This window comes from Equus asinus, chromosome 3 (genome assembly GCF_041296235.1).
Source record: "Equus asinus isolate D_3611 breed Donkey chromosome 3, EquAss-T2T_v2, whole genome shotgun sequence".
NCBI lineage: Eukaryota > Metazoa > Chordata > Mammalia > Perissodactyla > Equidae > Equus > Equus asinus.
Genome location: NC_091792.1, coordinates 61013905 through 61085057, shown reverse-complemented (window position 1 = coordinate 61085057; position 71153 = coordinate 61013905). Strand labels below are relative to the sequence as shown.

At 48.6% G+C, this 71153-nt stretch overlaps 1 protein-coding gene across 2 annotated transcripts; it reads right to left on the bottom strand.

The window, feature by feature from the left end:
- Nucleotides 1-28881: 28881 nt before the first annotated feature.
- Nucleotides 28882-70083, bottom strand: FAM167A (family with sequence similarity 167 member A). 2 transcript variants are annotated; one of them, XM_070505099.1, is made up of 4 exons: nucleotides 69751-70083; nucleotides 63612-63711; nucleotides 50298-51064; nucleotides 28882-32058 (listed from the first exon to the last, which is right to left on the bottom strand). In XM_070505099.1, exons 3-4 carry the CDS (start codon nucleotides 50643-50645, stop codon nucleotides 31795-31797), a joined length of 612 nt encoding a protein of 203 aa, XP_070361200.1. In that variant the 5' UTR covers nucleotides 50646-51064; nucleotides 63612-63711; nucleotides 69751-70083; the 3' UTR covers nucleotides 28882-31794. The 2 variants fall into 2 exon arrangements, with proteins under 2 accessions (XP_070361200.1, XP_044622854.1); XM_044766919.2 differs by lacking the exons at nucleotides 63612-63711; nucleotides 69751-70083 and adding an exon at nucleotides 51374-51524.
- Nucleotides 70084-71153: the final 1070 nt, after the last annotated feature.

Sequence of the window (71153 nt, the reverse complement as noted above, 5' to 3'; positions counted from 1 at the left end):
GGTCCTCACCTCTGGTCAGAAAGCAGCCCAAACTCTGAACCAGTCTGCCGCTTCTGTGTTGGCTGTGCCTGCAAATGTGCCTGCGAGCAGAACAAATGAGCACAGGTTCACCCCCCGGCATTCAGCAGACCCTGGTCCACATGGGGCAGATTTAGAAACACAGGCTGCCTGTGACTCGGAGGCAAAAACTCCCACTATTGCAGTGTGGTATCTCATGGCAGGTTGCACCAATGCAGAGAACTTTCTCCTAGGCCTCAGTTCGGGGTAGAAGGGAGAGGCCAGAGTGATGAACAATTCTGGCATAGAAAGAGAGAGAGAGAGAGAGAAGAGGAGAGCTCACCATTCCCTGTCAGAGGCTACACCCCAGGAGTGGGGCGAGTGCCGGCAGGGCACCCTCTCAGTGATACCGTGGGCTTGTGCTCTGAAGACCAGCTCAGAATTCAGCTTCATCTCCAGGTCATCTTAAAACCCTAAAGATGCTCAGGTCCCTCCAGTGACACTTGCCTGTTCATAGTCTCCCCAGGCTCTTCCGATGACTCTACCGGACACAGAGACACAAGGACAGATGGTGTCAGTAGAACGTGTGGGAAATGAGCTTCCTGAAGAGGAGGGAAGAATCTCCATCCAGGGCTTCTTGGCCAGGGTGCTGTGAGCACAACACAAGTGTGCACAGACCCTGATGCCCTGGGCCCTTGGGAACCCTTAGAATAAACAGTTATTCCTCACAGCTCCGGAGGCTGGAAGTCCAAGATCAAGGCACCGGCGTCTGTTGAGATCCTTCTTCATGGTTCATAGGTGGCTGTCTTCTCGCTGCGTCTTCACATGGCGAGGGAGCTCTCTGGGCCTCTTTTATCAGGGGATTAATCCCGTTCATGAGGGCTCCACCCTTGTGACCTAATCACCTCTCAGAGGCATCACCTCCTAATGCCATCACATTTTGGGTTAGGTTCTCAACATATGAATTTTGGGGGGACACAAACATTCAATATATAGTGCCTTAGCTGACCCACCCTTAAAGCAGGGACACCCAGGGATTGTGTGAGTCACATTTCTGCACACTTCTGTCTCCTCTCCTGTCTTGCTGCTCAAAGCGAGGTCCACCTATGGCAGCACCATCACCTGGGAGCTTGTTAGGAATGCAGACTCTCAGGCCCCCCTCCAGACCTGCCTAATGAGTCAGAATTAAGAAAATCCCAGGCGATTCGAGTGCACATGAATGTTTTTAAGAAATGCTGCTTTACCAGACACTAAGTTAGTGATGTATGGAAAAGTGTGGTCTCGGGGAAAAGTGTGGTGGAGGGAGCCACACAGTCGTGGTTTCAAACTCCAATCCTACTGCTCCTGCCCATGTGACCCCCTGCAAGTTATTCATCTTCTCTGAGCCTCAGTTTCCTCACCTGCAAAATGAGGACAATCACAGCACCCACCTCATGGGACCAGGGGGAGAGCTAAATCGGCTGATGGATGGGAAGTGCCTGGTGCACATAGGTGCCTGGTGGATGACAATTCTGTTTCTGGAGCCTCTTTCCTGGCTGATTCTTCAGGGATGGGGCTGAGGAATGGGCATCTTTAAAAGCTTCCAGGTAATTCTGATGCAAGGGCAGGTGACAATGCTTCATGTCATTTACAGAACCTGCTACTTGGAATTTTGCCTGGACAGCGCCCTGGTGCCTGGGAAGAGGCTGACTAAGGTTGGAAGGTGAAATGCCCTGTGGTGGGAAGAGGAGATGGCCCACGGCCATGGCAGGGGGCAATGGTCCAGCCCTTCAGGAACACGGCGGAAGATCAGATTTGCCAAGGCACAACCCAACACCCAGGACACTCACCAAAAGGACAGGGGAGAGAGAAGTGGAGGCGCGGGTTTAGACAAGCCATTTTAGGAGCTTGGCTGAGAAAAGAAAGAGGTTTGCGACAGAGAATCAAAGGGACTTTGAAGAAAGAGAGAGAACTGCAATGGCATCATGGAGGGTTAACTAAAAGAGCATTTATTCAGCATCTAACATTTTCTTCTATAGGTTTGTTTTTTTTCCTTTGGAAACTGTATAATACAGTATACATTTAGAAAAGTACGTAAAACAAAAATGTACAGTTTAACAGATAATTATAAAGCAAAGTCTTGCGTAGCCACCAACTAGCTCAAGAAACAGAATCTTGCCAGTGCCCAGAAGCAAGTGCGGAGCACGGAGTCCCTTGCAGCACATTGCACATGCATATTACTTTATTAATGTCCCTATTTTACCTACGAGGAAGCTGAGACTCAGGTTGGTTAACTATCTCCCCCAGGGTCACATAGCTCCTAAGCTGCAAAGCCAGAATTCAAACCCATGTGTGTCTGACTGCAGGATGGTGCTAAGGGGGTGGGGCCCCTGCATAGGATGGGGAGGGCAAGACTGGAGGGCCAGGACCCAGAGGAGGTGGGCAGGGAGGAAACGGACTTGGGGCCTTGGGTTAACTCTTCTGAGCAGGGAAGGATGAGAGGAGAGGTGAAGAGCAGTTCCTCTGGAGTGAAGAGGGAGCATGTCCCGGAGGTGTCTGGCCTCACCCAGGCTTCTCCTCATCTCTGCCTGACAGTGCCAGGGGTGGTCAACCCTCAGGAAGGCTTGGGAGAAAATGCACTTGAAGCTTTCTATTAGACAGAGCCTGGCAGGCAGGTCTGGGAACAGGCCAGTTGCAGGAGCACCGAATGAAAGAATGTCCATGGAGATGGCAGAAAGCCAAGCAGAAAGATGGAACCACCCCCAGAGGGAAAGTTCCCAGCTGAGCTAGCTCAGTGCCCCCTGGGCCCAGCACTCTCAGGGAGTGAGACTATTTGCAGAGGAAAATGCTCTGCTGGGTTAGCCTGAGGGTGCATGCTGGGTTTCAAGCAAGATAAGACAGGAAAAATGGCACTGGTCCATGGCAGGTCAAGGTAAACCCTGCTAGACAGAGTCATCATTCTGAGGGAGACACGTGACTCATGTAACTCCCCCACATAGGGACATCTCTGCTGTTCCATAAGCAGCTGGGAACTTCTGAAACCTGTTTATGTGGAATTAGAACATCTAATAAAGGAAATCTGACAAGTGTCACACCCGCCCATGTCCTTCAGCTGCCCAGTTCCCACCCGTCCCATCCCAGGTAAACGCTATTCTTAGTTTCTTAGGCACCTTTCCAGAGCTTTAAAAATGCATATCCAAGCAAATCAAATGCTAGATTATTATTCCTGCCCAACTTTTAACATAAAAGCAGCCTATTACACGTAATGGTTTGCACCTTGATTTTTTCCCCCAATTTTTAAAAACTTTAGTGAAATCCACACAACATAAAATGTACCATTTTAACCATTTTCTAAGTGTACAATTCAATAGCGTTAGGTACATTTATATTGTTGTGCAATCATCACCACCATCCATTTCCTAGCTCTTTTCATCTTTCAAAACTGAAACTCTGTCCCCACTGAACACTAACTCCCCGTTCCTCTCTCCCCGCAACCCATGGCCACCACCATTCTCCTTGGTCTCTGTGAGTTTGTCTACTCTAGGTACCTCAGGTCAGTGGAAACATACTGTATTTGTCCTATTGTGCCTGGCTTATTTCACTTAGCATAATGTCCTCAAGGTTCATCCATGTTGTAGCATTTGTCAGAATTTCCTTCCTTTTTAAGGCTAAATAATATTCTATTATATATAAAGGCCATGTTTTGTTTATCCATTCCTCCATTGATGGACCCTGCAATTGCTTCCACATTGTAGCTATTATAAATAACATTGCTGTGAACACGGGTGTACAAATATTTGTCTGAGTCCCTATTTTCAAGTCTTTTGGTATACATGAACCCTGCTGTTTTTACTTAACAGTATCTTAGAGATATTTCCCAACTGGTAGAAGACTCATTTTATACATGAAAAAACTGGGTCCCAGAGAGGAGAATTTTGTTGAAACTGGAACTGGGTCTCCAGACAGGCTTCCTACTCCTAGACCAGTGCTTTTTCTAATCTATTACTTTTTCCTAGCATTCTTGATACCAAAATTAATACTAGTCCACAAGTTCAGGGCCCAGAACTACCATTCTATGAATAAGTAAAAACGAGGAAATTTGGAATGCGGTTCCCGCCTCAGAGCTGCGTTCCCTTTTGCTCCTTGCACATCCACCCAACAATGATGTTGACGTAAGTGGCTATAAATTCACACATAATGGACTGAACAAGCCCTCAGAATTTACGTGCATTTCGTATCATAATGTACCATAGATATCAAAGCACAAAATTTCCTTAACTTAATATAGATGGAAGGTTTGCTCAAAAGGTCTATAATTCGATGTAGTGGCCCAAGTTTTCATTATCTTCACAACATTCCTTCTTTGGGAAAAGGTCCTCTCTCATGGCAGGGAGGGCGCATCCTCATGGTACCTCATCTCCTGCTTAGTAGGACTGCCACGTAGCCAAACACACTGTCCAGTCTGCTTGGCAATGTGGTGTCCAATAAGGTCTGTTATGGATTGAATTTTGTGCCACCCCCAGCCCCCCAAATTCACGTGTTGAAGTCCTAATCCCCAGGACCTCAGAATGTGACCTTATTTAGAGATCGAGTCTTTCTAGAGGTAATCAAATCAAAATGTGGTCATCAGGCTGGGCTTAATCCAACATGATTGATGTCCTCATAAGAAGGGGAAGCTTGGACAGACACACTCATAGAGGGAAGACAATACGAAGACACAGGGAGAAGATGGCCTCTACAAGCCAGGGGGACAGGCCTGGAGCAGACCCTTCCCTCACAACCCTCAGAAGGAACTGACCCTGCCGACACTTTGATCTCGGACCTCCGGCCTCCAGAACTGTGAGAGAATACATTTCTCTGGTTTCAGGCCCTCAGTTTGTGGAACTTTGTTACAGCAGCCTGAGCTAACTAATATGGGTCCTTTTTTGGAATTGGCAAATGGACAATGGAAAAAAGGAACTCTTTGTTGCCAAACTTGCTGAGCTGGGAGAATGCGAATTGGGTGCTGGAAGCTCCGTTCCCAGTTGTGGGAAGAGAAGCCATCCTCAGGACTGAGCCACGCAGACAGAGGTGAGAGGATGGAGAGGGAGACGCCTGGAAGCTCTCAGGCCTTCCCGGTCCCTGAGGCCATGTTCCTGAGCCCGTCCTTCAATCCTATGAGCTCTCCGGTGTCTCTCCCAGCCCCCCTGGAGCAGGTTGGAGTTGAGAGAAAGTCCTGCTCACACTGTGTGGCAAGCACACTTACACCTTGAAGACCTCTTTTCTGCAGCTATTTGTAAACAGGCCACTTCCCATAAACCCACTCTCTCCTTGGCACCTTATATCTCTTCTCAAAGATCTCTCCGTAGCTGGCTCATCACTGCGGCATTCCAGATCAACAGTCAGCTGCTCTCTGCCTCCCTACCCCTGCCCCAAACCGGGTCCTCACCTGCCCACCGGCCTGACCCTGGAGTGGAAGGTCACCAACAGCCACTGGCCATGCTCATGTAGGGAAGAAGTGTCATTCTCCTGATAAGGAAACCAGGAAGTTGTTTACATTTGCCTGAGGAATGTTCCAGAGCAGGCCTGGGACCAAGGTGAGGCAAGTGAGGCACTGTTCTCAGGTGCAGAATTTAAGGAGGTGCCAGGAAAACTTAATAGTCAAGATAAATAATATGTTAATACAGAATTTAGAAATTGTGGTAAAACATACATAACATAAAATTTATCATTTTAGCCATTTTTAAGTTCAGTGGCTTTAAGTACATTCATATTGCTGTGCAAGCATCATCCTCATCCACCTGCAAAACTTCCAAAACTGAAACTCTGTGCCCACTGACAAAAGATTTTCACATATTGAGGTATATGGGGTAATCATTCAGGTTCAAAACTGATTCGGCTTGAACTAAAGACGCCTGACTTATGGCCTGTCAAACACACATTGTCCATCTGCTTTAAGCATTAAAGAATGCACTCTCCTAAGACAAGCATGCAGACTCCCCTCCTACGCCCTATTAGTAACACCTGGATTAGTCCCTTTGTCGACATCAGGGTCATGTTGACCTGCTAATTTGCAACTGAAAATGTCTCTTCGAAGCTTTGAGGAAAATGTATCCTAGGTGTGTTTAATGTATGATTTTTGTTCTAAAAAGATAGATATAAGACTATCCTCTACTAAATGATAAGACTATATCTAAAACAGACTTACATCTAAAAAGATAAGACTGCACTGAAAACCATGCTTCTCTGGAATGCTTTCGAAGGCCTTTCCGGGTCATCATCCTCACTGTGCCTCAAGGAAGTCTCACCTTCTTTCTCTGATCTGTAGAACGGTTATCCGTTATTTTGCGTTGACACCATTAAGCATTAACTCCCCACTCCCTGGCAGCCACTATTCTACTTTCTGTCCAAGAATTTGACTACTTTAGGAACCTTGTATAAGTGAAATCACACAGTATTTTCTCTTTGCAACTGGCTTATTTCACTCAGCATAATGTTCTCAAGGTTCCTTCATGTGGCAAGTGTCAGAATGCCCTTCCTCTTTAAAGCTGAATAATATTCACTTGTATGGATGTACCACCTTTTGTTTTTCCGTCTATCCATCAATGGATACTTGGGTTGTTTCCACCTTTTGGCTATTGTAACTAACGCTGCTGTGAACATGGATGTACAAATATCTGTTTGAGTCCCAGCTTTCACTTCTTTTGGCTGTATACCCAGAAGTGGAATTGCTGAATCACATGGTAGTGGTGTCATTCCACGGTTAATTTTGGGGGGAACCACCATACTGTTTTCCACAGCAGCTGCACCATGTCACATTCCTACCAGCAATGCGTGAGTTCCATTTTCTCCACATTCTCTCCAACAATTGTTATTTTCTGGTTTTTTGGTAGTAGCCATCCTAATAGGTGTGAGGTGGTATCTCATAGTGGTTTTGAGTTGCATTTTCCTAATGATTAGTGGTGTTGAGCATCTTTTCGTGTGCTTTGTCCATGCAAAATAACTGATACCCATTCTACAGATCAGAGAAGGAAGGTGAGTTTTACTTGAGGCACAGTGAGGATGATGACCCAGGAAGGCCTTCAAAAGCGTTCCAGAGAAGCATGATTTTCCATGCAGTCTTATATCTTTTTAGAACAAAGAACATACATTAAACACACCCAGGATACATTTTCCTCAAAGTTTCTAAGAGACATTTTCACTTGTGAATTAGCAGGTCAACATGATCCTGATGTCGACAAAGGGACTAATCCAGGCGTTACCAATAGGGCGTAGGAGGAGAAAAGTGCATTCTTATCTTAAGCGAGTGCATTCTTTACTTTAATGGTTAAGCAGATGTACAATGTATGTTTGATAGGCCATAAGTCAGGCTTTTTAGTTCAAGCCAATGGGCTTTGAACCTGAATAGTTACCCCATATACCTCAATATGTGAAAATCTTTCAACATCTTATGAGCCATTTGTATGTCTTCTTTGGAGAAAAGTCTATTCAAGTCTTTTGCTCCTTTGTAGTTGTTGCTTGTTTGTTCTCTTGTTGTTAAGTTTTGGGAGCTCTTTATATATTCTGGATATTAATCTCCTATCAGATATGTAATTTGAAAATATTCTCTCCCCTTTTGCTTGCCGTTTTCACTCTGTTGACAGTGTCCTTTGATGCACTAGTTTTGCGTTTAGATCAAATCTAATTTATCTTTTTTCCTTTTGTTTTCTGGGCTTTTGGTGTCAAAGCCAAGAAATTATTGCCAAATGCAAAGTCATCAGCCTTTTTTAAAAAAATCAAAATTAATGCAAAAAACCCTGCATGAACAAACTATCAAAATCTAACCAGGACAGGATCCGACCAGCACTTGGCCCAACTCACCTTCTTACCTCACCCTAATCTCGGCCCTGTCCAATCCTGTCTTTACTTAAAATTTTGATATTTTGTTCATTGTGGGGTTTGGGAGGCAGTAAATTTGATCTTTTAAAATATTCCATTAAAATACTAGTCGTCTTGATCACTGAGTTTTTTGATGCCCCCTAAAATTTTGCCCCTGAGTTGAGTTCCTCTCTCACCTCACCCTAGTACCAGACCTACTCCAGAGACAGCAGTGAGCTGAGGCTCTCTAGGGCCGATGATTGTCTTCCCACTGGACCAGTGCTCCTGTAAGACTAGGGGCGAGCCAGAAACCCACTCCGCAGAGAAGCCCTTTGCTCCGTCAGTGGTTAAACGGACAAACGTCCGTTACACAACTCACCAAGATCTGGACCAGTGCTGTGCTGGTAAATGTTTAACAACTGGCTCTTGGTGGAGTGGGGGGTGGGCAGGGTGGGCTTGGTTTGTAATGTTTGCCGATTTCCATGACGTAAATGGGTGATTTCCAGACACAAACATGATGTTGCTGAAAGCAGAGTTAGGAAGAGATGGCGATGGGCAAAGCCAAGGCTGTGGAAGGTTTTGAAAGGAGATCCTGAGGCCAATGGGGGAGGGGGCAGAGCCTCCTCATGGGATGTTATTATTTGGCTTTAAAACTGCAACACATCCACCAAAGATTAACCAGGGAAAATGTATTTATAGTAAAGCAAATTTAATGCAGGGAATTGGTTATGCAGGTGATGGAGGGGCTCAGAACCAAACAGGGACGACGCAAGATGAGGAGCAGCAGAAAGGCACGCCATCCCTAGGCTGAGAGAAGAGTGAGGAGGTGATGGTGGTTGCTGGAGTCAGGGGCTGGGGTCCCCTGGAAGAACCTGAGCCAGAAAGGGGATGTACAGTTGTGGCTGAAACCACCGATGAGATCTAGATGCTGCTGGAGATGCTGCCAGAGGCAGAGAGGGAGGGAGAGAAATACCCTGGCTTCTCTTCTCCTCTCACTTCTCCTCCCCGCCTCCCACTGGGCTGAACTCAGCTGACAGCTGAGAAGGGGGCTTGCAGGCTGCAGGATCCTCCTTTAGCACACAGCAGAACAGGGAAAGGATGAGGAGCAGATCTGAGGGCAACCACGCCCAGGACTGGCACATCCAGGCACTGGGTAGCTAGCATTGGTCCATTATTGTGACACCCACTGCAAGGGCAAAAGGTACAGTGGCCTGAGCCCATGTTTCTGAGTATTGCTTGGTGATTAGATGATCCATGGAAGGAAAGGGGTTTTGGTTTAAATAGTTGAGGACTTTAGATCTAAATGTGAAACTTACACAATTTTCATAGAGCAGAAATCTTTTCCAGTGCAGGGACCTACAGATAATGAGCTTAGATTCCCCAAGAATATAAGCAGAGGGGATATTAAAAATGTTTAATAACCGTAAATGATAACCTGAATTGCTGGTGTTGGAGAGCAGGTTGGAAATCAGACCAAGACTTACATACAGTCACTTACGTAGAAACTGTGAAATGGAAGTGGTTAAATGTTTCGGAGAAAAATTTTTAATTAGAGATTGGCTTAAGTAAGTAATTTCCAAGAGACCTCAAAACTTTGTTTAGCTTTACAAGAAAGAAATATTTCAGTTATTAAAGCTGATAACTTATTTTGGTGAAGGATAAAAATCATTAAACTTATAAATCTAAATACGAAAAATAAGAGAAGCAGAAGATATTAAGAAATGAGGAAATAAAGAAGAAATATATCATTTTAACTAATCACAAGAGAAAAATTATTAATTTTTAAATAAGTTGTATATAAATGCATTTCTTTAATGATGAAAGTAAAAAGAATAACGAATTTTAAGTTCCTTCAATGTGGCTGACTGATATTCACAAAGGATTGTAGATGAACGTAAGTTGATCAAATTAAACCAATTCTTTAACATGACATGTCAATAAACATTTTCATGATTTAATTGATAATAGAAATATTAAATAAATAGAAATATCAAACAGTATTATATGGGCTAAGAAATTCTTTAGTGAAATTCCTGTTAGTTCGGTAGAAGCCAAGAGAGGATTTGCAACAAAACCCAAATTGTTGATGCGAAGAGAAACTTACTTATTAAGACAAGAAGCCACCTACCAAATATCAGCCTATTGGGGAAGTTGTTGAAAAGAGTTTGACGTGATTCCCTAAGTCAGATTATGGCTCGGGCAAGGGTATCAGCCAGCAGGTGAGAGCTAGCCAAAAAAAAAAAAAAAATGAATTACTGCAAAACCTTCCCAAAATCCGTACATGATTTGGAAACTACTAGAATGGTTTGACAATTTATTTTCCCAATAATTTGTATCACTTGATAAGCCATTGCAGTATCCATAAAACTCAGTTTATTTAGGTATGAAATAGAATATATTATTGCCGACTTAATTTGCATATAGTTTCTATTACCATTCCTACTGTTAAGTATTTTCAGATCACAACCGCACAGGGAGCTCACTTCATGGAGCGGAGGCTGGAGGTGAGTTTCAATTGATAAGTTGGGAAAGGGGCTTCAGCTACACATTGCACGTGAACATGAGCCGAGACACAGGAAAGAGCCCGATACAGACGGCTCCCTAGACAGCCAAGAGTGAGCAGGTAGTGCTTCCCGGTTATTTCTGTCATTCATTCAACAAAATATTTACAGGAAACTTACTGTGTGCTAGGCACTGTTTTAACTGCTGGGGAGCTAAAAAGATAAAGATCCAGTCTTTCATGGACCTTACTTCGTGGAGGAAGACATAATCAAGTACAGAGTGATTTTTTTAAAAGTGAAGAATTGTGGTTTTGAAAGTTGTACAAATCTCTGCCACCAGGGGGCGCCCAGTATTGACCAGATAGACGCAACGGGAGAGAGCATTTTATGGGTTGGTGTTTGCTGAACTTGGCTGTGAGAGGGCAGGCAAAGGTTATTCTGGGTGCCTCGCAAAAGGTTGCCTTTGGAGGGGGCCACGAAGCAGGTTTGTGTTACCCTTTCTGTTCCACACGAACAAATTGCAATGAAAGTTATTACTTTTATATGTTATGTCATGAGAAAAATTGGCTTAGTTTACTTTAATTCTTTGAATGAATATGTGTGAAGGCGTTAGAGAATGACATGCAAATGTGTCAAAACTTTAAAAAGGACTGAGATGCACAAAGTGCCCCTCCCTACACCACCTCCTTTCCCAGAGAAATTTTGTGATTTGTGGTGTATGTAAAAGAGGTGTTTTAAAATTTGTGCTTGCTTGACTTACCAGGTTTGGCAATTTTCTTAAAAAATAACCCAAAACTCTAAAGTAACACTACCAATTCTTTTTTTTATTGAGGTAACACTGGTTTATAACATTATATAAATTTCAGGTGTACATCATTGTATTTTGATTTCTGTGTAGATTACATCATGCTCGCCACCCAAAGACTAACTACCATCCATCACCCACACACATGTGCCCTGTCGCCCCTTTCACCCTTCTCCCTTCCCCTTCTCCCCTGGTAACCACCAATCTAATCTATGTGTGTGTTTGCTGTTGCTGTTTTTATCTTCTATTTATGAGGAGATTATACAATATTTGAGTTTCTTCGTCTGACTTATTTCGCTTAGCCTAATACCCTCAAGACCTATCCATGTTGTCACAAATGGCCAGATTTCATCCTTTTTTATGGCTGAGTAGTATTCCATTGTTTACATGCCACATCGTCTTTATCCATTCATCCCTTGATGGGCACTTAGGTTGTTACCAAGTTCCAGCTTTTGTGAATGATGCTGCAATGAATACAGGGGTGCATATAGCTTTACATGTTCATGTTTTCATGTTCTTTGGATAAATACCCAGCAGTGGAATAGCTGGATCTTATGGTAGTTCTATTCTTATTTTTTTGAGGACTCTGCATACTATTTTCCATAGTGGCTGCACCAGTTTGCATTCCCATCAACAGTGTATGAGAGTTCCCTCCTCTCCACATGCCCTCCAACACTTGTCATTTCTTGTCTTGTTAATAATGGCCATTCTGGTGGGCATGAGGTGATATAGCATTGTAGTTTTGATTTGCATTTCTAATAATTAGTGATGTTTAATATCTTTTCATGTGCTTATTGGCCATCTGTATATCTTCTTTGGAGAAATGTCTGTTCAGATCTTTTGCCCATTTTTTCTTTTTTTTTGAGGAGGATTAGCCCTGAGCTAACATCCGCTGCCAATCCTCTTTTTGCTGAGGAAGAGTGGCCCGGGGCTAACATCTGTGCCCATCTTCCTCCATTTTTTATGTGTAGTATGCCTGCCACAGCATGGCTTGATAAGTGGTGCCTATGCCTGCTCCTGGGATCCGAACCAGTGAACACCGGGCCACCCAAGCAGAACACGTGAACTTAACTGCTACACCACTGTGCCAGCCCCCTCTTTTGCCCATTTTTTTTTATTAAGGTTATAAAAGTTAACATCCTTGTGAAATTACAGTTGTACATTATTATTAGCCATGTTGTAGGTACACCACTTCACCCCTAGTGCCCTCCCCCCACCCCCCTTTCCCCTGGCAACCACCAATCAGTTCTCTTTGTCCATATGTTAACTACCACCTATGAGTGGAGTCATACAGAGTTTGTCTTTCTCTGTCTGGCTTATTTCACTCAACATAATAGTCTCAAGGCCTATCCATGTTGTTTGAATGGGACAACTTTGTCCTTTTTTATGGCTGAGTAGTATTCCATTGTATATATATACCACAACTTCTTTATCCAATCATCAGTTGCTGGATCTTTTGCCCATTTTTTAATTGGGTTGTTTTTCTGCTGTTGAGATGTATGAGTTCTTTATATATTTTGGACATTAACCCCTTACCAGATATATGGTTTGTAAATATCTTCTCCCAATTGTTAGGTTGTCTTTTCGTTTTGTTGATGGTTTCCTTTGCTGTACACAAGCTTTTTAGTTTGATGTAATCCCATTTGTTTATTTTTTCTGTTGTTTCCCTTGCCCATTCAGACATGGTATTTGAAAATATGCTGCTAAGACTGATGTCAAAGAACGTGCTGGCTATGTCTTCTTCTAGGAGTTTTATGGTTTCAGGTCTTACATTCAAACTTTGAATCCATTTTGAATTAATTTTTGTGTATGGTGAAAGATAATGGTCTACTTTCATTCTTTTGCATGTGGCTGTCCAGTTTTCCCAACACGATTTATTGAAGAGACTTTTCTTTCTCCATTGTATGTTCTTGGCTCTCTTGTTGAATATTAGCTGTCCATAAATGTGTGGGTTTATTTCTGGGCTCTCGATTCTGTTTCCTTGCTCTGTGTGTCTATTTTTGTGCCAGTACCATGCTGTTTTGGTTACTATGGCTTTGCAGCATGTTTTGAAAACAGGGGTGTGATATCTCCAGCTTTGTTCTTTTTTCTCAGGATTGCTGTGGCTATTTGGGGTCTTTTTTTGTTCCATATAAATTTTAGGATTCTTTGTTCTATTTCTGTGAAAAATGTGCTTGGGACTTTGATAGGGATTGAATCTATAGGTTTCTTTAGGAAGTATGGACATTTTAATTATGTTAATTATTCCAATCTAAGAGCATGGAATATTTTTCCATTTCTTTTGTCCACTTCGATTTCTTTCAACAATGCTTTATAGTTTTCAGTGTATAGGTCTTTCACCTCTTTGGTTAAATTTATTCCTAGGTATTTTATTCTTTTTGTTGTAATTGTAAATGGGATTGTATTTTTTTTGAGATTTTTTTAAAATTGAGGTTATGATAGTTTACAACATTGTGAAATTTCAGTCATACATTACTATTTGTCAGTCATCTTATAGGTGCACCCCTTCACCTTTTGTGCCCACCTCCTGCCCCTCGCCGCCCTGGTAACCGCTAAATAGTTCTCTTTGTCCCTTTGTTTGCTTATCTTCTGCATATGAGTGGATTTTAGGATTTTTTGTTCTATTTCTGTGAAGAATGTCATTGGGATTCTGATTGGGATTGCGTTGAGTCTGTAGATTGCTTTAGGTAGTATGGACATTTTAACTATGTTTATTCTTTCAATCCACGTGCATGGAATGTCTTTCCATTTCTTTATGCTGTCATCAATTTCTTTCAGAAAAATCTTGTAGTTTTCATGTTATAGGTCTTTCACTTCCTTGATTAAATTTATTCCAAGATATTTTATTCTTTCTGATGCAATTATGAATGGGATTGTGTTCTTGAGTTCTCTTTCTGTTACTTCCTTATTAGAGTATGGAAATGCAATTGATTTATGTAAGTTGATTTCGTACCCTGAAACTTTGCTGTAATTGTTGATTATTTCTAGTAGCTTTTCAATAGATTTTTTTAGGGTTTTCTATATATAAAATCATGTCGTCTGCAAACAGAGACAGTTTCACTTCTTCGTTGCCTATTTGGATTCCTTTTATTTCTTTTTCTTGCCTAGTTGCTCTGGCTAAGACCTCTAGTACTATGTTGAATAAAAGTGGTGAGAGTGGGCATCCTTGTCTTGTTCCTGTTTTCAGAAGGATGGCTTTCAGTGTATCCCCTTTGAGTATGATGTTGGCTGTGGGGTTGTCATATACGGTCTTTCTTATGTGGAGGTAGTTTCCTTCTATACCCATTTTATTGAGCATTTTTATCTTAAATGGATGTCGGATCTTGTTGAAGGCTTTCTCTGCATCTATTGAGATGATCAGGTGGTTTTTGTTCCTCATTTTGTTAATGTGGTGTATTACATTGATTGACTTGTGGATGTTGAACCTTCCCTGTGTTGCTGGTATAAATCCCACTTCATCATGGTGTATGATCTTTTTAGTGTATTGCTGTGTTCAGTTAGCCAATATTTTGTTGAGGATTTTTGCATCTATGTTCATCAGCGACATTGGCCTGTAATTTTCCTTCTTTGTGTTGTCCTTGTCTGGCTTGGGATCAGGGTGATGTTGGCCTCATAGAATGAGTTAAGAAGTGTTCCATCTTCCTCAATTTTCTGGAATAGTTTGAAAGGATAGGTATTAAATCTTCTTTGAATGTTTGGTAGAATTCTCCAGAGAATATGTCTGGGCCTGGAATTTTATTTTTGGGCAGGTTTTTGATTACTCTTTCAATCTCTTTACTTGTGATCTATTCATATTCTTTATTTCTTCTTAAGTTTTGGAGGGTTGTAAAAGTCTAAGAATTTATCCGTTTCTTCTAGGTTGTCCAGTTTGTTGGCATATAGTTTTTCATAGTATTCTCTAATAATCGTTTGTATTTCTGTGGTATCTGTTGTAATTTATCCTCTTTCATTTCTAATTTTATTTATTTGAGTCTTCTCTCTTTTTTTCTTAGTGAGCCTGGCTAAGGGTTTGTCAATTTTATTTATTTTCTCAAAGAACCAGCTCTTTGTTTCATCGATCCATTCCACTGTCTTTTTTGTTTCAATTTCATTTATTTCTGCTCTAATTTTTATTATTTCCCTCCTTCTACTGACTTTGGGCTTTGTTTGTTCTTTTTCTAGTTCTTTTAGGTGTAGTTTGAGATTGCTTATGTGGGATTTTTCTTATTTGTTGAGGTAAGCCTGTATTGTAATGAATTTCCTTCTTAGGACTGCTTTTGCTGTATTCCAAATGAGTTGGTTTGGTGTGTGTTCATTTTTATTTGTCTCCAGATAATATTTGATTTCTCCTTTGATTTCTTCAATGATCAATTGGTCATTCAGTAGCATGTTGTTTAATCTCCACATCTTTGCCCCTTTCCCAGCTTTTTTCTTCTAATTGATTTCTAGTTTCATAGCATTATGGTCAGAAAAGATGCTTGATATTATTTAAATCCTCTTAAATTTATTGAGACTTGCTTCATTTCCCAACATATGGTGTATCCTTGAGAATGTTCCATGAGCACTTGAGAAGAATGTGTAACCTACTGTTTTTGGATGGAGTGTTCTATATATATCTGTTAAGTCCATCTGGTCTAGTTTTTCATTTAATTCTACAATTTCCCTGTTGACTTTCTGTCTGGATGATCTATCCATATGTGTAAGTGTGGTGTTGAGGTCCCTACTATTATTGTATTGTTGTTGATATCTCCTTTTAGGTTTGTTAATCGTTGCTTCATGTACTTTGGTGCTCCTGTGTGGGGTGCATATATGTTTATAAGTGTTATGTCTTCTTGGTGGAGTGTCCCTTTTATCATTATATACTGCCCCCCTTTGTCTCTCTTTACCTGTTTTGTCTTGAAGTCTACTTTGTCTGATACAAGGATGGCGACATCTGCTTTCTTTTGTTTTTCTTCTTTTCTATGCCATTAGCTTGGAGTATCGTCTTCCATCCCTTCACTCTGCGTCTGTCTTTGGGTCTGTCTGAGTCTTTGTCTTTGGGGCTGAGATGTGTTTCCTGGAGGCAGCACATTGTTGGGTCTTATTTTTCAATCCATCCAGCCACTCTGTCTTTTGATTGGAGAATTCAATCCATTTACTTTTAGAGTGATTATTGATATGTGAGGACCTAATGCTGCCATTTTATCCCTTGTTTTCCAGTTCTCCTGCATTTTCTTTGTTTCTCGTCCCATGTATTTCAGACTACCAATTCAGTCAGGTAGTTTTCTATGCTGGTTTTCTTAGTTTTCTCCTTATTTATAATTTTTGTCTCTGTTCTAATTATTTGTTTAGTGGTTACCTGTGGTTTGTATTAAAAAATCTCATAGGTAAGATAACTCATTTTCTGATAGCCTCTTATTTCCTTAGACTAAGCCAGTTCCATCCCTTTCCTCTTCCTGTTCTACATTGTTATTGTCACATCTTATTTCATCTTGTGTTGTGAGTTTGTGATTAAAATGACAAGATTATGTTTATTTTTGGTGTTTCCTTCCCCTTTATCTTTAATGTTATAATTAAGCATTTGCTAACCTGTTCTGATTGAGAGCTGCCATTTTCTGATTTTGTCTATCTACTTATCTCCTTGCTCAGAGTTTTGTAACCCCTTTCCTTTCTTTTTTTTTCTCGGGTATGAAGGCCTTCCTGAGGATTTCTTGTCGGGGAGGGGAGCGTCTTGTGGTGATGAACTCCCTTAACTTTTGCTTATCTGGGAAAGTTTGTATTTCTCCATCATACCTGAAGGATATTTTCACTGGATAGAGTATGCTTGGCTGAAAGTTTTTCTTTCAGGATTTTGAATATATCATTCCACTCTCTCCTAGCCTGTAAGGTTTCTGCTGAGAAATCTGTTTATGGCCTGATGGGAGTTCCTTTGTAGGTTATTTTCTTCTGCCCTGCTGCCCTTAATATTTTTCTTTGTCATTTACTTTTGCCAGTTTTACTACTATATGCCTTGGAGTTGGTCTTTTTACATTGATAAAGTTTGGAGATCTATTGGCTTCTGTCACATGGATTTCCAGCTCCGTCCCCAGGTTTGGGAAGTTCTCAGCTATTATTTCTTTGAACAAGCTTTCTGCTCCATTCTCCTTCTCTTCTCTCTCTTGGATACCTATAATCCTTATGTTGCATTTCCTAATTGAGTCAGATATTTCTTGGAGAGTTTCTTCATTTCTTTTTAGTCTTAATTCTCTCTCCTCCTCTGTTTGAATCATTTCTATATTCCTGTCCTCCAGACTGCTGATTCTCTCCTCCATAATATCAGCCCTACTGTTTGGGAGTCCAGAATTTTCTTTATCTCATCCATTGTGTTTTTCATCTCCAACATTTCTGATTGGCCCTTCTTTATTGTTTCAAGCTCTTTTGTGACGTAGCTCCTGAGCTCGTTGAGTTGTCTACCTGTATTCTCTTTTAACTTGTTGAGTTTTTTAATGATAGCTATTTTGAATTCTTTGTCATTTAGGTTACAGATTTCTGTGTCTTCAGGATCGATTTCTGGGTACTTGTCATTTTCCTTCTGTTCTGGAGATTTAATATATTTTTTCATATTGCTTGACGGCATGGATTTGTTCCTCCACATAAAGATAGGATTTGGTTACAGCTTCCACTTGCTGCCACTGAGGGGAGGGGGCAGGAGCTGTGTAATCTGTGCCCAGCAGGAGCCCCATCAGCTGTTCCTGACCAAGCCTGGGCCACTCCTTGGGATCGTAGTGGCCCTGTGGGGTCTCCCGCCAACTGTGGGAACAATCACATGGGGGTTCTGAGTTACTGCCACTTGCTCCCACTGACCCACCTATTTGCCTTGTTCCCAAACTGAGGATGAAAGGTGTTCAGTATTTTGCCATTAAACTTGATGTTAGTTCTAGGTTTTTCATAGATCTCTTTATCAAGGTGGGGAAGTCTTGTCTTCTATTCTTATTTTGCTAAGAGTTTTTAAAATCAATGAGGATAGAATCTTTTCAAATATTTTTTTCTACATCTATGGAGATAATCTTTTTTTTCCATTTATTCTGTTATGGTGACCTACATTAATTGATTTTTTAATTTTAACCAACCTTGAATAGCTGGGATAAATCTTACTTTCTATGTATTGCTAAGTAGAATTTGCTAGTACTTTTTCCCTGAGAGATATTAATCTGTACTTTTATTTCTTTTTTATAATGTCTTTATCAGGTTTTGGTATCATAGGAATGAAGACTTCATAAAATGAGAGGGAAAGTGCCCCCTCCTTTATTTTTTTATTATTTTTTTTTGAGGAACTTAGCCCTGAGCTAACATCTGCCGCCAATCCTCCTCTTTTTGCTGAGGAAGACTGGCCCTGAACTAACATCCATGCCCATATTCCTTCACTTTGTATGTGGGATGCCTGCGACAGTATGGCTTGCCAAAGTCCACATCTGGGATCCAAACTGGTGAACCCCGGGCTGCCAAAGTGGAACATGCAAACTTAACTGCTGTGCCACCAGGCCGGCCCCATGTATGTCCCCTCCTTTATTTTCTGAAAGAGTTTGCATTGGATTGGTATTCTTTTTCTCCCTAAATATTTCATAGAACTCAACAGTGAGACCAGTTGGGCCTGCAGCTTTCTTTGTGGGATGGCTTTTAATTAAGAATTCAATTTCTATAGTAGTTATGGAGTTACTTAGATTTTCTATTTTACTGTAGTCAGTTTTGATGATCTGTGTGTTTCAGGGAGTTTTTTCACTTCATCTCCATTGTCAAATTTAGGTATAAAATTTTTCATAACATTCCTTTATCATTGTTTCTATAGGATCTGTGTGCTGTTCCTCTTCACTCCTGCTATTGGTAATATGTGTGTATTCTCTTCTCTCTCTTTACTTTTTCAGGCCAGCTAGAGGTTTATCAATTTTGTTGATTGATTCAATTAACCTAGTTTCAGTGTCGTTGGTTTTCTCTATTGTTTTCCTGTTTCTATTTAATTGATTTTTGTGCTAATATTTATTGTTTTCTTCCCTCTGCTACTTCAGGTTTAATTTGCTCTTTTTTCTAAGTTCTTAAGTTAGAAGGATTATAAAATTTAATTTAAACTTTTCTTTCATTCTAATATAGATATTTAAAGTAAATTTCCCTCTAAGCATTGCATTAACTGGAATATCATAAATTCTGATATATCACGTATCCATTTCAATTGGCTTAAAACATTTTCTAATTTCCTTTCTTATTTCTTCTTTGGCTCATGGGTTGTTCAGCAGTATGTTGCTTAATTTCCAATTGTTTGGGGATTTTTCAGGGACTCAGTCTAGAGAAGGGAGCCTCTCATGCCTCTGGCTCCGCTCTAGGACTTGGGGTGCTCAGGACTTTTCCTTTCCTCCGCTATCACTAATGTTTTCTAAGCCTGAGTTTTTTCTGAGATCCAGGTGTGATGTCTTCGTACCAAGGACACTTTGGGGTTGGCCATGCCCAGAAAGGCCCAGTCTTGATTTGCAGGTGACTTGCCTGATTCATGGACAATTGGAAAGAGCACCAGCAGAGGGCGCCACCTACTCAGGCTGTGGAAAGTGGCTGTCCAACCCCAGAATGCCCACGGCCGGCTCAGCTTAATTGCAACTGTGGAACAGTGCTGTTCTTCCGCGGGATGCAAAGAGTCACTTTCTGTAAACACTTGAGGTAGATGAGACTCTTAAAATAATTATGGAGCTACTCATTTTCCTCATATTTATTGAGGACGCTGACTGTTCTGGTTATTGAGTTAGGTCCTAGGAGTTTAAAGATGAAATTCACAAGCTAATTGTGGAGTCTGGACAAATGCAGGAAAAGAGGACCAGACGCTCAAAAGGGCAGAGACAAAATTATATATATAAATGTATACATATACACACAACCACACATATATATACACATTTTTAAAAATCATTGACCTAAACAGTAGGTCAGAAATATTCTGATGTTATGGGTTATTGTATAGTTTGAATGCTTAATATGTTCACACTTAACAATTTAAATTTTGGTGACAAACTTCAAGTCGGAATTTGGGCTGGTCCAGAAATAGAGAATCACACATCCGTATCCTGGGGTGATACAGGTTGTTGGGATGGTTTTGGTTGTTCATTCTTTCCTTACAATCATTTTTCCATTCAGGTTTTGAGAAAAAATTACAGGTATAAATTGCATTGTTTCTTGAACTCAAGCTAAGATTAAGCTCAAGAAAGCCCTCCCCACCTTTTTTTCTTCTTTTCCCCACAAACTCTGTTAGTAATGATCTCATGCGCTTTGTTGCCGTGCTAATTGACATCTGAATATGCTGCCAGGAAAAGTTAAGGCCAAGATATACTGGTTGTTGGAAAGGAGGGTGGCCCTCTGGAGAGAGGGGAGCAGCTCAGAGAGGCATCTTCTCGGGGCTGGCCCCGTGGCCGAGTGGTTAAGTTCACGCGCTCCGCTGCAGGCGGCCCAGTGTTTCGTTGGTTCGAATCCTCGGCGCAGTCATGGCACTGCTCATCAAACCACGCTGAGGCAGCGTCCCACATGCCACAACTAGAAGGACCCACAACGAAGAATATACAGCTATGTACTGGGGGGCTTTGGGGAGAAAAAAAATAAAAAAAAGAGGCATCTTCTCTTAAAGGTAAAAAAAAAAAAAATGCAAGCAAGACCATAAGAACAAAATGAATTGAGACACATCCAGTTGAGGACAATTAGTCATGAGGACACTTATATTACAAGGAACAGGAAGCATTTTGTAAATGTCATCCTTTTGTTTCTGACTCACGGGAGAAAATTCAGACACAGAGATGGACAGCGAGACTTTGAAGAGGTGAATTGAATTACCTGAGTCACTCTCCTAGAAAGTTGTCCCTCTGGAAGAGAAAGCGAGATTTTAGCTGCAAGCTGAGAAAGACCGCTAGAGCTCTGAAACTGAGTGAAGCCACGAGGGAGACATCTGGAGCAGTCCAGACGTTCTGACACGAAAGAGCAAGTGATAGAAAGATGGAAGTTTCTCGATTTGCAGTTGTAATGAGAAAATAGTGACATTAATTAGGAATTGTAGCTTTTCAAAATGTAAAGGAAAGCACCAGATTAAACAATAAAATTAAAAACTTAGCACACTATTTTCAGGATAATAGTCATTTTATTTTCTTTATAAAAGATCGCTTTCCAGAACTGAGATAAAACATGCATTTGTTTAGATGGCATGAATGAAACCAAAGTGTTGTGTATCTTCAGTTTTTAGTCATCTTGCTTTCCTAGAGATGGCACAGTGCTTGGCACATACTAAATATTAAAAAGCATTTGTAGGTCGTAACTACATTGTGACAGAATAGTCCAACTAGAGATTTCCAGTTTTGAGTGGTGGAAGTAGCATCTGAACTTTCAATTTTCCAGCAAACATGGAAAGTGATGACAATCACAAACTCCAGGAAATCCAGCAAATATCAAGGTGTAAATTATTGGTGTTGCTGAACTATTTGACAGAAACCCATATGTGAAGAGATTCCCCTGTTTCTCCAGCAAGGGGCACTTTAGGATTTCCCTTACACACTGGGTCTGAATTATAAATCTGACAAAACCATTTGTTTACCCTCCAAGGGGAAGAACTTCACGGATTCCTGTTCTCAGACCTCCTCCTCTGTGTGATTCTGGCCAGGAGAAGGCGCAGGTGGAAGGGCTGCAGTGAAGACAGGGTGTTGGGAAGAGCTGGCACGAAGAGTTAAGAAACCCGGGGCATACCCAGCTCTGCACCAACTGGGCAGTGACCCTGGCCAGCCACTCCAGCTCCTGGACCTGCTGCTTTGTCTGTTTTAGGAAAAAATCGTGCTCCAATTGGTAAAGCCCTCTGACTGACAGCATATGATATGTCCCACATGGGCAGCTCCTTTAATATTTTATGTGATGTAATTCTGAGCCCCATTTCATCGTGGCAAGTCTATTCCTCTCCTCTCCCTTCTTCCGTGAGACTCATCACTCCCCAGGGCTGCTCCTTGCACTCTGCTTTGCCCCTTGAAGTGGAGGCTGTCACCTCCTCTGGGGTCTGGGCTCCCAGGGTCACAGTCCCTGTAATGAAATTCATGCATGTCTCGATTGCAGTCTGTGATCGCATGTCTCTGCACAGTCTGTGATCGCATCCAGCCTCCCCCTGAAGGAGTCAGGCGGCCAGCACCAGGAGTGCTTCAGAGACGCTGCAATAGCTTTGAATCTGTGAAGGAGTCCAGATCCCGTCCTTCTGCAAGGCTTCTTGGCCCTGATGCAATTTGTTCACCCCTCCTTAGCAATCGGGCCATGTAGGGGGCGAGGCGATGACGGTCTGCCGAGGCCAAGAGTCCTGGCTCACTCTCTCCCAGAGGATCGGTTGCTGACTTGACCTTCATCTCCTTCCCTGAAAGGGACCACTCAGGCGGTTTTTCTCAGGGACACTCACTGTCTCCGCTGCTAGAAATAGAAGTGGCTGGAAACTTTGAACAGGAACTTGCTTTCAGAAAATCCAGTTCCTCCTCCCCTGCAACATTTTTCTGATGTTCCATTCAGCCTTGTCTTTCCTTAAAGATAGCAGAGCTTGGAGGCAACTTCAGGCTGGGGGGGAACGGGAGCAGGGGACAGGAGATGACGTTTTGTGTCCCTTTGTCTCCTGCAAGAAGCAGGCAATGGGGACCTCCTCCCTCCCTGCATCCAGCCTCCAGACTCTCCGGGGTTTCCATGTGCCCCTCCCTCTGTGGGCTGAGCTCTGGTCATTTGGCAGGCCCCCCTGAGGTGGCCTGCCACAGGCGGGTGGAAGGGATGGGTGGGCACAAGATCAGCAGGCTTTCCTCAAGCTGGGGTGTGGGCTCAGATGGGCTGTGGGGTGACCAGCAGGTCTCCTGCCTCCTGGGCCTTGGACCCGTTCCTGCTCTCTGAGTCTCGGACTCAGAAACTATGATTTCTGGGCCCTGTTTTAAGGATCGACCAGGGCATTATAAAAAAAGTGGGGGCTGCAGCGCAGGAAGGCGAGTCTATTTCATGTTCTCCAACTTGGTGCAAACTCACACTTGAACACTCCTCCCCCCTTTTGCTTTTTCTTGTGTCGTCTTTCTTTCTTAGGCTCCTCCCCTTTTCTCTCTCCCTTCCTCCCTCTCCCTCTCCTACCTTCTGTTTTCTGCTCCATGGTCGAGGGGAGCAGAGCCCAGGGCAGACTGGCCGGAATGTTGTGCCTTTAACCGAAAGACTAAAGTGCAGCGACCGACCTCTGGTGGCCACAGAGGGGCAGGGGGACATTTGACACAGGACGTGCCTGTGTGACCTCTCGGGAGAAAGAAGCACCCATCTCGCGGTCCGTCTGGCCCCTCCTGGGGTCTGGCAGCAGGGGTCCCTTCCATGTCTCTGCAGGCAGAGGCCAGGTCTCCCACTTGTTCGATGTTGCACTCCATCTGTAAAAAGGTTTACACGTGACTCCCACACACAGATTTATACTTCATGTAATCTATTACTGAACGAATACATTATGCACATTTAAAGTGTATTAAAAGTAGAGGAGACAAGATTAGGGATAAATGGAAGTTCTCATCTTTTCTTCTCAGGCCCTACTGCGTCAACGTGGGCACTCCCAGGTGCCTGGACCACACCTGGAGTCTGCTGGCCCAGGTATCCGTGGGGCTACAAGCCGATGGGGTTTTGCAGGCCCCCCTAGTGAGGAGGGGAAGAGTGGTGGGTGGTCATTAGTATCTCCTCTGCTCGTGGGTACAGGGTAAGCCCTCACGCCTGGAGATTCAGTTTGGCCATGTAAGAAATGAGAGCAGAAGAGACGTGAGCACTGCTAGGTGGATGCTCCAAGAGCCAGGGTGGAAGAAGAGGGGGACAAAGAGGAAAAGCAAGTGTCTCAGTTGGCCTGGGCTGCCATATAAAGTCCCACGGACTGAGTGGCTTAAACAGGCATTATATTCTCACAGCTCTGGAGGCTGGAGGTCTGAGATCAACGTGGCAGTGGGGTGATTTCTGGGCCCCTCTCCTTGTCTTGCAGATGGCCGTCTTCTCCCTGTGTCTTCAGGTGGTCTCTGTGTGTGTGTGTCCTAATATCTTCCTATAAGGACACCAGTCAGATTGATTAGGGCCCACCCCAATGAGCTCATTTTACCTTAATCACCTCTTCAAGGCCTTATCTCCAAATATAGTCACATTCTGAGGTACGGAGGGCTGGGCTTCAATATTTGAATGTTGAGGGGACATAATTCAGTCCGTGACAGCACGTGAAGCTGTTATCTCCAGGCAGCAGTGGCAGGCAGAGGTGCAGACGGAAGACCTCTTGAGAATTGCCCACTTAGGTGCTGCCGGCAGCCCCAGAGGGTGCCTGCCGAGCTTGCTGAAATCCAGCGCAGTTTCAGGATGAGCTCTGTGAATCTCTCTTCTAGCAGCCACTTCCCTGGCTCCTCCAATGGTTGTGTAGGCCCCTAATTCCCTGTATCCGCTCTTTTCTCTCTTGGAATGCGGAGAACTACTTCCGCTTTCCCACCAAACCCTGCCTGGTGCAGCTGGGACAGGGGAGGGAGCATCTGTCCTCCCCCAGCCTTGTGCTACCCCAAATGCAGCACCCTTCCAGGTGAGGCCGACAGTGCAGGGGGTAGGAGCCCCCGCTTCCGTGGCTGGGCCGGCCACCTGGGGAGCTGAGTCTCCTGGAGGGAGACAGGAGGTTGGCTTGTGGTTTCTAACTCAGATTTCCCGTGGGACTCTAGACGTTTTTTGGCAAGTCGTCCTTTCTTAGTCCCTCGGTCGTCCCTCCGTGGAGAAGGGGGCAGGAAGAAGAGCGATCAAGTTTAACAAACTGGTTTAGGAAATACAGTACGGTCCTGCAAATCGGAACCAGCCTCGCCAGGTTCTTTTCCAGGGAGTTTCCATGCGCTCCTGGCCCGCCCCTGCCGGTCGGGGAAATGTCTCCAGTGAGCTTATCTCCCGGCAGTGAGTGGTGGATGACTGCTTTCCAGAGCCCTCCAACGTCTGAGGCTTCTCTTCCTGAATCGATTTCCTTTGGAGACCGCCTCGCTGTCTCCATCACTGTTTGCTTTGAGCCTGTGAACAGGGTATTTAAAAATAGCCAAGTCTGAGCGGTTCCCATCAGATAGGGTTCGCGGTTATGCTAGGACTGTTTGTGCCTGCCCGGCCGCCTTCGGCCGCACTGTCATCTTTCTCCTCCGCTCCCCCCACCACAGCCTTCTTCCCCCACCATCGAGACCACAGACTTTGGGGAGCTGACAGAACGAATCAGGAAGGGGGAGATGCTTCTGCTCTTGCTGAGAAGCCAAAGGGAATCTAGTCAACTGAGTTCAAACCCCTTTCTAAATAAGATAGATAAGATCTGCGGGAGGCCCTGGAGACCACAGTTGTGACTGACGTCACCAGTCCATGAGGCACACACTTGGCTGGGGCCACTAGGCAGTGAATGTAGCATCAGGCTGTGTCTCTGAACAAAGAACCTGCACTGACTTCAAAATGTCACTTCCACTCCCCCCAAACTCTGATCATCGCCTTCTACTTACTCTCTCTTCCTCTGGACTCTCACCCAGCAGTTCCCAGATGGCACTAACTCCAGCCACAGACCCCCCCCCCACTCTAACACTGCTGTCACCCCCAACCCCATTTCCCTATGTCCCCTCTTCCCTCGTTACTCCACTTGGATTCCTTGGTCCAACACTATGATTGCTCCTTTGCAAAACACTTTGACTTTTGCCTTCCCCATCCTCCAGCGACCCTGCCTGGCACATGCCCTCTCCACTCTCTGCCTGGCCTGTGTCTGCACTGGGACAGCCAACCATTGCTGGGGAAAAAAGACACTCAATCGCATTCACCAGATTCGCTTCACATGTATGCCCACAAGCTTCAAATGGGCAACCGACACCGTCAGAAGATTCGACTACCCTTTGCTAATAAATTAACATGCCCATTCTCTGAGATAATTATTTCAAAACTTCTTTCTTCTCAAACCTCCAATATTCCACCCCCACCAAGTCACTCTCCTATTTCATAGAAAAAACAGGAAGCATCCACTTGGACTCTCCTCCTCTTCCCACCAGAGATTGCCCTAACTCACGCATCTTCAGCCAAACCCCTGCCTTCCCTCTTGCTTCGGTGGAAGAAGGGTCCTTGCTCCTCGCCCAGCCCAACCTCTCCACTTACAGTTTGGCTCCGGTGCCCTCTCTCCTTCCCCAGAACTTCACAGGAATCACGCTCTTCTCTCTCCTGCACTGTCAAATTCTCCCTCTCTAACAGATCACTCCCATTGGCATATCTTAGATGCCAATACCTTTATTGTATGTTTTTATTATTAACATTATTACTATAAATGCTACTTTATTATACATTTATTTTATTACATGTTGTTTCAAGAAAACAAAAAATCATTTTCTCGACTTTGTGTCTTTGTCCAGCTCCTATTTCTCTGCTCCCTTTATGGCAAGCTGACCTGAAAGAGTGGTCTCTCTTTGCCACCTGCATTTCTTCACCTTCCATTTTCCTCTTGACCCACACAACTGGCCTTCTGTCCTCACCTCTGGACTGAAATGGCTATTACAGTGAAAGGAATGACCGAATGAGCTCCACCGTGCTGAAGCCCATTATCTCCCTGTCTGTTTCCTCCTCGATTTCTCAGCAGCATTTGATACTGACGACTCTCTTTTCTTAAGACTCCCCGACACCCCTCATCTGGTTTCCCTTCTGCTTTCCTAGCTGTTCTTTCTCAGTCTCCTCTGACGGTTCCTCCTTCTCTATCAAACCTCCAGATGTTGGAGCATCCTTCTCTTCTATGTCTACACCCTACTCCGAGAGGAGTTTATCCAAGTACAGTGCTTTTAATATCATCCAAACACCCAAATATATGTCTCCAACATCGGCCCTTCCCTGGAGTCCAGGTCCTTTTATCCAAGCACCTACTCACCCCTACTTGGATGTCTAATAGACGTTTAAATGTAACATGGCTAAGACAGAACTGCTCATGCTGCCCCTCTGCCCCTAATCATGCTCCCCTCAAACTCTCTCCATCTCAGTAAATGGTCCCCTCTCCATCCCGCTGCTGGCCAGAAGCCCATCCTTAATTCTTCCATTTCCTTCCCACCCTACATCCAACCTATCAGTGTGTCCTGTTGGCTTGACCTCCAAAGTACATCCCAAAGTAAATCCCAAATCAGACTATTTGTTGCCCCCTCCACAGTTGCTATCCACATCCACATCACTCCCATGTCCACTGTAATGGCCTCCTAATTCCTCTTGTGGACTCCACCCACTCTTGCCCCACTCCCCTGTACTTTCTACATAGGTCTTGCTAACATTTAAATCAGATCCTATATCATTCCCCTGGTCAAAAAGCTCAAGACACTTTGTGCACAACCTAAATAAAACCCAGACTCCCTACTCTGACCCACGAGGCTGACATGATTGGCCCGTCTCTGCAGCTCCCCTCCCACCGCATCCCTGCCCTCCTGCTGCCCTGCAGATCATGCTCCTTCCTGCCTCAGAATCTGGGGCCTCAGTTATCTATCCAGAACACACTTTCTCCTGATTGCATGGCTGCAGTTTCAGCTGAAATAGCACCTTCTCGGAGCAGCCTTCCCTGACCGGGGGTAAAAGCAGCCCCTCCCACACACGAGGCTGTTGTCACATTTTATATTCTCTGTGGCACTTAAAATTATTTAATTTGTTTGGAGGCCGAATTAGAGCAGTTTCCCTTTGGGCTAAAAAAGTGTCTGTGTGGTCCCATCTGCAGGGGTGGGAAGGCCCCGTGCTTCCTCAGTCCCTCTGAACCACACGGCCTATGGCGATGGCGGGTTTCCACGTGCCCATTCCACCCCTCACCTCATAACACAGACTCCATGTGGCCAGTTTACACCATGGGCTCTTCGCAGGAAACAGATCCTCGTCACTCATCCTCTGGGTGTAGGCAGGTGATATAACCTCAAGGGACTGCCAGGGAGCCCCTCTTCATCCGTTCTTCCACAAGATGGAATTTCTAACATGTGTTTTGATCCTCCGAATGGGCCTCTCCTGATAACACTGATAGAAGCGCTCAAAACAATGCCTTCCCTTACCCGCTTTGTCCTCTTGAAGATTTCTGGAAGTGTCTGGAACCACCGTGTCAGTCTCCCGGGGTAGATTCCTGGGCCCCATGTCACAGCTACACACCCAGTCCCTGAGGTAGATCCCAGGGGTTTTCCTGGGCACATGCACTTGCAATGGGTGCCCAGGTGATTCTCACTCAGACTGGATGCTGAGGCTGAAAAAGTTTAAGGCACTAGCTCTGCTCAGAGCGCGGTAGTGCTAAGCGCCATCCTTCCACGAGGGAATTGTGACGTGACAGACATGTCCTGTGGGTCCACTGTCCAGGCGTTGCTTGAGGTGGGCCCAGATATCCTGAATCCAGTCAGAGCCACCTTTGGAAGGGGCTGTTGTAGGAGAGAATGGATTTACAGGAATAATGGCTGCGTCTCTTCACTCTGCATCTTAAGCTCACTTAGCCCACGCTGGGAAGCTCCTGATGGCAGCCACCACCAAGCAGCCCTCCTTGGAGGAAGCCTTGATAAAGGAGGAAGCGTGACTAGAGTGAGTCCATGCCTTCCTCCCACACCTCCATTCGAGGGTTGATTGCTCAAGTCTTTCTTTCCTTTTCTTTCTGTCTTTCTCCCTCCCTCCCTTCCTCCTTTCCTTCCATCCTCTTCTCTCTTCCTCTCCTCCCACCCTCCTCCCCTCCTTCCCTCTCTCTTTCTTTCCATTAAGTGCTTGGCCCTGTGTGAGCTGTCACAAGAACAAGGTAAAAGGAAATAAACTTCTCTTTATATAGATATCTTCTTTTGAAACATTTTTATTTCACTTTTTCTAACAGCAATATAGAAACAAATAATCATAAAAAATAAAATTATAAACTGTTTATCGATTATGTAATAGCACTTGGTATTGCTACAGGGAGGAGGCGAGGGGTTGGTCAGGCCGTGTGAAGCCTGCCCAGCTCTCCGGGCCTCTGTGATCACTGCCGAGCCCACGAAGGCATCAGACATTACGCGGCAGCAGTGTCAATGGAGACTTCACGCTTTACACCCAGGGGACCTTGGGGATGGCAGAGAGAGGGGTAGATAATGAGTAAAACTGGAAACAGTATTGTATACATGTGGTAAGCCAGAAGGTTGCCCTGGGGAGCTGGCAAGGAGGGTTAGGTTGCAGCCAACTCACAGACATCTCTTGACCCACACAAAGCAGGGACTTCACAAAGCTGAATCGACTTGGTTAGTTGTTTGTGTTCACTGTGGAGACAAGGGAGCTAACAGACACTAGACGACGAGTAAGAAAACACAGCTCTCTCTCCCCTCCTATGCTCTTCTTGGATCCCCTCCTCTTTCTCCTCCTTCCTTATCCCCAAATAAAATTCTCTTAGGATGGACTAAGCAAAATAGCTGAGACATCTAACCTGCCCAAAAAGGTGTGTCTTGACCTCACTTTCCTTTCAGAACACAGAGAAAGGAAGGAAGCATTAGGTTAACTGAACAACTAAATCGCCCAGTTGACTCCAATTCAATTGGGTTGACGAAATTCAACTAAATCATTCAGCTTTAGGTGAATCCAACTTTTTCAGTTACTGTAATAATTTCTAGAAAAGAAAAAAATCAGTTTGGCATCTCTGTCAGAATATGGAGTGAGCTTTCCTGTGAGGGTTTGAGTATGTGTATGCATGTGTCTCTATAGAGTGAGTGGTGAGCGTGCGTAGTAGGGCAGCCTGATATCCCACAGCCTCGAGGACTCGTCTGGAAGGAGCCTCAGCAGGACTTGGCGGCGCTGTACCTAATCCCTGAGGAGGGACGTCACCGGGTAGAGAAAAGCTCCCTCCTTTCCTGCCTGAGGGGGAAGAGGCCTGAGAGGCCTGGCCTTCCATGGAGCTCTTCTCTGTGGAAGAGTCCTGTGGGCCTCAGACTTCTGTCACTGGTCAGAGTCGGGCTGAAAACAAATCTTGGCTATGTGGTTATACTTCCTTTGAAGGAAGCATAAACCCCTGGCTCTTTGAAATCACAAGGGAGAGACCAGTTCTTTTCTGTCTGACGAGGGACCATTCATTTGCATCCTCCCACTTCCGGCCCACAAAAGAAAAGCAACGTTTCCCAAGGTGGGTCATGGTGTGAATGTGAGTGTGCGTGGGCCTCACTGAGGTTACACAGGAAGATGAACCATGAAAGGCAGAGCAGCAGGATGCCTTCCTTGCCCCACAGGCTTGTGATTGGCAATACACATGCTGTGGGCCCGCCGGCCAGGCATTGCTCTGAGTTTGGCCCCAATATTCTGAATTGCAAAGTGGGAGGTGTGCACAAGGGCTGAATGAAGTGGAGAGACGAGGGGTTGGCAGTTTGTGGATTTGGCAAAAGAGTAGGACCATCTTTGGGGTTCAAGTTCACTGATACATGATCTGTCTAGGCATTATTAGTAATGATTCCACACATCAATCTTCTACAGCTACTAAAGAGCTGTGTAACCTGAGGGAAGTCATTCTCCTTCCCTGGCTTCACTTTACTCCTTTATGAATGGGAGGCTTGACTAGATGACGTCAAAGGTCAAACTCCCCAGCTGGCGGGGGATCCTCTTCCACATAGCCTTCTACCAGTTTAACTTCCCTAAGCTGTGGAGGCCTCAGTCCTCACCTTGCTGATGTCACACTTGTCATTAGGAAGAAACTTTTAAAACCAAATCCTGAACCTTTGTACTTGACCTACCCAACTGGTTCACCATTTGGACAAAAATCAAAGTTATTAACAAGTTAGCAACAGGTTAGTAACAGTCTGACTCAGTTAAAATTAGTCTTTGAAGTCAGGCACAGAATCTCAGAGGAGGCTCAGGGCCAGCATCTTGGCTCCCTGGAGTCTTTCTGGGGAGGGCAAGAAGTTGATGTAGGTGACACAGTTGGAGTCCACCAGGAGGCCTCTGCTGGCCCCCTGGGGGCATCCTGTCATGGGAAACTCACTGACGACCTGCCTCGTTCAGTCGCCCATGGTCTCCTAGGCACTCCCCGGGGTTTTGGGGTGGCGGCAGAGGGGCTCTTTGGAGACTGGACTGGTGCATGTGGCCAGGGCAGGCAACAGAGCGCATCTGTGCTTGCTCCACCCACGCTACACTGGTGTGTCCTGGCACACGCTAGAAACCATTTACACAGCACCTGTAGTGCCAAGGTAAAGACTGATGGCAGCCCGGACCTCCCACTCAGCGGGGCACTGCCTGCCAGCTGTGGGGCCTGTGTCCCTAAGCTGCACTTTGTTATTCCTTTTCTGGTGGGTCCCTGTCAGACATATCTAATCACCTCTTCCTGGGGGCTCAGTGCCCTTAAGGAAGCCTTCTGCAAAAATCACAGCTTTTGGGGGGGCCCCGTGGGATCCCAGTTCATAGCACCAGTGTCTCCGGGAAACAGGAATGTGGATCACTGAGGGGAGGACCGACGTGTTGTGCTGGGAACACAGGCCTCACCGAACATCTGGGTGGAGTGGCCCTTCTGCAGAACGCTTTGGGGATTAAGCAAGAGCCAGTCATGGGGGCATCGAGCTCCACAGCTGGGGCCCCTGAGAGAGCACCTGCTGACGGGTCCTGGGGGCCCACGGTTCACAGTTGCAGGGAAGCCCTGCCTCTGGGGAGACCCACTTGGGATAACTCGGCCTCAACACCCTTCCCATGCCCCCTCCCCACCTCCCAAACCCTCTGTTCTGGCTCCTCTGCCCCTTCTAGGGCTTCTCAGCAGAGAGAGAACCTCCGGGAGTTGATGTTCATCTTGGTGACTCCAATGAGCTTGAGCGGCGTGGAGAGACTGAAGGAGGAGGCAAGTGGGGAGTCGCAGAAGAGGTCAGATAGCTCGTCCCGCTCCTCCAGCTCGTAGGTGGCGTCATTGAGCATCCTCCTGTGGAGGTCGCACGTCTGCTCGATCTTCAGCTTGTTGATGTCACTGCGCAGGCGCATGAGCTGTCTGGCCAGCTGCTGGTCCTGCAGCCGCATCTCCGTCTGGAAGGGAGGAGGAGGAGGCATCAGCGCCAAGCTGGGTGAGGGGGGCTGCAGCTCCATACTCCCTGATAAGCACAGACCTGTTAATAGGAGACCTAACTAACGGCTTGCCTCATCGATTGACCCACCTGGAGATATCAGCAGGTTCCCAGCTCAAAGAGGTGAAAAGAAACACAGTGAGGTGACAAATGAGGACGTGCTTGCCAAACTATACTTTGTGCTAGGCTGGACACTGTCTAAATCCTCTGGAAGAGGTGCAGTCAGTCCTGGCTCTCAGGTATTTCCAGCTCAGTCTCATTGTACACAGATGGAGTAAGAGTATAAAGAATGCATGGGAATGACAAATACCAAACTCAGATACCAAATACCAAACAAATACCAAACCTCTGCGCAGGATGGAAGAAATGTGATTGGGGAAGGGGTTTGGGTTGCCACACAAAATACTGCAGACAAGGTGGCTTAAATAAGGGATATTTTTCACAGTTCTGGAGGTTAGGAAGTCCAAGATCAAGGCCGATTCAGTTCCCTCTTTCTGACTTGCAGACAGCCACCTTTTCACTGTGTCCTCATAGGATAGAGAGAGAAAGCTCTGGTCTCTCTCTCTTTTTAAAAGGACACTAATCCCATCATGGGTGCCCAACCCTCATGACCTCAAAATCTAATCCCCTCCCAAAGACCCCACTTCCAAATACCATCATATTGGGGGTTAAGGTTTCACAAACATTCAGTCCATATTAACATGCAACAGTCTATCTCTGCTACAACTCTGTGAAGTAACATTACCATCATCCACAATTTATAGATGAAGAGATGGAGACACAGCAAAGCAAGTCACTGTGTCAAGTCACAAAGCTCATACATGGCAGAGCCGGGATTAGGAACCCAGAAAATGAGACTCCAGAACCCAAACTACTGACAACTAAGTTCTTCTCCCTCTTTGGGTAGAGTTGGAATGTGGGGTATGGAGCTAGCTCTGTGCTCAGGGACCTACTAGAAGGTTCATGATACTTTTAGTGCCTCAATGTTTCCTGTTGAAGAAGGGATGTGGTAATAATGCCTCACCTGGTCTAACATTTACAGTTTCCAAAATCCATCTGCATGTTAACCTTGTCGGACCTGCACAGCTCGCCCTGAGTTACCAGCAGGGCAGTTTGGTTGAATGTTTTACAAGCTGGAAGAGTTTCAATGAGTTGCTGTGGCAGACATGGGCTTCGGAGCTCACGGAATCTCTTCAGGCTCCTAGTGCAGAGCGTTTTCCAATAACAACGCTTCGTCACTAAGACAGGACACCAGCTGGCCCTACCAGACATGAGATCCAATTTCTCCTTGCCGTTTACTCTGCCGATGCTTGCAAGTGGTCATTGTTTTAGTATTTTTGTGTCTTCATGCTCAGCTGTGTCATTCACCTGGTGCTTGGAGCCAAACTGATTTAGAAAAAGTCAACCATGAGATCCCAGAGGGCCCCTCCATGTGGTTATGAAAATTAATGCAAATGTTCTCACTCCCCGCTCCCCTCCCGCCATTCAGGTATGGAATGGAGTGCATTGCAGGGTGGAGAAATAAGCAACTTCACCAGGAAGCATTTCGTTGTTCTTTTTTTCCTCTCTTATTTTTTATGTGCTTCTACAGATGTCTTTTATCCCAATTTTACAGATGAGAAAAATCATGATAGAAAGTCTTGCTTGGGGATGAGCAAAGTATTTAAGGGAAAAATTGGGATGAAAATTCACAGCCTCGAGTTCATTAGTTTGCTTCTCAACGCTTGGACATAATGTTACTTTACTGGCAATCAGAAATTCTATTGATTGAGAATAGCACCAAATTAATGATGGCAGGCTAGCCACAGGGCAGTTAGTCATTCATTCATTTATTTGGAGTCCCTGGTCATGCCTGGAACTGGGCTGGGTGCTGCCAAAGCCATTTTAAAGGAGATAAGGGTCAAATTTGTCTGAAAGGCAATGCAGCTCACACCCACTGCTTTATTTAATATGGTTTTCTGGGAGTTTTGCTCAAACTACCTCCCTTTGGAGTATTCTGTAATTTGAAGATAGATCTCTTTGAAAGCTAGTCACCCTATGGTTTAGATTTGAACTTTGGCCTCAGGAATTGGATCTCAGGTCTCAAGAAAGTCCTTTAAAGTTGGCGAATTGCAGGTTTGAGAAGGTGTCTGGGAGTATCTGTGAGATGCAGCCTACAGTGGGTACTTGGTGTGGAGAGGGGGCTATTTTTCTATGCCAATAGACCCACTCAAATGTCAGAGAACAATTTAGGCTTTGACGGCCATCAGAGCCAGCTGGAAGGGGTGAGAGTGAGGCCCATGTCCAGTTTCCTTTGACTGGACACAGGCTACCTCGGTGGAGCCACCTCTCACCCTGCTTGTTGGATGCATTCAACTCTGCAAAAGAAGTAAAACCACATTTTCCATAGGGATGGTGATGCTGGTCATTCTATTTGTTCCTGCCCCAAAGGAACATGAGCAGGGGGCTGGGACCCCGCTGCTTCCTCAGAAGGCCTTGGCTCTGAGGGCATCTCATAGTGTGAGCATCCTGCCTTAGGACTCCCTAGGAATATATATTTTGTTCTGAGCCCTGAATCAACTACTTCATCTGACACTCAAAGAAAACAGTGTTTGTTACAGCGCTACAAGGAAAACCAGCGGTGTTGGCTCTATTCTCACCTACTCTGTGGGCCACACAGGGATTTCCAAGGGTGACTTTACACCTTAAACCTTAATTTGAGTCCTTGCTTAATAGGTAACTCTGCTATAATTAAGTCAAATCCATATAGGAACGAGTTCTCACAGCCTCCAAAGAAACCTGAGCAAAATGCGCAGGGCTAAGAGGCTTTTTTTTCACAGATTTTTTTTCAGTTGTGGTACAACACATTTAACCTAAAATTTGCCGTCTTAACCATTTGGAAGTGCACAGTTGAATGGCATTAAACGCAATCACACTGTTGTGCAACCATCACCACCATCCATCCCCCGAACTTAGGCATCTTCCCAAACTGAAATGCTGTCCCCATTGAACACCAGCTCCCTGTTCCCTCCTCCCCGAGCCCCCGGCCACCTCCAGTCTACTCCGCCTCTATGACTCTGACTACTCTAGATACCTCATCGAAGTGGAATCATACAGTATTTGTTTTTTTGTGCCTGGTTAATGTCACTTTGCACAATGTCCTCAAGGTTCATACAGCTAAGAGGCTTTTTATAAGTGGAACCTTTTTGGGAAGTTTGAATTAAGGTCTGTCTTTGCTGAGCGTGTTTAGAGTAAGTCAGAAAAACGCGGTTCCCGCAGAGGGCTGTGATGCGGTTAGGAGAGGAGAGTCCCGCTTGGACAGGGAGTTCCTCCTTCCCTCTTCTCTTTTTTCTGCCACGAGGACACTGGGTCGGCGATGACAACACACTCCTGTCATCTGGCACACCCTGTCAGATGCACTTTACACACAATGTTTCACTGCATCTTCCACAACTCTAGATGATATGTATCTTGATCTGTTTTATGGATGAGGAAACTGACCCAGAGAAGTTAAAGAACTACCCAGGATCAGCCAGCTTGTGCTGGGGGCACTTGGGTCACACCTGGGGTCTGACAGCCCAGAGCTGGTGGCTTCTCCATAGCTCCTATCTACCCGGAAGTGGGGTGGGTCCCCGAGGCAGCAGAAGTGGGAAAGCCACTGCTTTGGAGTTAGAATGTGAGTTCAAGCCGAACGCCACTCCTTGCTAGGCGTGCAGCTTTGGGCAAGTCACTCACACTCCTAGAACTGCTGTCTCTTCTTCCACAGAAAAGGCCTATTCTAAGGACTGTGAGAAGCAAATTAGATAATAAGTAATATGCCATACAAGCTGAACAATGCTGGTCAAATAAAGGGAAGAAGTTCACCATTTACGTTCTTTCTCTTCAAGCCAGGGTTCCGAGTGGGGAAACTGGCCAGGTCCTCCCACTTTTAAGCTTTTATTAGAGACAGGGACGCTGGCCCTAAAACCTGGCCCAGGGACTCAGCTATCAACAGGAGTTTAATGCTCCCCCTGGCAAAGGCTCAAATGTAGGACGTGCGGATTCCCAATCCTCCCTCCCAGGGTGGCCTGTTGCCCTTGTGGGATAAAAGCGTTTGCAGGTTCTCAGAGGTGCGGCCTGTAATTCCGGCAATCCTGTAATTAGGGCAGAGTGTTTGGTGAAGGGGGAGACTCAGCATTGTAGAGAAGGGTGTGTTCCCACGGGTGAGGAGCACACGAAGGGGGTAGCAGACATCAGGGCCTCATTGCAGTAGCTGTGCTTGTGGTCTGTGCTTGGCTGTAGTTTGTTTCTTTGAGTTTGGTTGAATCAGACAAGAACGCCTCTTAGGAGAGTCCGGTTGTTTCTTAAGGTAGAAGGTGAATCCCCAAGGGCGGGATTAAGTAATTCAAGGAAGTAATTAAACTGCTCTGCAAGAGGAGGAGGTTTCCTCAGCTTTGCTTGGCAAGATGGGGGGTGGTGAGGACCCTGGGGGAGAGGACACAGGAGGCTCTGGGGGGAGGGGCAAGGGAGGAAACCCGGGAGGATGGAGAGCCGAGGAAATTCAGAGGACAGAAACAGTTACTATGACTGTGTCAGGGGTTTGCTGTGGGGTCTCTTTAGCCGGGTCTCCTGGGGCACTAGAGATCTCCTGGGGAGCTGGAAAAGGGGCTGACTCCTCCCTCTGGGCAGAGTGGAATAAAAACAAGGCTGCAGTAAAATGATGTGGAGGACAGTATGGTGGTTCCTCAAAAAATTAAACACAGAATTACGATATGATCTAGCAATCCCATTTGTGGGCCTATATCCACAAGAATTGTAATCAGGGACCTGAACAGATACTTGCACACCCCTGTTCATAGCAGCCGTATTCACAACAGCCAAAAGGTGGAAGCAACCCCAGCGTCCGCTGATGGATGAATGGATAAACAATGTGGTATATCCACACAATGCAATATTATTATAGCCTTAAAAAGGAAGGAAATTCTGACACATCCTACAACATGGATGAAGCTTGAGTGCATTATGCTAAGTGAAATAAGCCAGTCTCAAAAGGACAAATACTGTATGATTCCATGTATTTGAGGCTCCTGGAGGGGTCAAACTCATAGAGACAGAAAGTAGAATGGTGGTTGCCAGGGGCAGGGGGAGGGGGAGTGGGGAGTGAGTGTGGGGACAGAGTTTCAGTTTGGGAAGATGAGAAAGTTCTGGTGATGGATGGCAGTGATAGTTGCACAATAACGTGAATGTACTTAATGAATTATACACTTCAAAATGGCTAAAATGGTAAATTTTATCGTATGTGTATTTTACCACAATTTAAAAACGACAAAAGCTGCAAATTTGGGGTGATCACCCAAACCTGGTTTGCCCAGGACCTTCCTGGTTTTACCCCTCAAAGTCCCACATCCTGGAAAGCTCTTCAGTCCCAGGCAAACAGGGATGGTTGGTCACCCTACTGCAGCAAGTGTGGCTGCAGGCATTGGCTACTGGGGACCCATCCTGGACCATCAGGGATCTGTGTGATACGTTCTTTACTTGAGTAGCACTGGGAACTGACTAGATCCTGAAGGAGGCGGAGTGGTCTGGGAGGCTGAAGGCATCTCCGAGGAGGGTTAGAGGAACAGCGGCCACAGAAGGAGGGGCTCAGACCGACTGGCAAGGAGAGCGAGCACTGTGTCCTTTGCCACAACCCCTGCAGCATTTGGGAGAAGCAGCATTCCTGTGGAAACCTGGAGAACTTGATTTCTTTCCTCAGCATCCTTTGTCCTCATGCTCTGTGTTCACCTGCTCCGTCCGAGATACTGAATGATCTCTTGGCTTTCCAGGGCGGCAAATGCCTTTCTTCCTAGCTGCCAATGGGATCTGCTTGAATACTTTCTGGAGTCTGATATCTACGGGTCAAAAATGTCCTGAAGATTTTAGGAGTTAAAAAAAAATGAAGGACATATAAATATGAGACCATCAGGAGCACAAGGAGCAGCTCTTCCACAGGTGCCACCTTTACCCGCTGCAGCCTCTGCCTCCGAGGCTGAGCGCAGATGCATGGGCTGTCACACAGACCCTTCTCTTCCCACCAAAGTCTTCCCCAGAGCCCAATGCCTGATCCGCTTTGCTTCTATTCTCTAGCTCTTCGTTTTCTGGAGGATTCTGCCTGTGAAAACTTCTATTCTCTTAGTTGGGAGAAACAAGACAGTGACAGTGGCTTGAGACATGACCCTGTGAAAATCTGAAAGCATATGTGCCGCAGAGATTTCCGAATGTGTCTTTAAAGCTTGCCGAAGAGAAATCCCAGTGCCCAGGGACCAACCAGAGAGGAACGAAGGAGCGGAATTGGAGAGTGTCCTCATCAGCACAGATCAGGGCAGACAGAAAAAATCCCAAGGTGATCAAGGACATTTTGTCTCGTCTCTATTTCTGAGGCTTGTCTCGAAGCTAGCCCAGCCCAACAACTACAATTATCTCTGACTGATGTTGGAGAGAGACCGGGTACCCAATCCAGGCCATTTTCTCAGCCGTGCGTGAAGGGACAGAAGACGGTCCGTTCTCTGTGAGACTTAATTCTTGGACCTTGGAAATAGTTTTTGTAACATGTCACATGATTTATTCAACTGAACTGAAAGGTCCAGCTTATTGTTTTAATCAGTGTCATATAGGAACATAACACTGATTAGAAGCCTGGATAAAATACTATTCATTATTTGATCTTGGGTTTGGTCTCTGAGAGAGAGCCAGAAAAATGCTGATAGGAAAGAAAGCGAGCGGTGTCATTGAAATGTGCTGCTGGATGGTAACTTTAGATTCTGGGGAAAATATTTTAAAAAATCTTTTCAAACACCCCTAAAACCAAACTGTGTTTGTGAATTGATTTCCAGGGAAAGCTGTCGACTCAGATGAGGCTGGAACATGTTTCTTGGAGGTCTCTACTGTGGAGGCAGCAGGTCAGTGTCTGGAAAGCAGAGGCCACATTCATGGCTGTCATGTGCTCTGCAGCCTCTAGCCTTGGGCCAGTGTAGGTGCCAGGCTGGTTCAGGGTTCTCTTGGATGCCCCCAGCCTGGCGTGTGGGTGGGTGAGAGGGCACCAAGGCTTCCATCCCCTGGGCAGGAGATGATTTGTCTGTCTGTCTGGGCTCCTCCAAGGGGCTCTTATGGTCTCCCTGGAGCCCCCGTCTGCTGGGAGGGAAAATCAGAGTAGAGCCCCAGAGCTAGGGCAGAGAGGAGGAGGCACTTCAGGCCCCACCAGGGACAATCCGTCTTCTACAGCAAGCGTCAAGTTCTACATATATGAAACAGTCTTTGATTTTCAAACTTGGAAGGTCCTAGGCCCAAGTGCCATCTTCACTGAGAAGGCTGGCCTTTGGGAAGGACCAGGTGGTGCATTCTGAAGGGCCCCCAGATCTGTCCTCAGAGGCTCTGGGTTCTAACCTGCTGGGGTCTGAATGTTTGTGTCCCCCTGCAAATTCATATTTTGAAATCCTAACCCCTAATGTGATGGTATTAGGAAGTGGGCCTTCGGGAGGTGATTAGGTCATGAGGGTGGAGCCCTTGTGATGGGATTTGTGCTCTTATAAGAGAGACCCCAGAGAGCTCCTTTGTCCCTTCCACCATGTGAGGACATAGTGAGAAATCTGTGACCTGGAAGAGGGCCCTCTCCTGGCCATGCCCGTACCCAGACTTCTAGCCTCCAGACTGTAAGAATTAAATGTCTATAGTTTAGGCCACCTAGGCTGTGGTACTTTGTTGTCGTAGCCTGGACAGACTAAGATGCAGTTCCAGTTCAGCCCCTGAAGAGATGAGTGCCTCTGGGCACTTTGTGGAAGGAGAGGCTGATCACCCCCCACACCTCATAAACTGCATCCCAGATGTGAGCGGGGCTTGGAAACTACACTCAGGAAAGGAAGAAAGGAATTCTGTGCCCGAAAGCAAGAGCAGAAGAGACAGGCCTGGAAAGACAGGCCTGGATTAGCATGCCCAAAGTCACCTCTCACCCCACAGCTCGGCCTCTTGGCCAGCCTCCTCCCTGTCTCCCCTCCCACTCTACACCTGGTCCCACATGCAAGAGGCCGATGGGCAGGTCTCTCCCCTTCTTCAAACCTTTCAAAGGCACAACAGGAAACTCTTGGCTCCTGCTCTCCCCACCCTTGCTCTCCCATTCTGAGCCTCTCGCCCCCATGGCAGCCACATTGGGTCTTTGTCCCCTCCCCTAGAACCACTCTTCCCACCCCATCATTCTTCAGGCTCAGCTTAGCCTTTGCCCCCGATCCCTGCAGGTTGGGTGACACCCCCACCAAGAGTGTCTCCTTGCACAGCACCTACACACGGCGTTGTGCTTGTTTCATCATCTGTCTCCCCACCACTGTGGAGAGGCAGCGAGTAGAATGAGCAAAGCATCAGGTAGTGGGTTCAAAGTCCCTCTCTACCCCCCACTGGTGGGGTGACTGGGCAAGTTGCTCAAGCTGTCTGAGCCTCAATTTCCTCATTTGCGAAATGGGCATAGTAATAATACCCGGTCTGGGAACTAAATAAATAAAACATATCTAAGACACTTGGTACCATACATGGGGTTCCATATATTTTAGTTCTACTTTTTCCTTCTTTATAATAAGAACCACAGAGCTAAGCATTCAATTTTTGTTATTACTTCCCATGTGACATTCCCATCTCTTCTAGATTATATGAGTTCTTCCGTGCGGAGGCCCTGATTCTTCCTGACTCCCCAACAGTGCCCGGAGTAGAGCTAGTCACCAACCCAAGCTTTGCAAACACTTCCTGGATGCTTATTGACACGACACCTGTGTCGCTCTTCACTCTTTACCAAGCACTGCCAGTGGGGTTGGTAGAGCAGTGTTAGCATCTCCATCATCAAGTGTCTGGTCCAGCATCACAGAGCTAGTAACGCCAAAGCACCTGAGGATTTGAAATGGAGGCAGGGGACCCTCCCAAGCACAGATGTCTTTAGCTTGGACATGATGAGGTCCAGGCCCACCAGGGTGGGGCCAGGGCCTTCCCTAACTTCCCTGCCACTGCCCTGGACAGAAAGTGGGGGCCTTGTTGGGCCAACAGCCAGTCCTGGGACTGTGCCGCTCATGCCAGGCTACTGGAGTGGGGCCCATCGCATGGCTATTACCACTGGGCCCCCAGCAAGATGGCAGGGAAGTCTGGCTCCTTCACCTCTCCACCCTGCTGGGTGTCTCTGGGCAAAAGAGCGGACAGTGAGAAGACATCCCTGGCAGAGACCATCTGCCTGCTCTGCTGTGAGCTCCTTGCATTGCCTTCTGAACTTCCACGTGCAGGAAGTACTGACCATCCCAGGCTTCACTGTACTTCCTTAAGTGATTGCCTTGAGATCAGTTGGCCAGGGCAGTTGTTAAATGTGAACAAAAGGTGCTGAGGTGCCCTGGCATCCTTAGAGAGCCCTCAGAAGACCCCTGGAGCACCAATGTTGGGAATTCTAGACTTTTCTTGGGTTCTGGGCTTCCCAGCCCAGAAACTGATGGAGTGGGAGTTTCACATCTGATGCTGAGGGAGCCCAGAACAAGCCAGTAACATTAGCTGACCAAGAGTGAGGAAGAGCTGCTGGTGGGATGAGTCCTCCGCGGACGTGGGTCTTGCATGAGTAATTAAGGCTCCTGTGCACCTGTAGTTTCTATATATAGATTCCCACCTGTGCTTCCAAAAGGAGGTGAAGCAAATCTATTCTCTGCCCCACCTTCCAGGATTGATTGAGGCCGTTTTGCTCTCTAAAGTCATTTCACACTCCATTACCCTGGAACCTGCCTCCTCAGGAAGAACAGATGGTTTGGGCTTCAGCTACAGGAGGGGCCTCACAGCAGCCTACAGTCCTGTGGTGAACTAAGAACCCTTCTCAGCGGAGTATTTGTTGTGCCTGTGGAGTGTCTGTGACTCCGGTCCCCGCTCACATTCCAGAGTTAGGGGATGAGTCAGAGTTGGGCTCTCTCCCCACACACACACCCTGGGTGCTCAAGAAGCTCTCTGGAACTGTTGAGTACCGTGAAATGTGGCCAGCACAGACCGTGGGGCTGCTGACATGGGTGTGAGATGAGAAAGGGTGTGGGATGGAGAGGGCTGGGCTGGAGCCTGTGAATAGCAGTCTGATGGACACTTGTGGAATCTCTCCACACATCTCCTTCTCTCACTGAAAAGTAATGGTTGATCATTGCTTTGGTTCCTTCCTGCTCTAGCATTTGATGATTTCATTCAAAATTCTAACTAGCACTATTAGAATTAGCAGCATTAGAAAGAGGAGCTTTTGTCCTCCTCAGTCACAGTCCCTGCCCTGGGTGGGAGCTGTGTGGGAAGCAGAGAAGTCAGGCTTCTTCACCCACCTGCGACCATCCTTCTCCCCTGCCTCTTGAGCTGCCTGTGGGCTCCAACCTGGCCTGGTGGTTGAGAACCATGGCTCCCGAGTGCCAGGCCCTTGGTGCAGACTTGATGCAGACCATCCCCACATGGCCAACAGCTTAACCACCTTGAATGAGCTTCTCTCTGACCTTTCCCTGGCTTTTGGCTACTCATTGGCTGTGTCTGGCTAAGGCCTGCGCCGAGGGACACGACCAACAGCCAATGGGCAGTACCTGGATTTTCAGCCCCTGGCAGCAGCCTGGGGACAGGGGGTGGGTCCAGGAGCTTATAAAATAACACATCCCCCAGAAAGGCATTGTCTAGCACAGAGGCGCGCCTCAGGCTTGAACAGTCCCTTCTGAACCTATGTGCCACCACACCTGGCCTTTGTCTTAGAATAATGAGCATCCTTCTCAGAGACAGGGGAGTTCTTGGAAAGAGTGCAAGGTGAGTAAATTATTCTTTGGAGAATAACACCCCAAAGTTCCAGGAAGTGAGAGAGTGTGTTGAATGAGCATAAAACTTCATGAACTACAAAGTGCATTCATGCTCATCGGATAGCGAGAGCAACTGGCTGTCAGCAGCCGTTCAAAGCAAGGGTTCTACAGTTGGGGAGATCTTGGTTCAAATCCCGGTTCTGCTGGTTCCTCTTGGGCAGGTTACTTGACCTCCATTTTCTCATCTGTAAAATGGGGATGGTAATAGTGCCGAGCCTAAAAGAATACTGAGAGTATGAAATGAAGTGATGCATGCAATCATGCATAATCTAGTACCTGATTGTTCCAGGGACTCAGCAAGTGCTCCCTGCCTTCTGCTCCTGCCCTCCTCATCCTCCCTTTATGACATCCTGCCAGAAAGGTATTTATTATCCCCACTTTAGAGCTACAAAAACCAGGACTATGGTTAATTGGTTTTCCTAAAGTCACGCAGTTAGGATGAGGTAGAACTTGATTGGAAGTCTAGTCTAGTTACGCATCTTATGCTTTTCCCACTCCAGCTGTGACCAACGTTAATGGGCCCATTGCGTTAGAATCATTGGCAGGCACTTGTCAAATTCCTGACACCACCCCAGATTTAAGGAATCTGAATTTCCACAGAGGGCCCGGGAGGGATCTGTATTTTTAACAAATGCCCTAGGCGCCTCGTTCAATAGTCACTACACACGAGAGCATGGAGTGTAGTTCTTATAACTGGGAGGTACCCATCAGAGGAATTATGTTTTAACTATTACAGGAGAAATGTGAAAGGGAAGTAAGGAGAAGCCTACTGTTAATCCCGCTTAAAGATAGGGATTTGGTTGCTGAGGAAGTGAGGAATTTGTGTTTCTTCTCTGGTTAATTTCATTGTCTACCGTGCCTGGCACATGCCACCACTCACCATGGCACATCGGACCTCAGCTCCCCAAAGCATTTTGGAACTATATTTATTGTACCTCTGGTATAGCTCTCCTCATGCCATGTCACTGTGTTTACATCTGTTTCCTCTACAAGGGACTCTCCATAAAGACAAGAACACTGCCCCATTCACCTTGGCTGAACGCTGGTTGTATTGAATGAACAGAGGGTTGGATCAAAGGACCCTGGCCTGTCTCCCACAGCCCCAGGTCTGCCTGGTGCTGTTACTCTGGTCAAGTACGGCTGTCAGGCCTCATCTCCTTCCCTCTTCTTCTCCTTTGCACTGCAAGACAGCCAAGAAAAGAAAGGGTCAAGAACGCCTGATCTGGAGTTGGCTTCGTCTCCTTGGTCAACAGGCTCCACCTCATCAGCCCTCACTCCAGGTGGGGAATTTCTGGGGATGTCAGGCTTCATTTTTCTTATCTTATTCTAGGAGATTCCAAGCCTTTTTTTTTTTTTTTTAAATCTGTGGACCATTAGGTGAGGAACGTGTAGCAATTACATTGGCAAGACAGAGAGGAGCTTAGTTCTTTTCTTTCTTTTGTCTTGCATAATCTGTTTTCTTCCTAATCACATATATTCCTATTTTAGAAATTTCAGAAACTACCGAAAAGTCCAAAGAGTAATATTAGCACCCAGAAATAAAGATCATTGACACTTTGGAGTATTTCCTTTGCTGCTACCTTTGCTTATAAATTCTTCAGTAACCACTAAAGGGCCAGTATCTGACCAGATTAACAGAAGAGAGTCTGCCCCCTGCAGGTGGCTGGTGGGGACAGGCTGAAGGCCCCCAGGTACACGGAGATGACAGCTCCGGCAAAGGGACACCTGGACTAGAAACTCTTGCGATTCAAACTCCAGCTCAGCCAGCACCAACCCGGGCACTCTGAGCAAGTTACCATCCTCATCATGGAACAGGCGTGGCCGTCCCAGTCGCTGCTAAAGGGTTGTTACGAGGCATGGCCGAAAACTCTCTGTAACTCTTCACACATGTCCGTTCTGAAATCAGGGTTTTAAACTCAAGCTTTCCGACAACTCATGGCCCCGCTGACTTGAACATTTGAGGTGAGTATGCATACGTAGTACAAAGGCTAGAGATCTGGATCCAGAGTCAGGAGATGCGGGTCAATGTCTTGGTTTAGCCACATCCTTGCATGTGAACTTGGGCAAGTCACTCAACCTCTCTGACCCTCAGGCTCATTATCTGTCTGAGCCTCTATCTTCTCAGCTGTAAAATGAGAATAGCAAATACCTCCAAGCCTTCTCATAGGCTCCTGTATTTAAAAGTGCTTTGGGGACCATAAACTGCTCCCTAGATGGGAGGTAGTGACATGGTGATCGCCTTCACATTTCTCACCTCCATCCCCATCAGAAGATGCTCAGTGATTTGCACTATCATTCAGCCATACCATTCAGCAGAAATAGATAACATTGGCCTCAGAGGGCTGTGCCTGGACACACTAGTTATGTGCTTGCCAAGCAGGCAGCCCAGGGCAGGAGGGTTAACCGGGAGAGGCTGAAGTCAAGCTGCTGGCCACAGAGGGGCCAGCTGGGTCCAGGTCCTCAGGCCTCCTGCCACGGAAGGCCCTAGCATTATTAAAACTTGTCAGGTTTCTTTTCTCTTTTTCTAACAACCATAAACACTTTTAGAGGGCTCTGTCTGCAGGGATCAAACACCCGTGTGAGGCTAAAAGAAAATTACCTGTTGACGCCAAAGGATTCTCGCCACAAAGACAACCCTCAGGAAGCTGGAATGTTTCGTTTTGTTTCTAGTTTTGGCACCACACAGGCCAAGTAAAAGATTTCTCCCTTTCCTTTATCTTTCAGGTTGGCAAGGGGAACACTCCAGCAGGACTGAATGGAGAAGACAGAAGGGTGCGTCCTTCTTCCCTTGTGCTGCGAGCTCTGGGACCTAGCGTGGTCACAGCGCTTGCAAAATGTTCTGAATTCCAGACTCAGCTAGACGGCTGAGTCCCACAGCTTCAGGGTCGTGCTTCTGCTAGCTCACCCCTTCCTGAAGCAATGCCCCCACCCACCCCAGGCCACTCGGCCACCTAATGAGGCCGCCCCAAAGGTGGAAAGCTGGAGGCTGTGACCTCCTGGCCACATGAGCAGCCTGGAGCAAGCAGAGAGGCACAAGGGCCACTAACCTGGCTCTGAGTCGGTCCTGAGAACAGCCAGGCTGGACCTCTGCCTGGAAGAGTCAGGTGGCCAGAAGCTGCCTAGCACAGAGGCAGCAGTCCTGCCTGCCACAGCCAGATGGCGACACAGAGTAAGGCCAACAGGGTTAGAGGATCTCCGCCTTTCTGTATTTCCCAACGCAGGTGTAAGACGGAGAACCCAGTCTCCTGGGAAGCCCCTGGAGGTGATGGGAGGGATCGTCATCTTTCCTGCAGTGAAAGCTGAGAGGCAGAGAGGAGACCTGCTGGAGCTGTTAGGACCCTTTCTTGCCTTGGATTCAGGGGGTCACTCTCGGCCTTCAAGCTGGCCTCCTAGGAGGCAGGTGGTGGACTAGTCATCCTTCCAGACCCCACATCGCCTGCCTCTCAAAGGGCCAACATTGGCAGCAAATGCCTTGCTGGTGGCATGAACGGCTCCTGAGACAGTCTTGCGATGGTCAGGGAACGGCTCAGGGCCTGCCCTCTGCTGGGCACAAACCCACGACTGAGCCCAAACTTCTATCAAATGGGAGACTTTGGCATTGCATAGGGAACACGGCCACAGGACTGACTGAATTACAGATTGTTAATGTTTCCTTGGCCACATCAAGAGAAAAGATGAATTTGCTCATGAGCCTGACAAATCAGCAGAGAGAGCCTGCCCAGGTATAGAGAAAACTTGATTCGGGGCTTAAAATAAAACAAAGGTTACCTGAAACCGCTTTCATTGGGTTAAAAAAATAGGTTAATTTTTAATGACTCCTTCAATGAGTTCACAGATTATGAATCAGAAAAACCATGACATGAAGTTTAATTCTTTGATTGAGACTTAAAAATGTGAGAATGGGTTTGTTCAAATGTTGAAGTCTCCATTTCCATTCAAGCAAAGGATTTTCCAAGTCACCTTTGTTTAATCTCCGAAGCGGGCAGAACTGCACGTTCAAGTTGGCCTGCCTGCCAGCCTGTATTTGGGCTGCTTTTGACCTCAGACATACACTCTTCGGAAGGAATCTGCTTCTTGGACAACTCAGTGCAGGATGCTTTGACTTCATTCTCAGAGGCGTATTCACTGGCTGAGCCCCGAGCTCAGGGACAGGGCTTGGGGCACAGGCTTGGGTATGCCTGGGGTTTCCCTCCAAGGCCCCTTCTTGGTCCCCTGGTCCCAGACTTGCCTGCCTTTCAGTCTGTGATTTTTTTTTTTTTTGAGGAAGATTAGCCCTGAGCTAACATCTGCTGCCAATACTCTTTCTGCTGAGGAAGATTGGCCCTGAGCTAACATCCGTGCCCATCTTCCTCTACTTTATATGTGGGGCGCCTACCACAGCACGGCATGCCAATTGGTGCCATGTCCGCGCCTGGGATCCGAACCGGCGAACCCCAGGCCGCCTAAGCAGAACATGCGCACTTAACCACTGCGCCACCGGGCCGGCCCCCAGTCTGTGATTCTTAAAGTGTGGTCCACAGACCAGCATAGAGCATTACTTTGGGGCTTATGGGAAATTTGGAGTTGTGGACTCCCATCCTAGACCTGTAGGATCAGAACCGTCGTTGTAACGGGAGAGCTGGGAGATGTGCGTGCACATTAGAGTGAGAGAGTCACCGCTCTGAGAGATTCTTGCCCTGCACGGAGTAGGCATGTCCGACCGGGCCTCCCCTGCCTTGTCTCCTGCCTCTCTCCCCAAAGCTTGCTGTAATCCCAGGGGAAGGCTGAATTCAAGCTCTGGCTCTGTCACTTACTAGTCAAATAATCCTAGGCAGGTCGTCTGACTACTATGAGCCTTGGTTTACTCATCCGTAAAATGGAGATTAGCAATTGCACAGGTCCCTTGTAAGAATCAAAGAGATAGTCAGGTGAGGGCTGGGACTCCCTCATTCAGTCTTGTTTCTCCCGCTGCCCCCAACCTCATGCATTCTGTTGACTGATGACATCTTTGTGAATTTACACTTTTAGGATTCACATGGCAAAATCAACTGCCTCCAGAAGATACCACGTAGTATGGTGGCTAAGAAGAGCATGGGCGATGCAACCAGATAGGCCACTGGTCAAATTTCTACTCTCTCACTTATTGCCATGTTCCTCTCTGAGCCTCAGTTTCCTCATCTGTAAAGTGAGGGTAACAGGAAGGTGATGTAACAATCAGAGGAGGTAAGCAATGCATGCGAAGTACCCGGCACACAGTAAAAACTCAATTAGTGACAAATCCCAGTATTATTATTATTTCATACCCCTAGAAGCACAGGGAAGTGGTGAGGAGGGTAGCAAATACACAAATATAAAGCATTATTAATAATGCTGATAGTCCCTATACTTACTTAAGACAGCCTTTGGCAGCCAAGTTAGTCCTGACAGTTACCGCTCCTCTCTCTGCCCACAGAGTATTACTCTATACATCACCCAGTGTTGTCCCTGATCTGACCCACCTTCCTCCTCTCAGCCACCGTACTCTGGCCAGGGCATCTCCTTTGCTTGGCTGGCAGTGGCTTGGCGAGAAAAACAAGCAGAGTCTGCAGATCTATGGCAATGGCTCTCAACCTAGGCTGCCCATTGGAAGCCCCTGGGGAGCTTTAAAAAACTACTGAAGCCTGGGCCCAAGCACAGGCGTTCATTAGATTGGTCTGCATTGTGGTCCAGGATTTGGGAGGGATCAAGGCTTCCAGGTGATTCTAATCTGCAGCCGGGGTTGGGAGGTGCCTTTCTCATCTCGAGGGTGAGGAGGACAAGCTCCAGAGATCTCCCACTGTTTGCATGCAGGAATCCCTTCTCTGATCCCCACCCTACAGGGGGCCAATGGGCAAGGCTAACTTATTCAGAAAGTAAAAGCCTCCAGAAGCAATAAAACCTCACATGAACCCAAGTCAACAAATCGAATCCTGGATTAATGGGAATATTTTTTGTCCCTCTTTATGAAAACAAATCAAAGCAGTTCGGCCTCAGGAATTCAAGGCAGCTTCCAGGGTCCACCCTGGCCCCCTTGTGTCCATCTTTCCTCACCTCTTACACCCCCACGAATACCCAGTAGCCACGGAGCAGTGGAGACACCCCAGGAATCCACAGGTGCCCTGTCTTCCACGCAAGCCAACTTACACGCCAGTTACTCAAGACACATATAACGGAACAGTGTGTTTTGAGAAGCAGTCTTAACACCAAAGATTAAAACCAAAAAAGATTTCCAGTTAATCAGATGCCTGAGCCATCCACCCCAGCCCCAATTATTTATTTCAACTCAAGAGGAATTTCAGGCCCTGGTGCAGTTATTTTTCAGGATTCTGCAGAACAAACCAAGCCGACCTCTGCCTACCCTGTTGACCCAGGAGTTACTAGTTACTCTGGAAGGCAGTTGGCCCTTGATTGCTGGCTCATCTGTGGCCAGAGTGGCCTGACGGGGCAGGTGTGACCACAGGTGATTGGGCAGGGCAAGAGTCGAGAGCACAGGGAGGGTTAGCATCATGCCTGGCTCTGCTGAGAGGCCACCATGCCTGGGACCAGTGATTCTCCCTGGGCAACAAGCTCACAGCTCTGCACACCCACCCCCTTTCTTATGGCTGATAGATGCCATGGACAGAAGAAAGTTCAAGCTGCTGGCCCCAGCTCCCAAATGCATGCCAGTTGCTCACATTCATTCCACCTGGATGCCCCCCAGGCCTGACTTCAGGCCAGATTGCTACTGTTTCCGGAGGTCCAGCCCAAAGCCTTCACCCTAGGCCTGGTCAGCCACGCCTCCCTCTGGGGAGCGCTTTGCACATCGCTCAATATTAGTAGAGCACAGCAGGGCTGAGCCTCAGCTTCGTACAGCAGTCCCTGCACAGCTCTGTCCCCACACAACTCCGTCCCCAGCTCGCCCCACACAGCCCTGCTGAACAGCACAGCGCCAGGAGGAGAGTGGCCACTCACGCTTGCTGAACAAGTGGTCACAGGAGCCGGCTGGCAGCTTGGGTGGATGACGGAGAGAAGGAGGGGTAGGCACACTCCAGGAGCCCCCTAAGCAGTCCTCAGGAATGAAAGCGTGAGACTTTGATGCCGGGAGCGACCACTGGGGAAGTGTGGGGACACCTTCAGAACATGGGCTCCGGTTCTCATGGGCAACACTTCCTTCCTCCATAAGTACCTGTGATTAGCTGCTGATTGGCAGGTGGATCTCAGGTAACTACGTAGTCATGAGGTCTACCCTTGATTTAATAGGAAGACAACAGATGTGCAGTTGGGAGAGGGAGGGGTAGGGGAGAGGAAGATAAAGATAGAGACATGGAGGCGAGACACATAGGGCCAGAGAGAGACACACAGAAGGAGAATGGAATCGTCTCTGGGGATCCTTGGAGGGGCTGCCACTTACCAGTTCCTTCCTGAGCCAGGCTATGGCTTCATCAATGCTCTCGAAGCCCTCCAGCTTGCCAGTGGCCCCAGGGCCAGGGTCCCTGCTGGTCCTCCTGTTAGGTGGGGGATGCTGCCTGGGCTCTTCCTCCTCACGTTCTCCCTGCTCAGCAGCCGGCCTCGGGAAGGGCCATGTCTGCTCCTCCAGCCTGGCCTGCCATTCCAGGTAGGATGGCCTGCGGGTCTCCAGCCTCAGTTTCTCGGTGAGGGCCTTCAGGCTCCGGAGGTGGTCATCGGGGGGTGGGGCTGCTCCTGCCAGCCCATCTTCCTCACCCACCACTTCTTCTACTTGGATCTGGGGCACGGACATTCTAGAGTCTGCCGGGGCAGCCAGGCATGGGAGGTGGTGGGGGCGGTGTGGGAGTCTCGGCGGTGGCAAGGTTGTGTCCCGCTCTGGAATGGTCTCACCCAGCTGGGGCTAAGGCTCCCGAGGGCATCGCTAGGATAAGAGCAGCTCCTGGAGCCGAGTGGGACGGTAAATGAGCCACACAGAGCGCCCTCTGGAGCAGCTGCAGAGGCTCAGGTTTAAGATTCTTCCCAGAGTCCTGTGGGTGCCATGCTTCGCAAGAGGCAGGAACAGACAAGTGTTAGCAGGAATCTTTGGGGGCAGCTTTGCCAAGAAGATCTATCAGTCTTGGAGGAGGTGCGGCGGATCAGAGGCTGGCGGGGAAGCGGGGCGAGCTCCCTCCTGTTGGCAGGTGGTGAGAAGCTGCTGGCTGGTGTGAGGCCCTGCAGGAAGGATGGAAATGACTTCAGAACTAATCCCTCCTCTTGCCCACGAGGGAAAACTGAGGCTCAGAGAGGCTCAGTGACGGGGCTGCTAACTGCTAGTTCAGGACTAGAAGCGAGGTAATTTTAACACCTTAACTCCATGCAGAGAAGTTAACAATAAATCAATACTTTGTACAGTGTTTCACCATTTATGAAATGATTCTACCTCTTATCTCATTTAATGCTCACTGCAAGTCTGTAGGTGCTTGTTTCTGTCCCCATTTTACACTTGAGGAAGCTGAGTCTCAGAGAGGTTAAATGACTCACCCAGGAGCTCTCAGTGGTTAGCAAGGACAAGGCCCAGTGGCCTGGTTCTGAGGGCACAGGTCTCTCCTCTGAGCGCAGCTGCCCACGGGTCACCATGCAGACCCCGCCCTGCCTCAGGCACTGGCCCTTCAAGGCGAGTCTTACTGCATACTCTCAGCTTCCTCCTCCCCAAGAACAACGCCTCACCTCCCCCCTCAGAGGAGGAAGCGCATGCACCTGCAGCAGCGGAGGAAGAGCCGACTGCACTCAAGGTGGATGGTCAACCCGCGCAAAGCTTGTGACTCACCGTTCTAGAAAGACGGTTCTCACATTCACCTAAAATGCCCACACAGCAGGGCCTCTGGGGCGAGGGCTGCAGCTCTCTGATCTGATTTGGCTTTCCCACCTCTGGAGAGAGGGGTCAGTCCAGGCTCCCACACCATGATGTTGGAGTGCAGGGAAGAGAAGTAACTCTTAGAATCAGGCCTCCATGTCCCTGTGCCCACAGGGTCCAGGCAAGTGGAGACGGTATGTCAGGGTAGGAGACATCTGACTTGGACTGGGGAGAGAAGCCCTCGGTTTTCAGGGTGTTTTAAAAATCTGTGCTGAGGGCATGCAGCTGTGAAAACGAATGAATTGCTATGGAATGATGTCCAAGATAAAGCTTATATGAAAAAAAACGAGACATTTGCAGCCTGAAGAGGACACCACGCTTGATGCAGAAAAGGAGGGGAAGGAAGAGAGGTTTTTATTGACTTGTATGTGCCTAAAAACACCTCTACAAGGAGAGAAACTGAAACTAAGAGTGGTGATTGCTTGTCTGGGGTGATGAGAACTGAGCATGGGGTGATGATGGGCAGGTACAAGAAGGGGCAGAGAATGGAGGCGGGAGAAAAAACCCCACAGGCTGGACCGTCCGTCCTATCCAACCCGAGTGGGGAGAGGACCAAGAAGAGCAGAGCTTTCTGTCTGCTCCGGATGGTTACTACAATCCCGCCTGCAATGGGATGTGACCAGAGAACTCCAGCTGCCCTCTGCACCCTCCCCACCTTTCCCATGCTCTGAGCCCGACCCCTGCTTTGGGGCATCCCTGAGAAATGAGGAGGAATATTCCACCCCAACTGATGGCAGAGAAACCTAGTTCTCACCTCGAGTCCTCACCTCGAGCAGAGCTACGCAGGTGAGAATCCCCAAGGAACCTTGACAAACATGGATTCCCAGGCCCCACTGCCAGGTGGTCCTGAATAGACTGATCTGGGGTGAGACTCAGGCATCAGCATATTTTTAAAGCTCCCCAGGTGATCCCAGTGAGCGGCCAGGGTTGAGAACCCCTGTCTTGAGACAGAAAGGTTAGACTTGGGATCAGATGGCCTAGCTGTAGGTTTTGTCAGACTTGCCGAGCCTCAGTTTCCTTGTCTGTAAAATGGGGGTGATAATACCAACCTCCTAGGCTTTGGGGATTGGCAGAACTAAGGTGTGTAGGCACTCTCTGTAGCTTTAGCATGCTCTGCAAATGTGGGGTGTTCTCCTGGGGGCCTTTCTGTGCAGTCTCACCATCACACAGGCTCCTTAAGCATCTCTCCAAATCTAAAGACCCATTAGCCACCTTCTGAGGCCCCTCCCAGGCGCTGTCTGCCTCTCTGCTGAGGTGCCAGAATCTGTTTTGAGAGTGCCTTGAGGCGGCTTTATCTTAGGGCTTCTTCCCACCGACAGGGGAGCTCTGATCATTTCCAGTGAAGCTTTTTGGAGAGGATCTAATTGCAGAAAAACCATGAGCAGCGCCCTCTCGACCATAGTTCTGTAAGCAGATGAATCGGATAGGAAGTCTCCTCTCCCACCGCTGTGCACTCACTGCAGAGGGCAGGGCCACCGACGGCTGGAGGGAGAACCTGAGACGGAAGGGTCTTCTTCCCATTGGGGTGGGAAACAGCCATGACTTGATGACTTTGTGTGGCTGCCTCCCTGGGTAGGGGGAGTTTATTTTAATTAGCAGTGTCTAAATCAATTCAGAGAGGCCTGCGAAAACATCAGGTGTCAGGATGACTTGGAGGCATTAACAAGAGCATCAGCGCGCTGTGAGTCAGCTCATGATGCTCCTTTGATCTGCTGAGCTTTAGGGAGTGTATGAAAGCACTTATGTGCACAGTGTCCCATGTGAGCCTCACAGGAGCCCTGAGGAGCATGCAGGATCACCTTGCTTCACAAATGATAAAATTGAGGCTAAGAGGGGTGACGTGACTCACCCCTGGCCACGGGCAGGTGCGGGCGGTGGGACTTGGACCCAGAGTCCTCTGACCTGGAGTCAGCCTCTTTCTTCTCCAGAGGGGCCTTGTGGTGAGACCCCCCCCCCGCCAAGCACCCAGTTCTGCCATCTTGGGTATGTCGCTTCATGACCACTCTGTGCTTCTGTGTCCTCTTCTGAGAAGTGGGGATGACCAGGACCGCTCACATAATTTGCTGGGCTCAGTGCAAAATGAAAATGCACGGCTCCTTGTTAAAAAGTACTAAGGGATTTCAAGACGGGGGACAGCAGTGCATTAACCAAGTGCAGGACCCTGTGGGACTGCCTGGCTTCCTCGCTCATGAAACCGGCCCTGGGGATATTAATATCGACTTCACAGGTCATCGCGAAGACTAGATAGTCATAAATGCTGAGCCTGTACCCTGGTGTCTGGTGTACGGGAAGTCCTAGACAAAGTTACACTTCAAAAACCATTGTTCTTGAGATGCCGAGACCTGTCAGGGCTACTGAATTCCACATTCTTCACACCCCCTGTGACTTTGCACAAGCTGTTCCCTCAGCCTGGAACACCCTTCCCTCCCTTCTACACCTCATGTCACCAGATGGACCCCTGTGGGCTGTGCTGGGCAGTCATCATATTGGTCCCTCACCTGCTGGGTGGCCTGTGCCAATCTCCGTACCCTTCTGTCCTTCCCTGGAAGCCAAGTGAGATGAAGTCAGTTGACCCCACTCCCCGCTAAACTTTCAGATCTCAATTGTATTTTCACCGTGGTGGGACCAGCAGGTCTGCCACAGGAAGGAGAAAAAGGTTCAGTTTACAAAAACACCACTGTACACCCCAATCTCTTCTCTCCCTGCTCACATTTTAACACCCCTTCCCACAGCTCAGGGCCCCTGTGGTGACCCAGGTTTGACACTGTAACACCCATATGGTGAGATCAAGGGCCAGGGGTTGAATATCTCGGTTATGGTCCCAGATCTGCTACCCACAAACATCTTGGCCTCAGTTTCCTAATCTGTGCAATGGTGCTCCCCACCCCCATCTACCTCATAAGGATGCTGCGAGGACCAGCTGGAGTCTTGTACGTGAAAGCCCTCTGCAAACTGTAAAAAGCTGTGCCCACCTGAGGATGATTATTATCATCAAGGCGTGTGTGGGACATGGAGAGTCCTGAGTCAGGGACTCACCACTTTAAGGTGCACAGTCACAAGTGACAGGCAGGACCGAGCCCCAGACTGCCTCCTGGTGCCCCCAGCACACTCGGGTGGCGAGGATTTGCTGAAACAGGATCTGTTCTGGTTATCACACGTGTCCCAGAGAGCACTGGATGCCTCTGTGCCCGAGAGGCCCCATGGGGTTCTTCCCTTCCCTCCAGCTGGGCCGGGGAGCTGAGCCAGAATGCTACCCAGGGATGGGGGCACTTAGTGGGCACAGAGCTGGACCCAGACTGAGGTGGTGGAGACGTGCTGGCTGGGTGCAGGGGAGCAGAGGCCAGCACTGGACAGCTTCCTGGGCTGGAAGGGCAGGAGGGACTTCCCCTTCCTCTGAACAAACAAGGGACTTCAGGGCACAGGCCGTGGGAGGAAGAGCCCTGCAACACCTGGGCCAACAGGCTTTCTTCACATCTGACCCACATCCTTTCTGCTGCGGAGCATCACTTATTCTCTCCCCCTGGGCTTTGTAAATGTGGAGAGCCCAACGAGGAAAACCAAGGACCCTGCCACACCTGGGAGGACGAGGGGCCTCAGGAAAAACAAGATCAGCCTGTAGTCCCACTAGGTTCAGGGGTGTCCCACCAGGCAGGCCCCTGGGCTGCAGGGGAACCCGAAATTCCTGCAGCAGAGGACAAGCCCCAGAGCCTGTCAGCCTTTTTGCAGCAGTCACCTGACAGAGCCTGGGGACCTACGCTGCGCAGAGGGACGGCTGTTCAAACATGCTGCCTGGCCCGCTCCGGCCCACGGTGGCTGCCACAGCAGAGCCTGTGCCAGCCATGAGCTAATTCCTCTGCTGCCTGGGGAGCCAGGTGGGTGCAGCTCAGTCATTCAGCCAACAACTCGTCTCATTAGGACCTAATCTGTTCACTTGGACAACTTTCAAACCCACCTTCTGGATTGGCTCCTAAGTCAGGGAAGGAGGCAGGGAGCAGGAGACTCATTCTCTCTGTCTCTCTCAAGGGGGAAGGAGGTGGGAGGCCATGCCCGGCAGCGCTGCCTCCCTCCCTATTGCCCTACGTTCTCCTGAGATACTCGAAAGCTACCTCTCTCTGTTTGGACCCACAGGCTCGTGCCTGCTCCTTCCAGTCTGGGGTTCCTCCCTAGAACCCTTCCCTTTCTTCTTCATAATACACAGTCTCTCCAACCAACCCATCCCACTGAATTCCACATTCTTCACACCCCCTGTGACTTTGCACAAGCTGTTCCCTCAGCCTGGAACACCCTTCCCTCCCTTCTACACCTCAGTTCTCAGGGGTTTTCCCCTTCAGGAAGTTTTCCTTGACTCGTCCAAGCTGTGTGTGCCTGGGATGCAACGAGAGCACACGGGACAAACAATTATGTCATCACAACAATACGAGCTAAGGCTTACTCAGAGCGCACCGAGCCAGGCATTGTTGTAAGAGCTGTACATGTACGAACGCATTGAATCCTCAGACCAAGCCCACGAGACAAGTGTTATCATTGTCTCCATTGCACAGATGAGGAAACTGAAGCACAGACTGTCAGGGAGCTTGCCCGAGGTCACAGGAAGAATAAGGGGGGAGGCTGGGACCTGAAGCCCTTGGCTCCAGCCCGGCCCATAACCACTGGGCTTACTAGCCCTTTCAAGCCATAGCACTTCTATTGGGGACTTTCATTATGGTCTCCTCTGCCCAGACTCCGAGCTTCGTGAAGGTGAGAACCGGACTTTGTACCCTGGAAACTCCAGCACTTAGCGGCGTGCTGCTCACCCTAAATGGTTGTGGAATGAATGAGTAAACGGAACAGATTCCCCCCACCCCGCCCCACTCGCTGCGGCCTATACCTGCTCAAGTCTGAGCCGGTCTGGACAGACTCAGAGAAGCAGAGGAGACCAGGGGTTCCTGTGATGACTCCCTCACCACCTGTCCTCATGGGACCTGCGCTGACCTTAGAGTCCTGGACACAGGCTAGCAGGCCCTGGGAAGACAGGAATAGCCTTGCCCTGCACTGGGTACCAGGACTGGGAGAGGGCAACCAGCACCACAGGTCCAGCTCGAGCACCTCCTCTGGGTCCAGTATCGTGAGGCAATTTCCACCCAGCATCCCCTCCCTCCTCCGGAAAGAGCATTTATCTTTCTTGTGCGGAGCCCCTCTGTGTGCTTCCTGTGGGACTGACGTTCCCTCTCTCGACTCAGGGTGGTCACATGACGCAAGCTGAGCCAACAAGAACCCTCCTGGGTTTCTGTGCCAGAACCATCCGGAAGCCCTCTGTGCTCCATGCCGGCCAGGGCTGTGGGGGCCATCTTGCTCACCAGAGGGAGAGGGTCTGCCTGAGGAACGAAACCAAGCAGATGAGATCATTTGAGGCCCTCAGTTCGGCCCTACTGGAAGCCACGTCACCTGACCTTGATTATATAGCCTGTGGTTTCCTCTCGCTTACACTTGGAACTGGGTTTCTGCCGTTTGTAACCAACATAAGCAGGCGTTGGACAAAGAATATAAAATAACATGGCAGATATTTGTTGATATTTGTCTTTTGTCTGTTCTCCATATCCTGTTTGTAGGCAGCTCCTCATTTTGTGCGGACAGCGGACAGGCTGGGCACCCCTCTTCTCTGAAACCAGAGGATCATGACCCCCTCCTCCCTGGCTGTGTAGTGCTCTGGCCACCAGGTGCGAGCTTGTGACTCGAGTTTAGCCAATCAGATGCCCAGGGCCAGGCCCCTCAATCTGGTAGGCGTGGGGCCAGGAAGGAGGGCCGGTTAGGGTTCATTGCGGCCATGGCGAGCCTCGGAGGCAGACGTGAAGTGCAGGGGAGGTAGCAGCATCTTAGCCAAATCCTGTCGCTAAGGACTGTTGGAGGGTACGGTATTGCGATATAACAGAAAATATGTATTTGGTCTCTGTTCCCAGTTCTCAACACAGAGCTCCTAAAACCCTTGTAATTTCCTAACTGATGAGAGGGATAGGAGTGTTTCTTATTACACTGTTTTTCTCCCCCAGTCCTTGAAACAGCTCCAGAGCAACAAAGGTGAAAGAGGCATCTTTTGTTATTCATAACAAGCCCCTTTCGACCCCACTGAGTTTATGTTAATGAGGTGACTTTTGGAAAGCCCCTAAGGTGGGGGCTGGTTGCCAGGGGAACCAGCCCCGTGATCAGAGGGTTGGAACTTTCAGCCCCATCTCCGACCTCTGGGGAGGGAAGAGGGCCTGGAAGTTGAGATCAATTGCCAGTGGCCAATGATTTAATTAATCTTGCCCACATAATGAAACCTCCATAAAAACGCTAACCGAAGGAGTCCAGAGAGCTTCCAGGTTGGTGAACAGGTGGACGTGCTGGGAGGGTGGGGCCTGGAGAGGGCATGGAGGGTCTGCACCTGGTCCTCATACCTTGCCATAGACACCTCTTCCCTCTGGCCAGTAAATGTAAGTCAGTGTTTCCCTGAGTTTTGTGAGCCATGCTAGCAAATTACTAAATCTGAGGAGGGGGTTATGGGCAAGTCCCAATTTATAGCCAGTAGGTCAGAAATACAGATGACAACCTGGGATTAGCAATTGGCATCTCAGGTGTGGGGCAGTCTGTGGGACTGAGCCCTTAACTTGTGAGATCCGACACTAAATTAAGGTAGATAGTGTCAAAATTACCTTAAATTGTAGGACACCCAGTTGGTGTCTGCAGAGAACTGGAGAATTGTTTGGTGTGGAAAACTCACACCTTTGGTGTCAGAAGTGTTCTGAGAGTGTCGTGTGAGTAAAAACCTAGCACTCCACTGAGCTGGTCTCAGAGCATTTAATTTACTCGGCCTTCCACCTCTCTGTTTTTTGGAGGTGCCCCGGGTTCTGCCTGTCTTCTCCCTTGGGTCTTTACCTCCTCCCACTTCTGTGAACACCGTACAATATGGTCATTTTGTGTTGCTTACAACCAAGAACCCTCACCGAAATGAGGGTGGACGTACAATTCATTTGGAAAGACAAAATACATAACTGAGGGCTAAGTAGTGTCATAAGATAGTATGACAATGAAAAAAGGCTCCCCTCCCCATGTTTTCATGTGTCCCTTGAGTGGGAGTGGTGCCACCCCCAGTTGAGAACCACAGGGTGATGACCACTGTCCTCTTAAAGAAGTTTTACTGACAGTCCATCTGCCTTCATAGTTCATATGTTTCCTAATTTACCATCTATTACGGGCAACACCTGATGAGGACGTAGTGACAATTTTCCATATGTGTAAATTTACACTTACACTGCTCCTTCTAGCAGAAGTGCCACCCACGGGTCCTTGTGCATAAATTGGCATGCTCTGGCTTTAGGCTTGGTGACACATGCAGCACACTCAACAGAGCCGCTCTCTTTCAGGGAGTGACCCCCTGGCCTGCCTCAGGAGCGCGACGGCCACCGGAGGGAGGAGGTGAATGAGCAGAGAGGTGGCAGAAGACACAGTGAGGGACACAGAGCGACTGGCAGTGGGCGCCACTGCTGTGGTCTGTCTCCTGTGGGGACATTTCTGCAGTGAAGAATTGGCTACACCGTGGCTTAGGCCCCAACAGGATCTGAGTTTCCTCAGCAAGGCAGGTCTTGGGGGACAGGACGTCTTAAGGGTCCATTCCTGCCTTCACACCACCACCCACCCCTGCAACTGTCTGTTACTCACTGCTCTGCTGCTGGAGGCCAGGGCCAGCCTGGACAGTGGGCAGGGCCTCAGACAGTGTGCACAGCAGTGACTGGAAGCCAAGTCAGGTCCACCTCCCACCTCTCAGCAGAGCCACAGAGCCCCACCTTCTACCCAAGGCGAAAGCAAGGCCCAGGGGGCCCCAGCTCCCCGGGCTGTGGGTCTGCACTCTGAGGCCGGAGCCCAACTCCCACGGGAGCTGTGAGACTTGAAGAGTCACCTCGCCCCACCTGCCTGGGTCTCGGGCCCCTGTTTTGAAAATGGGCTCATTCCAGCCTCCATTTGTTCCACTCTGCAAAGCCATAGCAAGGGTGAAACGAGAGTGAGGGGAAAGGGCTTGGGTGCAGACTATAATGCTTTTTATAAACTTAAAAAAAATTCAGCGTGGCTCAGGCCAGAACTCACACCTGAATCTTTTTCTTTCCTTTTCTAAAGCAGCTAATCCCTTTTTTTCCAGGTGGGTGAGGGGTCAGTAGGTCTGGGGCGCAGAGGCAGAGCTGTGACAAGGCAGGCTCTTTGGTCCAGGTTTAATCATAAAACCGCGATGCTTATCTTAACCGGAGAGCCCAGGGCGGGACTCAGGACTGACCTCCGGTGGCCGATGGAAGCTGTGGAATCCCTTCTGTGCTCAGCAAACTTTTGGGAGCGCTAATGACTGGGGCTGAGAGGCTGGGGGACACAGCTCTGCGCCCCACAGAGCAGCTGCTCACAGGAGCCAGGGAGCTGGGAGGAGCTGCCAGAGAGCGTGTTTTCCCTCCTGTCAGACATTGCCATGGTGACTGAAGCAGGAGGGGACACCCGCTGGTTGGCCCTACACAGATAGACAGATCATCTTTCCAGGCTCATCTTTATTCGAGGTCTCGGTCTTGGTTGGAGCCGGTGTTGGAAGTGCCTGAGACGGGGGAATGACATCATGCAGGGACCCGACCCTTGACACCAATTGTGTGTGCGTGGTGGGGGCGAATTGTGTTGGGACATTATATATATGTGTGTGTGTGGGGGGGGGTGTAGGGGTGGGTTATATTGTTGCATGTGTGCTCTGCGTGTGTGGTGGGGGACGCTAGTAAGGGAAGCGGGGAGGTATCAGGGTTGTGCGTGACAGTGGCGTCTTCCTCAAATGCACCCATGATCTACACCCCAGGGCAGAGTGCACCGCAGGGGCTGCATACTGCCCACCCAGGAGAATCCCCATTTTCCAATTCCTGGAAGCCATCCCTTTGCTACGTGGATTACTCTGCCAAGCAGCAAACCATTGTGAAGAATCCAGCCATTTCTTCTAAGAGTCTGAGGCTGTGCTCCTTGCCTTCGAGCCTCGGCTCCATCAACTGACTTCTCCCTGCTCTCATGCACCCATGTCACTCAAGTCTGCTCAGGTGTCACCTCCACACAGAGACCAGCTCAGACCATCCTATCAAGATGTCCCCGCTTCATTTTTCCTCATAGCTCTTATCACTCTTAGCTATGATGTTATACGGAGATTTGTTTACTTGTTTGTCATGTGTCTCACCCCTGTAGGGCAGTGACTTTCTCTTCTTCACAACCGTGACTCTAGCGCTCAAGCAGTGCCCAACACACAGTAAGTGTTGAGTCAACTCATTGAATGAATGAGGGAAGGACTTCCTGGGTAGTCTGTTTTATCCCTTTGTCCATCACTGGCCCACCTGGGAACTTGCTCCCCCTCACTGAGTCTACAGCTCTGGCTCAGAGCTCAGCTGAGGGCTGCCTGCCCCCAAAGCTCTCGAGGACACCCCACCTTCCAGGCCATTCCTCTCTGAATGTTCTCGCCAGCACTGGCTTCCATCACGCCCACTGCACAGTGTACAACCTGGAGCCGTGGGAGTGTCCTCTCTCCCTGACCAGATGTCTAGTTCCTCCATGGGGAGGGGATTACTTCCTCTGTTGTGTCCTGAGCACAAGGCTCTGCAAATGCTCAATAAATGCTGAGGATGGTGATGCTGTGAATCAGTGAACAGATTCTAGCCAGAGTTTTCCCACCTCTAGATGGTCTCCTGCCTACAGGAGACCTCCTGAGGGGTCGTGGGTAAGGCTTTCAAGGTCAGAATGTTTCTAGTGAGTCTGAATCGGGGGGCAGGGGTGGTTTGGGAGGCTGATCTCAACTTTACGTTTTATCCTTTCCCCATAACCACATGGTTGCCTTTGACTAAGTCTTCCACCCTAGTTCAAACACCAGCTCATTCTCCAGTCTTCTGTGCTCTTTCTGAATGGAACTGAGCACTTCCTCTCCAAATATATTTTTTAGCACTTTTCTGCACCAGTCTGATGGACTGACCATTTATCTCCTTGAATCCTATCATCTAGTTACATCTCTGATGAACCTGTTAGGTGGACAGATATGTCTTAGTTGAGCCCCCTCTTCTGTGGGGACCACCCCTGCATCATTCCAGGTGGTTCTGAAGGGACTGTGAGTCAGTCTCTGCCCATCACCCCCACCCCTAGGAATGCTCACATGATCCAGGCTTAGACATCAGTTAGCCCTTACCCTGGCAATAGTGACTGGTCCAATGGATATGCACAAGGCCAATCTGAATACTGTCATGGGATTTAAATATAGACACTTGGAGAAATAGGGTATCTTTTCAGCTGCAACAGCTCAGCTGGGAGGATAGAAACCTGGAGTTTCCAGGGTCCATTTTTCTCAGCCTCATGGAGAAAGCCCATTTGCAGGAAGAAGGAATAAGCCTTCGGGAAGAAGAAAGAGAGAGAGACCTGACAACATCTTTTGATCCATTGGACCCAGCCGTGCCCAAAGACCTAAACTTCCCAATTCTATGCACTAACACCTTCACTCCTTCGCTTGAGCTGATTTAAGCTGGGCTTCTGTCCTTTGCCATCAAAAAGGCCTGTGTAACCCAGCTTCACTGGATTGTGAGGTCCTCGAGGCAGTCTGTCTCCAGTTCTTCCCCATACTTCTCATAGCTATTTGCTTGGTATAACCAGCTCAACTTTAATGTATATTTTCTATATAAAGAAAAGAAATATATAAATGGCCATTTTCTCTCTATCCGAAGATGGAGATAAATGAAAATTCTTAGAATCAAGAGGAAGAGGGGACGAGAACCAGTGGCTACTGTGTGCCAGGCACTGTGCAAATGTCTAGTTGAGCCCTTGAAATGACCCTGAGATAGGACTAGAATTATCCCGACTTTACAGGTCAGACGAAGGCAAGTGAAGGGATCACCATTTTGGCCCCAGTCTTCTCAACTCCACCATTGTGACCATGTCCCCAAATGGCTTCATAAGTAGAAAAGTGACAGGAACAAGTCCTTTCAGTGTTTCCATATCTTAAAGCCCAGCATTCTTACAACTCCCAGGGGCAAATAATAGCATTTAAATATTCTTATGGCAATGCTTTGTTTTCCTGTAAAATTGATCTGGGCAGGTGAGGAGAATGGGACTCAAGCACCTAGACTGGAGTCCCTCTCTGCTGACACTGGCAAGCGAAGCCACTGCAGCGTGAGGATTTCTCTCCGAGGCAGGAGCCTTTCTCTCAGGGCAGGAGCGGACTGCAGGAAGACCTGAGCCTAAGGAAGGTTCCCCCATTCACAACGCGAACCCCCTCCTCATAAAAGTCATGTGATTTCTTGGAACTAGAGCGGCGTGCTTGGCATGGGACAGACCTCATTTGATCTGTCCACGGTGTTTCTGTTGGGTGGGGGGCTCCCAAGCCAGTCCCAGGGGCAGCTTCATGCCTAGACCTGAGGCTGCCAGTGTGGAGGATGGGCAGATGGGTGTGAGGCCCAGTGCGGGACCCCAGAAGGGGCAGGGAGCCTCGATGGGCTGTGATCCTCTCTCCCCTTCACTTTCCTGCTCCAGGCAGCCTCAGGCCACTCCCCAAGGGAGGTCCCAGCACTGCTGCTGGGGATGGGTATGAGGCAACCATTTTGGACAGACCCGGCCCTGGTGGGAGAGAAAAGAGCCCCTGGCCTGGGAGTCAGCTCAGGGCCCATCCCACCCTGAGTGACTGCGGCCCCTCACTTCCCTCTCAGGGCTTCTGCTTCTCCCCTGAGAAATGCACAGTTTGAGTGCAATGGCCTCCACACTTCCTTCTACCCTGACAAACATGCGCAGAGTCTAGACCACAGCAGCCAGGGGGGTTGTCGCCATGTCCCGGAGCTGCACCCACGGGGGTGGGGGGCAGAGAGACCCACTTACCTGCGTTCTTCCAGGTGTGTTTCCCAGCGAAGCTCAGTTTGCAATGTGCTCTGCTAATGATTGCACCTCAACTTATCATTCAAGGCTTCTGTTTCCACCCCTGGAAGAGCAAGAGCGATCACAAACATTTTGAAATCACACTGCGGTTTACAAATGTTTTTCACACACACGATGGACCAGGCTGGAGAGGCCTTCCTGAGAGTTATACCACAGAGAAACCACAAACCAGAGAAGTCACAAGACTTGCCCAGGGTCACACAGCACTGTTTGGGGGACTGGCTGGGCTTGGACCAACATCTTCTGATTCCAAGTTGAGCTTCCATTGTTTAGAATATGAGGAAACCTTGCTTTGCCTCCCTGGGATATTGTGAGACAAGAATCTATAAAAATTCTCGTTAAGACCTTTGCACATTCAAAGTGCTCAGTCCATGCTGAATAATTGATGGGCTCTGTTCCTGGCTGCTGAGATCAGACACACAGGCCTCCTGCTGTAAGGCTGGGAATGGGGAAACCTTTATCGTTTTGCCCGGTGAAAGAAGTTGCCGAGAAAATCGCCAAGAAAGAGTTGTGCTTGCCTGTTGGTGGGGAGAGAGGCCCTAGCTCCTGGGAGCCATCAATCTAATTTATTGCCTCACCGAAAGAGAGGTGAAAACTCGGGACTGCTGCTGGGCCACCCAGAGTTGCCACCACTGTGTCCCTTCCAGGGCTGCGAGGCCCTGGGAAAGGGCTGCTGTGCTGTGACAGGCAGGGAGAAAGGTGCCTGAGAATCCAGCAGTGCAATGGGGGAGGAAGGAAGGCAGAATTAGCCATGGGAAACGCAGAGTCTGAAGCAGAGGCTCCTTCCACGAAAACGCCTGACCAGGCAGAGATGTCCAGGAGGGGGCTGAGGCAGCCTGCCGACCGCTGCATGTGACCACAGGATTTTTCTGGCCAAAGGCCATGGCAGCAGGGATTAGGGGGCAGAAAGCAGACACAGAATGGCCTTTAAAGCAATTTGCAGAGATCAAAGCAGAACGCAGTTCGACTGGGTTTTCCGGCTACAAGAACAGGCAACATTTCACAGCTGACTGAAACTCCGGGTACCGTTTCACAGCTAAGGACACTGGGGAGGTACCTCCTCCCCCCGTAGGGTGTGGCCCACCAAAGGATGCCCCAACTGGCATTTGTTTCAGTGCCCAGACAAAGCAGATTTAAGGCTATCCAAATCCACAGGATAATTGGCTCCAACTTCAAATAAATAGAATCAACCAAGTCCCACTCGAATGGGATTTGTTCTGACGCTTTGCTTTCTATTTCACTCTGCTTTGCAAGTCCCAAAGCCCATTGGTTTTGCAAGGACTTCCTAAGAAGTTTCATGGTGTGCTCCGTGCTTATGCAAGCCCCTCCACCTTCAGATTCCGGCTGGGCGTGCTGACCTCTCAGGGTGGAAGGGTCTCAGCGTTTCCCTGTGTTTGTGGGGGGAGCTTCCCAAGGACTCGGGTGGAGGAGGTGGTTCCCAGCATGTCCAGCTCTGCCTGCAGCTAACCCAAGGTGCAGCACAGCACCCGCAGTGGGGCTTGGAGGGGACATTTGGCTCAGGCACCGCATAGGCAGAACAGAAAGTGGGATGTGTGACCCTGCTCCCCACTTGTGTCAGCTTGACTGTCAGCTTGGCTGGGCTGCTGAGCTGCCTGAGTTCCTAACTCAGAGAGGGAAGGAACTGGGAGCAGGAGAAAGAGAGAGAGACGGGTTGGTAGTGGCAGGGCTGGGTGTTGGTGGACGCGGGTGGACAGCCCAGTCCTGACGCTAATTCTGTGAACTTGGGTAATCAGTTTAACTCCCTAGGCCTCAGGTGCCTCATCCATGAAATGGGGATCATAACAGAACCCACCTCAAAGCCTTGGAAGGATCCAGTGAGTATATGTGAATTCTCAGTTATGCCTCTAACAGGACTGTCACCTCCACCCATGACAGTGCTCGGCTGGACCTCTCCTTGGCCTATCGAAAGGGGGGATGGCTGTCAAACCCTTAAAGATAGGTCTTGTGTATCTGTGTGCTCCAGAATGTGCAGAAGATCATTTTACTGTCAGCCCAGGATCTGGGCTGCACAGATCGTCTTCTCTCGTCTGCAATCCTAACCAGACTCCACACTCCTTGAGGGCAGGACCCTTGTCTTATGCCTCCTTGGTAGGATGTCTATTACTGATCTTAAAACCCTTCACAGAGATGGTGAGACGTTCTCTGTGCTATCTTCCGGCTAGTTGCAACCAGCTGCATTCAACAAGGGTGCATTCTAATCGGGACTCCCACTCCCAGGCTGGCCCCCTCGTGCAGGGGGTCCCCAGTCCAGAGGGGCTATGGCAAGTGCTTTGGCTGTCTTTCTCTCTGCTCAACACCAGGCATTTGATAACTAGTAGAGTAAATATTAGAAATGCATTCTCCTTGGTGAAAACAGAGGTATTCAAGATATATAGGCTGGCCAGGCAAACTTTGAGGCATTCTTTTCTTTTTTCCCAAAGATTTTATTTTTCCTTTTTTGCCCTAACACCCCCCAGTACATAGTTGCATATTTTTAGTTGTGGGTCCTTCTAGTTGTGGCATGTGGGACGCCTCCTCAGCATGGCTTGATGAACGGTGCCATGTCTGCGCCCAGGATCTGAACTGGCAAAACCCTGGGCTGCCGAAGCGAAGCGCGCGAACTTAACTACTCGGTTACGTGGGTGGCCCCCGAACCACTCTTGACTCTTGAAAGAGCAAGGTGAAGGGATCTAGTGAGATCTCGGGGGAGGTGTGGTCAGGGCGCCTAAAGAGACAGATGGTCGTGACTTCAACCAGCCCCAGAACAGGTGGTATGGACTCTGGTGGACCTGTTTGCTAATAAATAGTTGTTCATAAAATCTCTACACATGTGGCAGAATTTGGTGTGAGGCTTGCTTTCATTCTACCTGACAATGAGGTTTGCCTTCTCCTTCTTCAAAGTTTTATTTCAGTGGCTGCTGTCAGACAATATACAAAAGAACACAACATAACAAAACCGGGGAGTCATGCCCAAACCAGTTTAGGTCAGTTCAGAGTACCACAGTGTCCCCGGGGCCTCACACCTGTAAATGCACCCGCAGAGGCTCTGCTGGCTTCCTGGAATGAGGAAATGCTGCTCAGCCCTCAATAAGCTTTGGTCATGGCCAAGGTCACTGTCCGGGCCATTACATACCTGGAAAACCAGCTGGACTTTCCCTTCGAGGTCCCAAGGGACAAGCCCTATGAGGAAGTCTTTGGGGACCCATTACCAGCTCCTACATTTGGATCAGGACACCGAGGGGAATTTCTGGCTGTACTAAAGAGATCACCTTGAAGAAAGGGGGCCTCTGTGCCCTGGAGAAGCTGAACCCCCCACCTCTTCCTGGGGCTCTGCAAAGGCTGCTGGGCAGGGGACCTGGTGTGAAGGCCCTTGGTGCTGGGGCGCTCACTACGCTCTCCCACGAAAGACGAGAGCCCACCCGCAGGGAAACGGGCTGCTGCTCTCTGCATTCCCTTCTCTGAGGAGTTTGTCATGGGTGAGCACTGTGGGGTGGCGGTGGGTACGGGGGTAGTGTTTAAGAGGAAAGGAGATGGGTGTGGGCCAGCACAAGCCTCTAAATTCTCCTCTTGCTCATCTTCTCTCTTTTTATCTTTCCTTCCTCTCCCACACCTCTCCAGAGAGAATGGCGGGGAGAGTCAGGGTGGGGAAGCGCTGGGCTTTCACGCACCAGGGCGACTGTCCTGACCGCAGACAAGCTGACATTTGCAGCCTTCCAAACTCGGGTTGGCAACTTGACCCTCCGTGGCAGCTCAAACTCTACAGGATGATCGCAGAGTTCCTTCTAAACCCTTTCTCACCTCCAGTCTCTCCTCCTGCTCCCACAGCCCACTGCTCTCTATTTAGCCCACCCTCAGACCTTCAAGGTCTGCGTGAGAATTTGCCTTTCCTTCCTTTCTCCTCACCCCAATCCAAACCCAGGGTACCTTTGCTCATTAAGAGCCATGCTGGTTAATCCTAAAGGATTTCCAGTTAGTGAATGAGAACTCCCCCACCCCTAGTCTGTAAACCAGGCAGTAAACTGCTCAGATTATCATTCATCTGCCACCTTTGCAAGTAGCTCAACACCCCAATCAAGCAGAGAGCCATTGCCAGAGAGAACACAGCTCCCAGAGGGTTCTGGGAATTCCAGACACTCTTGCAGGGCCAAGGGAGATTTCCACTAGCAAAATTTACCTAGAGAAAACCACCCGAGCGTGTGAGGAGCCTGCCAAGCAGTTCTCCCTTGTTGGCCTGGGGCTCTGTGGATCTCTCTCAGCAAATAGTTAGGCACTGCCTTAATTTACTTGCCTGCCAGAGTCCCTCTTGGAGGGAGGCCAAGCTGGTAGATATGGAAGTGAGACTGTTAATTTAGTGGAAATCCATGCATGTAATTGGGAGGACAATACGGGAACAAGTGCATGAGAAGTTGGGGGTCTTTGGGCAAGGAGGAAAAGAGAGGCAAGGGAGGACCCTTCTCTCTGCTTCCAGGGAGCAGGGTTGAAGCAAGCCATCCCCCACTGCAGAGCCGTTCAGGCTCCTGATGCAAGAAATGGCTTTCTTGGCTCCACCGGGTCCCTTGAGATGGCAAGGGACCTTCCCAGGTCACAGGACGACCCCGACACACAGCTCTCATTTTGTCTGGGTGTGACTGCTTCTTCCCCCTCTCTGGGCCCCTCTCCTCGGATCTCCTAAAGCAGCCTTCCTTTGAGAGCACTGTCTTAGGAGTCAGGCACGTGAGGCTGACTCGCTCTTTCACCAGCCACGTGAGCTGCACCAAGTTACTGAATTTCTTGGAGTTGTGTTGGCAACATGGGGATGTAATGTCCCCTCAAAGGGCAATTGTGAGGATAAAATGATCAGTGGATGCGAAGGCTTCTCGCACAGTGCCTGATGGGTAAATGTGCTCAGGGAAGAGCTGTCATCTTCATCCACTATACAGTTTGTGGCTGCTTTGCCAAGCCCCTTAAACACACGCTGGCAGAAGCTCCCATCCTGTGGATGCAGTCCAGCTAGACACGCCTCGGCCACCTCTGCTCTCTCAGCACTTTGCCCAGCACTTTCTACACTCCATCCCCTGCCTGGTGGGCGGCAGGACTGTCTCCAGGGCATCAGAGGGGCAGCTGGTTTAGAGCCTTGTCTCCCTTGGGCACTTTAGGGATCACCCTGTTGATGAGGACCTGGGTTCACCTCATCCGGCGCTCACCAGGAACGGCTGGGAGTTGGTGGAAACAATTTGGGACAACCTGCCTGTGGATTTAAGACAGCAGCCGTGGACCACCAACTTAGGACCATCCCACCTTCCAGACCTCTCAGGAGGAACCACACACCATGGAGAATGAAAACCAGACACAGGCAGTAAGAGGTTTTTTAAAAAGCAGAACATCCAACCTAAGTTGATGGAAAGAGATTTTTTAAAAAGCAGAACACATCCAACCTGACTTGGTGGAAAGAGACACCCGCCCCGTTGCCTGGAACCACAGACCTTCCTGCTGTCTCCCAGTGACCAGGGGTGCCCAGCCTCACGCTGCCCTGCTCACTCCTGGAGGGCCCTTGGGCTGGGCAGTTCCCTCTGCCCACACTGGCTTCAGCCCTTCAGAGCACCCTTGGGCCCAAGTGCCCTGGGTCACTTCTCCTGAGTTGGGGATTGCATGCTGGGGCCAGGAACTTCCATGTCACCCAGCCTGAAGTAGACAGAGGGGATACGGCGGGCTTGGAGATGACCAGCGGTTTGGGAGCAGACCTGGAGAGACTGAGTGGGGCTCCTCCCTCTCAGACCGCGAACCCCAAATCTCCACCTAGATATTAAGGCTGGAAGAGGCCAGGAGGGAGATGGGAGATGGAATCCAGCCACCACTGTCCCACTCCCCCTGCAGGAAGTGAGCCCTCAGGAGCGGGTGAGGCAGGACCCCGCTCTCCCGCGGGCGGGCGCGGGGTGCCCCCTCCAGGGCGCTTTGGAATCGATACTCCCCCTGCCCCGGGCAGGGCTGCTCCCCGCCACTGTCTGCCCTGGGGACCTGCGGCGCTCTGAGTCCCTTCCCCAGCCACATCACCCCCAGCCCGGCCCCCAGCCCTGGGAACGTCCCCGCCCCTCCGCGAACCCACCTTCGCCGGCGCTCCGCGGCCCCTTCCAGGGGTGTCAGCAGGGTCCCCGCCTCCTCCTCCCGACGCGGGCTCCCGGCTCCGCAGCCTCTGGCCACGGCCTCGGGGGCTGAGCCGGCTTCTGCCGCCCTTTCTCTCGTGCTCCAGTGAATTCTCAGCACTATTCTTTTTTTAAGGGACTTTTTTTTTTTTTTTTTTTTTTTTTGCGTTGCGTCAGGGCGGTTGCCTGGCGACGGCAGAGCTATTCCACCGCGAGCCCTTTGAGTCCCATCCCCTCCAGCATCTCATTCATGCCGCTCCGCCCGAGGCTGGGGACCTGGGACGCGCAGGGTCCGGGAGCCGCGCAGCCGGGTCCTAAAGCCCTTCTAGTTGCGCGTTCCCGGCCAGGACCTGAACCCAAGCAGCCGCCCCGCCGCAAGCAGAAGCGAACTACACGCGTTTGCCAAACCCTAGACGAAACCAAACCCAAATACCCTTTTTTTTTTATTAAACCCGAAACCCAGGCAGTTTTCCCCCAAGCATGGCAACGTGGCTTTGCCACTGTCAGCAGTTTGCCTTCGTGGAGGGGGCAGGAGAACCCCCTTCCTGCGTCGGCAAGCCCAGAGCCTGCACTCCACCCACAAGCAGGCTGAGTCCAAACGACCAGCAGCAACTCCCGTTACCCAGCGCCTAACATGTGCCAACAGCGACTCAGCAAGGCAGACGTGGGTATCTCCTCTTTCAGATGAGGAAACTGAGGCTCAGAGAGGCCAGGTAGAAACCAGAGGTTAACTAGAAACAGGTGTTCTTCCAGGTCTGTCTCCCAGACCAGCTGGGAGGAGTCGAGGTGGACCTGTCCCTGCGCAGGTGTTTCCCCGCTAACCACAAGGTACCTCCTGGGCTATAATACTCTGTGCTGTGTCAACCGCTCACTAGAGATAGTTCTGATCTATATCCAGTCCCTGCTCCACCAGAGCCTAGAGCTCCAGGCACCTAAGACATTACAGGACAGCAGCCAAGGCTGCCCCATTCTGGCCTTTAGAACCAACCCTCACTGCAGACAGGGGGCTCCAGTCCAGATCCTGGGGCTCTACCTCCTCCTGGGACCCCTGACCCCAGAGCTGATTCCTAAACGTTGACCTCATTCTCAGGGCAGCCTGAGACATGGCCAAGTTCCCCTCCTAGACATTTTGGGTTGGCAGGGTCCTTCGAACTTATCTCATCTACCATCCTCACAACAGCACTGGGGGGGCTGGGCAGGTGTTGTTATCTCCATGAACAGATGTACACACTGAGGCCACGGGGCTGCAAAGTAACCTGCCACAAGTTCCATTCCGGGCAAGTAGCTGGCCTTGTTTTCTATGGCTACTCAGCCCCACAGATGCCCAAGACCTTTGTGCTGCCCCCTGCTGCCCATGTCCTTCACC

Excerpts from the sequence above, each read along its gene's own strand:
- FAM167A (XM_070505099.1), bottom strand. The coding sequence starts at position 50,645 with ATGTCCGTGCCCCAGATCCAAGTAGAAGAAGTGGTGGGTGAGGAAGAT. Across the intron at positions 32,059-50,297 it reads CCTGGCTCAGGAAGGAACTG|ACGGAGATGCGGCTGCAGGA; the intron begins GTAAGTGGCAGC and ends CCTCCCTTCCAG.